Source organism: Carcharhinus amblyrhynchos, chromosome 30, assembly GCF_965287045.1.
Source record: "Carcharhinus amblyrhynchos chromosome 30, sCarAmb.v2.hapA, whole genome shotgun sequence".
Lineage (NCBI taxonomy): Eukaryota > Metazoa > Chordata > Chondrichthyes > Carcharhiniformes > Carcharhinidae > Carcharhinus > Carcharhinus amblyrhynchos.
This window is the reverse complement of record NC_137353.1, coordinates 3,857,013-3,929,101: the sequence shown is the minus strand read 5'-3', so window position 1 is coordinate 3,929,101 and position 72,089 is coordinate 3,857,013. Positions and strand designations below refer to the sequence as shown.

At 45.3% G+C, this 72,089-nt stretch overlaps 1 protein-coding gene, 1 long non-coding RNA gene and 1 pseudogene across 2 annotated transcripts; all 3 read right to left on the bottom strand.

Moving 5' to 3' along the window:
• Positions 1 to 13,219: 13,219 nt before the first annotated feature.
• Positions 13,220 to 13,352, bottom strand: LOC145360335 (U2 spliceosomal RNA; annotated as a pseudogene).
• Positions 13,353 to 25,051: 11,699 nt separating this feature from the next.
• On the bottom strand, positions 25,052 to 38,016 carry LOC145360146 (uncharacterized). Its single transcript, XR_013889669.1, has 3 exons — positions 37,989 to 38,016; positions 35,962 to 36,076; positions 25,052 to 26,507 (listed from the first exon to the last, which is right to left on the bottom strand). It is a non-coding gene; the product is annotated as an uncharacterized LOC145360146 (long non-coding RNA).
• Positions 38,017 to 38,922: 906 nt separating this feature from the next.
• Positions 38,923 to 64,589, bottom strand: LOC145359997 (tumor necrosis factor receptor superfamily member 5-like). The gene is made up of 6 exons (XM_080214899.1): positions 64,545 to 64,589; positions 55,196 to 55,298; positions 51,273 to 51,398; positions 50,216 to 50,362; positions 41,400 to 41,493; positions 38,923 to 39,115 (listed from the first exon to the last, which is right to left on the bottom strand). Exons 1-6 carry the CDS (start codon positions 64,587 to 64,589, stop codon positions 38,923 to 38,925), a joined length of 708 nt encoding a protein of 235 aa, XP_080071025.1.
• Between the last annotated feature and the right edge of the window lie 7,500 nt (positions 64,590 to 72,089).

Below are 72,089 nucleotides of genomic sequence, written 5' to 3'. Positions count from 1 at the left end.
ATCTGGGCTTGCAAAATCTCACTAACTGCCCTGTCTGGAGACAATTCACATCTCTTTAACCTGTGCTTAACCCTCTCTCCACTCACATTGCCTGTACCTTGAAGACTTGATTACCTGTAAAGACTCACATTCCAACCATTATTTTATAAATTGAGTTGTGTCTTTATATGTCCTGTTTGTGAATAGAACTCCCGCTTAACTGACAAAGGAGCAGTGCTCTGAAAGCGAGTGGTGTTTGCTACCAAATAAACCTGTTGGACTTTAACCTGGTGTTGTGAGACTTCTTACTGTGTTTACCCCAGTCCAACACCAACATCTCCACATTGTGAACAGGTTTAACCAGTCCCTATGGAAATCACCTTGCTTTTTGGATAGTTTACAATCAAGAGATAATGGTGGTGAAAATACATTTTTAAACTGCTGCGCACATCAACCTGCTGAACTGAGAAGAGATTCACTTTGACTTTAAAAATGGAAATGCGGTGATGTAATCTAAGACTGAGAATTGTAAATTTGCTAAAAGAGGAGGTGCGGTCAGATAAAAAAGCTGCAGAAGTGTGTTTCATTGTTTGGAAGACAACCCAAAGTGTTGACAGGCTGCTGACTTCACATCGTTTGTAAATGTTAAAGTGTCTAGAAGTGTCAAAACCAATTGCATCTCTTGCCAGTGAAGCAGAGTAAAGTAAATGGTGGGCGATGTGAACTGTACCCAGCTTTGACAATTACAATAAATGTAATGATCAGGGTGAGAAGTTGTCACTTTCTCTGACATGAAGTATGATATATACGACACAGTTTATGACATCGTTAGCGCAAGTGGGCGAAATGACCACAACAGACTCAGGGTGAAGTTCAATAACGGCACAGCTTTATTTTCTTTTACGTTGATGGAGAAGCGCAGTCAGGACAGACAATCAGACTGTCCCAAAAGCGCTCTGTCCGTTCCTCGCAGCAGGCTATAGTTATACCTGAACATCGGTGCCGTATGCGATTCAAATGTTAATACTTTATTTACAGTATTCGACCTTAGCCATTCCGTCTCGATGTTTCCAAGTGTTGAGGAAATTGTTTTGGGTGTGTGTTAATTGTTTTGTCTGATTGGTTATTTAATAGTCTAGAATCTCCGGGGTTTGAACCATAGGTGTTTCATTGATCTCAAAAGAGGTTTTGAGGGGCCAGGAATGTTTCCTTAACTACGCTAATTTTAGGTGTCTCCACGGGTTGTTTGACTGTTTTAAAGGTGCTGATTTTGATGGGGTGGGGATTTAGTTCCTGTAGGTGCCATCCTGTCCAGCTTCCCTTATGTGCTAGCCCTCATTTGCATTCTAAAAGCATGCTCTTGCCTTCTGATCGGTGTCTGTTACTTTGTGATTCTTAGTGGAGAGGCTCTGAGGGTAACTTTAGTCTGCTTCCATTTTGTGTGCCCAATTTCATAAAATTTGTTGTCCAGTAACAAAATTAAATGTGAGATTTTTCTGGGTGTGTGAGCGGTAAAACTGAAATAGAGCTGAACTTGCTGAGCGTAATGTTTAAATCTGCGTGTGCACAGAGTTGAGCTGCCCTGTTTACAGAAAAAACACTGCATCATCCATTAGTCTTCCCATCAATTAACCCGCACAGTCATTCAGCGCAGAAAGGCCCTTTGGCCCATCAAGTCTCCATGGACAATATCTACACTAAAGGTGCGCTAATCCCACCTTCCTGCACTTGTCCATGTCCTTGAATGTTATGATATTTCAAGTGCTCATCCAAATAACTCCTAAAGCTGGTAAGGTTTCCAGCCTCCACAACCTTCCCAGACAGTGCATCCCAGATTCCCACCACCCTCTGAGTGAAAAAATCCCCTCTGAATCTCCTGCCCCTTGCCCTCAAATTATGCCCCTTTGTGATTGACCGAGAGGAATGGCTGCCCCCCCACTCACCCTGTCCATACCCTTCGTAATCTTATACACCCCAGTCATGCCCCTGCTAAGTCTTCTCTGCTGTAAACAAAACAATCCAAGCCTCTCCAATATCCTGGTGAACCTCCTTTGTAACCCTCTAGTGCTGTCACATCCTTCCTATAGTCAGGTGGCCAGAACAGCACACAGTGCTCCCGCTGTGGTCTAACCAACGCTCGGTTCAACTCCAACATTACCTCCTTGCTCTTATATTCTGCACCATAACTGATAAAAGCAGGTGTTGCATGTGCCTTTTTAACTCTCCTAATCTGCTACCTTCAGGAATTGGCGAATAATCACCCCAAGATCCCTCTGTTCCTCTGAGCTTCTCTGTGTTTTTCTTGTTTTGATTTGATTTATTATTGTCACATGTATTAACATACGGTGAAAAGTATTGTTTCTTGTGCCCTATACAAACGAAACACACCATTCATAGAGAAGGAAACGAGAGTGCAGAGTTCTGCCGTTCATTCTCCCTCATCTTGTTACTTCTGCCTTCACTTTGCTCTTGTCAGAGTTAGATACCATCTGCCACGCTCTACCCATCTGACAAATCCATCTTCCTGTAACCTACAACCATCTTCTTCCTTCCATTCTACCAATCTTGGTGTCATCAAACTTGCTTATCATTCCCCCCAACATTTTCATCTATTTCATTTATGTACATAACAAACAATAAGGGCTTTAGTACTGATCCTTGTGGCACACTGCTGAACACCGACCTCCGGTCACTAGAACTGCCTTCTACCGTTACTCCTATTACTAAACCATTTTCTGATCCATCTCGCTAAATCCCTGAATTCCATGTGCTCTAACCTTCTCAATCAGTCTCCATTGCGGGACCTTGTCAAAAGCTTTGTCAAAACCCATATAAACTACATCAGCCGATCTCTCATCCCCACACTCGATCACATTTTCAAAAAATTCTAACAAATTTGTTAGGCATGACCTCCCTCTGATAAACTATCCCTATTAACTCATACCTTTCCATTAATTCTTTCCTTTAGAATTTTCTCCAATAGTTTCCCTACCACTGACATGAGACTCACTGGTCTGTAGTTTCCTGATTCATCTCACAGTGCCAGGGACCCGGGTTCAATTCCTGCCTTGGGTCACTGTTTGTGTGGAGTCACACATTCTCCCTGTGTCTGTGTCGGTTTCCTCCGGGTGCTCCGGTTTCCTCCCACAGTCCAAAGATGTACGGGTTTGGTTGATTGGCCATGTTAAATTGCCCTTTAGTGTCAGGGGAGTTAACAGGGTAAATGTGTGGGGATTATATGGATCAGACCTGGGTGGGATTATCGTCAGTGCAGGCTATGTGGGCCGAATGGCCTCCTTCTGCTCTGTAGGGATTCTATATTCTATCTCTACCACCCTCTTGTAAAGTGGAACCACATTAGCATCCTCCAGTCCTCTGGCACGTCCCCTGTGGCCAGAGAGGAATTAACAATTTGTGTTCTCTGCCCGTTGAAGTGGGGGAAGCTGCTTCGCTGAATATATTTAAGTCACGGGTAGATAGGTTTCTGATAGACAGGGGAATTAAGGGTTATGGGGAGAAAGTGGGAAAGTGGAACTGATCCACTTCAGATCAGCCATGATCTTATTGAATGGCGGGGCAGGCTCGAAGGGCTAGATGGCCGACTCCTATTTCTTATGTTCTTATGTGTTAGAACCCCTGCAATTTCTTGCCTTGCCTCCCACAGCAGCCTAGGATGCAGTTCATCCGGGCCATGGGAGTTGTCTGTTTTTAAGCCTGTCAGAGCCTCCAAAACCCTCCCCATTTCCTCTGTCAAACAGTGCAAGTTCCTCACAGTCACAGAAATGCTGGAAAACCTCAGCAGGTCTGAGAGCACCCGTGGAGAGAGAATAGCTCTGATGAAGGGTCATCCAGACTCGAAACGTTGGCTCTATTCTCTCCCCACAGAAGCTGTAGACCTGCTGAGATCTTCCAGCATTTTCTGTTATTGTTTCAAATTCCAACATCTGCAGTATTTTAATTTGAAGTTCCTCACAGTCCCTTTTTCTGAATTCCATACCTACCTTCTCCTTTTTCAGAGTGGAGACCAAGGAGAAGTATTCATTTAACCCCTTCTAATGTCCAATAGCAGAGGCCAGGGAGAGAGTTCCAGAACGTGAGACCAAAATGTCTGAGAATCTGCCAGGTTTGTGTTGAGCGTGGAGGTTGCAAAGGATGGAAGGCTGACATGTACGATGCGTGCAGGCGTTTGCAAAACTATGAAGAGAAATGAAGGACGTGGATTCTGAATTCACTGCACTGAGAGAGATGAGGCCAGTCAGTGGAGGTTGGTGGGGATGGCTGATAAAACATTGAGGATCAGTGTGAGGTGGGATGTAAGTGCTGAGGTTTTGTCACAGGTTCACCTTGTGCTGGGTGCAACTATTGATTTTAAATCATAACTAGAAGCAGGAGTAGGCCATTCAGCCCCTCCAGCCTATTCTGTCATTCAACACAATCATGGCTGATCTCATCTCCATCTTCCAGCCCACATCCCATAATCCTCCATCCTGTTACTAGTTAAACACCGATTGCCTCCTTCTATTTGTTCAGCGTTTTGTTATCCAATGCAGTCTGGGTAGAGAATTCCACAGATTTTACAACCCTTTGATTGAAATAATTCCTCCTCGTTTCTGTTTGAAATTTGTCAGCCCTTAGCTTTTTACACTTTGTTCACATCTCTGTGTCGACGTAAATGTTTTTAACTTTATATCATTGCTGAATGGGCTGCAGCACAGTTTCTGTGGATTGAGTCTGAAACTTTGACAATAAATGAGTTAATCGTTAATGTAATTTGTTCCATCAACACAAACCAAACATTAAATACAATCTCTGGACTTGGTGCTTTTCCCCTCCTCTATCCCACCGAATTTGTTTGTGATAAAAGTTGCAGTGTTAATGTGAGCTTACTCGTGACACCAATAAATAAAGATTAAACTTTTAGCAACACAAAAGGGAAGTTTCCACCCAAATCCAGAAATTGTTCTGAATGTTAAACATGTGTCAGTGGCGCCACCTGTTGGTCACAATGATATAATGCAGTGTAGTACCGCCAGGATCCTACAGAGGGCAATGTTGTTGGCCAGCGCTGGGTGGGTCCACAGTGTCCTCAGCTGGTGTCTACCTGATACCCTTCAGGGAAGGATGTCCCGAGGCATGGTACACTGGGGAGACCATGCAGACTCTACAACAACGGATGAATGAACATCGCTCAACAATCACCAGGCAAGACTGTTCCCTTCCTGTTGGTGAACACTTCAGTGGTCACGGGCATTCGGCCTCTGATCTTCGGGTAAACGTTCTCCAAGGCAGCCTTCACAACACACGACAGCGCAGAGTCGCTGAGCAGAGACTGATAGCCAAGTTCCGCACACATGAGGACGGCCTCAACCGGGATCCTGGGTTCATGTCACACGATCTGTAACCCCTGCCTGGACTTGCAACATCTTCCTAACTTCCTGTCTGGAGATAATACTCATCTCTTTAAGCTGTGCTTAACCCTCTCTCCACTCACATTATCTGTACCTTTAAGACTTGATTCCCTGTAAAGACTCACATTCCAGTCATTATTTTGTAAATTGAGTTTGTGTTTTTATATGCCCTGTTTGTGAACAGAACTCCCCACTCACCTGATGAAGGGGCAGCAAGTGCTCCGAAAGTTAATGGCTTTTGCTACCAAATAAACCTGTTGGACTTTAACCTGGTGTTGTGAGACTTCTTACTTCGTTTCTGGGGTCGGTTTATTAACAATTTTCCACCACATGCCCCATGGCTCCCACACCACCTCGAGTGAACCTCCTTACACTGCACCCAATGAGAAATCCATTCCATTCTCCCAGTTTCTCCATCGCTCTCTGATATCTGTTCTGATGATGCCACCGTCCATATCAGTGTTTCTCCTCCACTGAGGAATCAATCCTTCACCCACTGTGATCGACTGTGTCTGAACCATTTCCCACACTTCACCCATCGCCCTTCCCCTCCCACCCAGAACCGCAATAGGGTTCCCCTCCTCCTCACTTCCCATCCCACCGGCCTCTGTATTCAAAGGATTAAACTCTGCCATTTCCACTAATTCCAGCACGATGCTACCAAACAGCGAAACAAATCTTCCCCTTTCACCTTTCCAAAGGGATATTCCCTCCGTTACACATTGTTCTGCTACACAGTCACTCCCAACACCTCCTCCCATTCCCAGGGAACCTTCCCCTGCAATCACAGGAGATGTAATCCCAGCCTTTTACCTCCTCTCTCCTCATTGACCAAGGCTCAAAACAATCGTTCCAGGTTAAACAGATTTACATGTCTCCATCTTTCAATTCAGTATATTGTGTTTCATAGAATCCCTACAGTGCAAAAGGAGGCCATTCGGCCCATTGAGCCTGCAGCAACAACAATTCCACCCAGACCCTGTTCCTGAAACCCCACGTATTTACAATGCTAGTCCCCCTGAAACAAGGAGAAGAGAACATGGTTAATCCACCTAAACTACACATCTATGGACTGTGGCAGGAAACCCAGTAAGAAGCCTCACTACACCAGGTTAAAGTCCAACAGGTTTATTTGGTAGCAAAAGCCACTAGCTTTCGGAGCACTCACTGCCCCTTCGTCAGGTGAGTGGGAAATGTGTTCACAAACAGGGCGTACAAAGACACAAACTCAGAGCGGAGAAGCTACGACATTTTCTCCAGAGTCTTCAACATGTCATTGATGAAGACGACCATCTCGCCAAGGCCATCCCCACACCCCCACTTCTTGTCTTCTAACAACCACACAACCTCAAACAGACCATTGTCCGCAGCAAACTACCCAGCCTTCAGGAGAACAGTGACCACGACACCACACAACCCTGCCACAGCAACCTCTGCAAGATATGCCGGATCATCGACACGAATGCCATCATCTCACGTGAAAACATCATCCACCAGGTACACATTACATACTCTTGCAACTCGGTCAACGTTGTCTACTTGATACGCTGCAGGAAAGGATGTCCCAAGGCATGGTACATTGGTGAGACCATGCAGACGTCACAACAATGGATGAATGAAACAATCATCAGGCAAGAGTGTTCTCATCCTATTGGGGAACACTTCAGCGGTCATACAAAGAACAAAGAACAACCCAGCACGGGAAACAGGCCCTTCGGCCCAACAAGCCCGCGCCATGGGCATTCAGCCTCTGATCTTCGGGTTAGCATTCTCCAAGGCCTTGGAGGGAGTGCAGAGGAGGTTTACTAGGCTGATGCCGGAGTTGAGGGGGTTGAGCTATGAGGAGAGGCTGAATAAATTAGGCTTGTACTTGTTAGAGTTTAGAAGAATGAGGGGAGATCTCATTGAGACGTATAAGATGATGAATGGGATGGATAGGATAGAGGTGGAGAGACTCTTCCCGCTCAGAAAGGACAGTAGGACTAGGGGGCACAGCCTCAAGATAAAGGGGGGAGCGGTTTAGAACGGAGTTGAGGAGGAACTTCTTCACTCAAAGGGTGGTGAATCTCTGGAATTCTCTGCCTGTTGAAGTGGTGGAGGCTGCCTCGCTAAATATTTTTAAGACGCGGGTTGATGGGTTTTTGATAAGAGAGGGGATTAAGGGTTATGGGGAGAGGGCGGGAATGTGGAACTGAGCCACGACAGATCAGCCATGATCTTATTGAATGGCGGGGCAGGCTCGAAGGGCTAGTTGGCCTACTCCTGCTCCTATTTCTTATGTTCTTATGTTCTTATTAAGGTGGCCTTCATGACACACGACAGCACAGAGTCGCTGAGCAGAGACTGATAGCCAAGTTCTGCACACTTCAGGATGGCTTCAACCGGGATCTTGGGTTCATGCCTTTTTTTTTATTAACCAAAAATATACTTTATTCATAAAAAAAAACTCGATTAATCTATTTCAAATATACGGGGCTTTGAATAGCAAACACAACGTGGAATCAAAATATTTTTACAGATCTGTACAAATTACAATGACTACATTTCAAAACTTAAAAAACTATATCCATGCCTCAATATTGACAGATTTGTTCTGATTACAATGATTACATTTCAATACCTAAAACTTCCTACATGCCTCAATAAATTACTGTGTGCCGTTAGTGCTCAGATTGGCACACAGTTACGCAGGTCGAGGGTATTCTGCAGTTCCTGGGCCCTCGGTCTGCCTCCGTTAAAAGGCCTTACAGTGTGGCCTTTCCCCATTGTGCCTTTACGGCGGCTGCCCCAAGCTTCAGCCCGTCCCTCAGCGTGTAGTCCTGGACCTTGGAATGTGCCAGTCTGCAACACTCGGTCGAGGACAGTTCTTTCAGCTGGAAGATCAGCAAGTTTTGGGTGGACCAAAGTGCGTCCTTCACCGAGTTGATGACCTTCCAGCAGCAGTTGATATTTGTCTCGGTGTGCGTCCCCGGAAACAGCCCGTAGAGCACAGAGTCCTGCGTCACAGAGCTGCTCGGGACGAACCTCGACAAATACCACTGCATCTCGCTCCAGACCTTCTTTGCAAAGACACATTCCACAAGGAGGTGTGTCAGCCCCGCAGCCGCTTCGAGGGCAGCGTGCGGTGATGTTGAGACCTCGAGCGTGCGTAAAGGATCTGATGGGGAGTGCCCTTCTCACCACCAGCCAAGCCTGATCTTGGTGCTTGTTTGTCAGTTCTGGTGATGAGGCGTTCTGCCAGATGACACTGACAGTCTGCTCAGGGAACCATCCGACAGGATCCGCCGTCTCCTTTTCTCTCAGGGTCCCAAGGATGTTACGCGCTGACCACTGCTTAATTGCCGTGTGGTCAAAGGTGCGTTTGCGGAAAAATTTCTCCACGAAGGACAGGTGCTGCGGTACAGTCCAACTACTCGGAGCGTTCCGCGGCAGTGTGGCCAGACCCATCCTTCGCAACACTCGGCACAGGTAGAACCTCAAAACAAAGTGGCACTTGCTGTTAGTGTACCGAGGATCTACGCACAGCTTGATGCAGCCACACACAAAGGTGGCCATCAGGATGAGGGCGGCGTTGGGAACGTTTTTCCCTCTGTTCTCTGGAGATTTGTGCATCGCTTCCCTTCGGACGCGATCCATCTTTGATCTCCAGATAAACTTGAAGATGGCCTGCGTCACTGCTGCAGCGCAGGATTTGGGGATAGGCCACACCTGCGCCACGTACAACAACACGGAGAGCACCTCACACCGGATCACCAGGTTTTTCCCTGTCATGGAGAGGGAGCTTTGCTCCCACAAGCCCAGTTTCTGCCTGGCTTTCGCGATGCGCTCCTCCCAGTTTTTGATGCATGCCCCTGCCGCTCCAAACCATATCCCCAGCACCTTCAGGTAATCTGCCCTGACGGTGAAGGGGACAAAGGATTTGTCGGCCCAGTTCCCAAAGAACATGGCCTGGCTCTTACCCTGGTTGACTTTGGTTCCCGAGGCCAGCTCGAACTGTTCACAGACCTGGAGGAGCCTGCGAACCGATGAGGGGTCCGAGCAGAAGACAGCCACGTCATCCATGTACAGGGAGGCTTTGACCTGCGGGCCTCCGCTGCCTGGGATTGTCACCCCTTTGATGCCTGGGTCGCTTCTGAGGGCCTCGGCAAAGGGTTCAATGCAACACACAAAAAGGACGGAGGAGAGAGGGCAGCCCTGCCTGACTCCAGACCTGATTTGGAAGCTATCTGTTTCCTCCCCATTGATTGAGACTGTGCTGCTGATGTCTGTGTAGAGCAGCTGGATCCAGTTGCAGATTCCCTCCCCAAAGCCCATTTTGGAGAGCACACCCATCATGTAGCTGTGCGATATTCTGTCAAACGCTTTCTCCCGGTCCAGGCTGATGAGGCAGGTATCCACCTGCCTGTCCTGCACATAGGCGATCGTATCCCTGAGTAGCGCCAGGCTGTCAGAGATCTTCCTGCCGGGTACAGCACAGGTTTGATCAGGATGGATCACTGACCCCAGAGCAGACTGGACCCGGTTGGCGATGACTTTGGACAGAATTTTGTAATCCACGTTCAATAGTGAAATGGGTCGCCAATTCCGAATTTCTTCCCTCTCCCCCTTCTGCTTGTAGATGAGGGTAATGATGCCTTTCCTCATGGATTCTGACATCCTGCCCTCCAGAAGCAAACTCTCGTATACTTCCAGGAGGTCCGGGCCCGTCAACTCCCACAATGCCGAGTAAAACTCCGCCGGTAATCCGTCGCTTCCGGGAGTTTCACCCTTCTGAAAGGACTCGACGGCCTTGGTCAGCTCGTCCAGAGATACCGGTCTGTCCAGGCTGTCCCGCTCACCGTCGTCTAAGACCTGTGTGATAGACGACAGGAAAGACTGGGAGGCCTTGCTGTCTGTCGGCTTCAGGTCACACAGTCCGACATAGAAGGATTTGCAGATCCTCAGAATGTCAGACTGTGATGACCCTACTGAGCCGTCCTCTTCCTTCAGGCTGCTGATCAGAGGTTTCTCTGTGTGCCTTCTGGAAGAAGAAACACGAGCACTTTTCGTCCTGCTCCACTGAGCGGACCCTGGACCGGAAGATGACCTTGGTGGCCTCTGAGGCAAAGAGCGAGGCTTGCTGGCTCTTCACCTCCTGGAGCTCCTCCCTGACATCAACCCCCATCGACTGCAGTTGGAGCAGTTCCTGCATGCTTTTCTGGAGTCGGGACATGTCCCCCCGTCTCTCCCTGGCCTTCTGAACCCCTTTGCGAATGAGGAACCTTTTGATGTTGTCTTTGATGGTTTCCCACCAGAGTGATGGAGACTCAAAGAAGGGTTTGACGGTCCTCCAGCCGTGGTAAACCCTCCTGAGTTCCTCGAGGTTCTCTGGGGGTCAACAGTTCTACATTCAGCTTCCAGGACCCCCTGCCCACTTTCTGTTTTGCCTCCAGCTGACAGTCGGCCAGCAGGAGGCAGTGGTGAGAGAAGAACCCCGGCCTGACGTCGGTGGGCCTGACCGTGAGCGTGCGGGACACAAACATAAACTCGATCCTGGAGCGGACTGACCTGTCGGGCCGCGACCACGTGTACCTGCGCTGCCCTCCGTCTGCTGGGTTACTGAAGGCGTCGAGCAGCTTGGCATCTTTGACCGTCTCCAGCAGGGCTCTGGACGTAGCGTCCAGTTTGTTTTCAGCCCTGCTGGATCGGTCGGCCTTGTCTATGATACAATTGAAGTCCCCGCCCAGAATGACCGGCCTGGAGGTGGTGAGCAGCAGCGGCAGCTGCTCAAAAACCGCCAGCCGCTCGGTTTTTGCGGCAGGGACGTAAACATTAATCAGCCTGAGAGGGCGGTTCCTGAAGGTGACGTCTGCTACGAGGAGGCGTTCCCCCCCCCCACCACCTCCCTAACTTCGGAGATGGTGAAGCCCCCTCCCCGCAGCAGGATGCCGAGGCCCGAGGAACGGCAGTCGTTCCCACCTGAGCAGATGGACGGTCCGTGGGACCCACACACTCGCCCAGCGCCTGTAGCTGCTGAGGTGAGGGATCCCTCACTCCTGCAGGAACAGCAGGTCGGCCTTGACACTGGCCAGGTAGGGTAGTGTGGACACACATCTCAACCCATCTTTAACACTGCGTATGTTAACAGAGACAAACTTTAAAGACATTTTTAAAGTACAAAAAGATTTGGCAGTTCTTACATCTCCGTCAGTCAGCCTGCACCAGGTTCCACATTCCTGTGTCGCTGACAAATTTCTGCAGGGCGGCAGGGCTGATGTAACCGTCCGAACCTGCCTCAGATCCTCGTCGGTGACCGGGTGACATTGTCGGGGTCGTGTGGCCGTCGGCTTGCGTCGGGGTTGCTGGCCGGTCTTCGTACCGGACAGTGTCAGCGTCCTTGTTCCTGTTCTGCGGAGTCAGGATCGCCGCGGCCGCAGTGTTGCCTCCGTCGTCTGGATGGTCCGCTGGTGCTGCGATGGCGTCGGTTCTCCCCGTCACCTGTGGATCCCACGCCGCTTTTAAAAAGAGCCTCTTGCGATTCTGTCGTCTGGCAGCTTTTCTCTCATCATCTGAGGAGACGTCACCGTTGAAGGGTCTCGCTGCCACGGATTTCCTTTTCCAGATGTTTTTCCTGGATTTGACTTTCAGCCAGGGGCTCTCGAGATCCGAGTTCTCCTGTTCCATGGCTTCGGTGCCCTCTGCTGGTGGTGCTGACGATGCGTCCTCCTGCTGCACTGGGGGGTCCACTCGTCCTTCAGAAGCCTTTTCCAGGCCTGCTTCTGGACCGGTCATCTATCCCTCTGAGGTGGCAGAGGGGCGCTTGCCTTCTTCACTCCGCCTCCGGTGATTTGGGCGTAAGTGGCCTTCCGCTTGGGGCAGGCTCTGTAAACGTGGCCAGCCTCCCCACACAAGTTGCAACATTTGCAGTCCTTTGTCGCGCGCCCCTTCTTCAAGCAGTTTCTGCAGAAGGTGGTGGTGCAGCTCGCGGCAAAATGGCCGGTTTTACCGCAGATTCAGCACACTCGAGGCTGTCCCGCGTAGTACAGGAAGCCTCGATTCCCCCCGATGGCAAAATTTGGAGGGCGGGTGCAGGAGGTCTCCGTTGGGGTCAGTCCTGAGAGTTACTCTCACCTGTCTCTTACAGGTCCAGATTCCGTACTTGTCCATCACATCCACGCTCTCACCCTTCACCTCCACGTACCTGGAGAGGAACGTCAGCACATCAGCCGCAGGGACGTAGAGGTTATACATTTGGAACGTGATAACCCGGTTCCTCTGGGACGGCACGGTGAACAGGGGCTCCGCTGTCAGGATGGAGAGGGGCCCCTCTTTCCCTTTCTCCTTGAGGGCTGTCAGGAACTTGAGGCATCCTGACAGGCTCCTGAAGCTGACGTCCACGTAGGGCTGGTTGCTGTATTCAGCCACACCGTAGACGTCTGCTGCTTGGGACCCGCAGCACTCAAACAGAACCTTCTTCACGATGAAGTCTCGGCCCACGGGCGAGTCTCCTCCCGAAGCCTTCACCCGGATGGTGTTGGGCAGTCCTTGGCCTGTAGCTTTCGATGCAGCTGCAGCCATAGCTCGGTGACACTGAGTCTTACTGTACTGGCGTTAGGTCCAACCCAGAGGCTTGAAACCAGCATTAAGATCCACCAATAGCAGCAGAGCTCAAGTGTTGTAGACGGTCTTCTCCCGGTCGTCTGACGCCTGCTTCCACAACGCCCATCGAGATCCGATAGCTCTTTGCGAAATCCGAGCCTCAGGCTAAGAACACTTGTAGAAAGTGAGAACGGCTCCCAGTCTGAGGCCAGTCAGTTTGTATGGAGTACACCCGAGCAACTGACCCAATCCTGAAGGGGTGGACGCTCAACCGGCTTAGTTATCACCGTTAGGTTTCCACCGGCGGCAACCCCCTTCGAGGAGACACCTCTAAACTGATAAGAACAGATACTACACTTGATCTTAGCCAAAAGGCCGAGAAGCGATCACATGAGTCAAAGTCCAGAGAGGTATTCCTTCACCAAGGTCGGTCAGTAGGTTGACAACTGATGCTGGATAATTTACTTTTCTGGTGGTGTTGACTTCACATGATGAGATGGGTATGCAGAGATTAACTAGTCTTGTAGGCAATGGCACAGAATCTCCAGCAGATGGTGCCAGTGTCTGGTGGTCAGATGGTAAAAAAACAAATTGAGAGTTTGCAGTTCAGGAAGGCTGGTTCCAGAGGGCCTTCTTAATGACTTCCCAACTCTCCACGTTGTCTTTGAAAAGTTTGTTTAGGTCACCGAGATTGTTGAATGAATCTACCATTAAGAATTGAAAGGAAGATGATGTTATACCTGGACAGTATTTTGAAAGATTATATAATAGACTTTGGTATAATATGTTGTAAACAAATTTCCTGCCTCTATAATTCCAAATTTGTGACTGTCAATACATTCAAAATGCAGCTTGAATCTTTTACAATGCGATTGATCTGATATTGATTATTGTTAATGAGTTTCTGTTGTGATGTATCCATTTGTCGAGGTTGCACTGTGCTTCCTTGTTCATTTCTTTTGACAATCCTCTTGTCTTCCTGCACTGACTGTATTAAAGAGAATTTGGATCTGACAAATCCAGTGCATAAAACAGGCAGACCAAACGGCCCAAACTGATCATAATATTCTGAAATCTATTTCCTCTTGATCAGGGGTACTTTCAGATGAACTTTGGCTCCTTATTCCTGAATCAGAAATATCACCTAAAAAAAATGCAGAAATGTCACTTTAGAATTAGTGTTTAACTTTACGAAATGATGATACAGACTCAATGAAGACTCTAAAGACCAATACATACAGAACAGGAAAATAATTAAATACTGAAACTGAACTAATTTGCATGTGGCTGGACAGACATGAAGCAATGGGCAGGTCCTTTAATACAATGGAGCTAATGGCCATGCGACAGTCCGTGCATCATTGATTAATGAGTTTGTTGTGTTTCAGAGTGAACAGACTTCCTCCCCCGGTTGACGAGCTCCCGTGACAGTCAAGCTAAGGATGCACATCCACTAGTGGGCAGTGGTGTTCCAGAGGAACTGAAAGATGTTAGCATCCCACCCTCTCCAAATCCAAAGGGCCTGGCCAGGAAGCCAGTGACCATTTTTGCAAACCGCTCCAGAGCAAGAAGAACTGTGGAGCTGAGAAGTTCCCACATTCACCCAGGTGGGAGTGTTATGCCTCCCCCAGTTGATAAGCCACCTGGAGGTACACCAGTAGCAGCTGGCCATTCCCCAGTGGGCAACAAGTGTCCCAAAAGACACAGAAACCATCCCCCAACTCACCAGCAGAGGGAGCCCAACCAGTTTGGACCTCATGCTTACCCCCACCAGGCTGCTATATGTAGTCATATCCAGTATGGATGATAGAAGACCCTCTCCCAATCATCTCAGCCCAGAAAAGCTGACCCAAGTTCTGGGGCCAATTAGCACCAGAAACTGAAACTCTCCAGTTGCACTTTCCCCTAAACCAGCCAAAGGCCCTGCAAAACCTCCCATTCTCCTGACACTTGGCCGAATTCCTGTCCCTGGATCCAAACAACTGAACTCCAGGTCACCCAAATAAACAGACGGTTGCTAAACAGGACAAAAAGTGGGGCCAGCAGGATAAAAGAGCAAGATTGAGAATGGAGTGGGAGGATAAAACAGCGATACTGAGAGACCCCAATTTTTAAGTTATAAAACCCCGCTGATGTTATTGTGTGGTAATATTCCATCCTGAAATACTGGTTTTGGATGGTGTATTTGTTTTTTGTATATAGTGAGAAATGTTTGCGGGAACAGTAAGAACTCAGACCTCTCTTTTACTGAACAAACAAATACAAACTTTTATTAACTGGAAGAGATGTAATAAAACACAACAAATAACTTCAGCAAATTAACAGTAAAAACTTAGTCCCCCAAAGGCTGAAAACCCAGAGGTATTTGTTTACCCGTAATCCTAAACTTTGCTGAGACCCCCATTTCCCAAATAACAACCATTGGTCAAATTGAGCCAGTAACCACTGCACCACACAGCTTAAATGAACAGGACTTGGGAACGGTGTTCGGATGAGCAAAGAAAACAATCTTTTACAAAAACCGGCTTATCTTAAGCAGCTGATCTTTAGCTGAGCTGAATACGGCTGCTTCTCTCTCTCGCTGCTGATTCTTCAACACCCCATCTGTGTCGAAACTGCTTCTTAGCTCACAGTATTCTGAATATTAATTGTATCAGTTACAAGAAACACCCTGTTCCCTATTCTTCCTTTGTCTTAGGTGTTGTCTAGACACAGTTTACATAATGCATGGCAGTTTAATTTTACTTGTGCAAAAAAACTATTCATTCATTTTAATAGAATCCTAATACTTCCTGGCATAGGAGATTCAATTATAAGGGAATAGATAAGCATTTCTGTGGCTGCAAACAAAACTCCCTGGTGCCAGGATCAAGGATGTCTCAGAGCGGCTACAGGACATTCTGGATGGCAAGGGTGAACAGACACTGGCCGTGGTACACATTGGTACAAACAATGTAGGAAAAAGGAGGGATGAGATGCTGAAAGCTTATTATAGGGGCCCAGTGCCATGTATTAGTCAGAGTAGAAATAGGAGATATCAGATTAATACGTGGCTGAATAGACGGTGCGAGGGGGAGGCTTTCAGTTTCCTGGGTCTGGGGGAGGTGGGACCTGTACAAACTGGACATGTTACACCTGGGCAGGACTGGGACTGATGTCATTGTGGAACGGGAATATTTGCGAGAGCGATTGGGAGGCAGGGGGTTAGGAACCAATGCAAGGGGTCAGGGGAGGGGGAGACACAGACAAGAACAAAATACAGAAAAGGGAAATAGGAAAAGTGATTGGCAGAGAAACCAAGGGCCAGAATCAAACTGAGCCATAGTGAAAAATAATGGATTAAAGCCTTAAGGAATTGTGCCTTTATGCACAGAACATTTGCAATTAAATGGATGAATTAATCACAAAAATAGATGTAAATGGATGTGATATTGTCTGGATTATGGCACATGGCTGCAGGGTGACCAGGGGAACTGAACATTCAGAGGTATTCAGTATTTAGGAAGGACAGACTAACAGGAAAAGGCAGTGGAATTGCATTGCTGGTTAAAGAGGAAATTAGTGCAATGGTGGGAATGGATATTAGCTTTGATGATGTGGAATCTGTTTGGGTAGTGCTGAGAAACACCAAGGGACAAAAAACATTAATGGGGGTTGCATATAGATATCCAAAGTACACTGGTGATGTTGGGAATGGCACAAAAAAAACATTTAGAGACACGTGTGATAAATGAACATCTGTAATTATGGGTGAATTTAATTTGCATGTAGATTAGTAACAATGCCATTGAGGAATTCCTGGAGAGTATACAGGATAATTGTCTGGACCAACAGGTTGAGGAACTAACTAGAGAATATGTTATCCAAGACTGAGTATTGTACAATAGAATCCTACAATGCAGAAGGAAGCCATTCAGCCCATCGACACTGCACCAATCACTATCCTACACAGGTTCCATCCCCATTTACCCTAGCTAATCCCTCTGACACTAAGGGGCAATTTAGCATGGCCAATCCACCTAACCGCACATCTTTGGACTGTGGGAGGAAACCAGAGCACCCAGAGGAAACCCACACAGACATGGGGAGAACGTGCAAACTCCACACAGACAGTGATCCAAACTGGGAATCGAACCTGGGTCCCTGGCACTGTGAGGGAACAGTGCTAACCGCTGTGACACCCAGAACAGACAAGAATAACTGGAAATCTAGTTATCCAAGGGCTCTTTGGGATGAGCGACCATAATCTGATAGAATTCTTCATCAAGGTGGAGAGTGATGTAGTGGATTCAGAGACTAGTGTCCTGAATCTAAATAAAGGAAAGTATGAAGGTATGAGGCTTGAGTTGGTTATGATGGATTGGGGAACGTTACTTAAAGGAATGATATTGGATGGGCAGTGGCAAACATTCAAAGAGTGCATGGGTGAATGGCAACAGTTGTTCATTCCTGTCTGGCCCAAAAATAAAATGGAAAAGATTGCCAAACAATGGCTTACGAGGGAAATTAGAGCTCATATTATTCCAAGAAAGAGACACACAACTTGGCCAGAAAAACAACAGACCTGGGGATCGGGATCAGTTTAGAATTCAGCAAAGGAGGACAAAGGGATCAATTAAGAAGGGGAAAATAGAGTACAAGAGTAAGCTTGCAGGGAACGAAAAACTGACAGTAAAAACTTCTGTAGGGATTAGGGAGAAATAGATTGGTGAAAACAGATGTCAGTCCCTTACAGTCAGAAACAGGGGGATTTATAATGGGGAAGAAAATTCTATTCTGATTGGCGGTTGGTGACTAGTGGAGTGCCACAGGGATCGGCGTTGGGGCTTCAGCTATTTACCATTTATAAAGATGATCTGGAGGAGGGGGCTGAGTGTAGGGTGACGAAATTTGCTGATGACACGAAGATGAGTGGTAAAGCAAACTGTGCGGAGGGTGTGGAAAGTCTGCAGAGGGATCTGGATAGGCTGAGCGAGTGGGCGAGGACCTGGCAGATGGAGTATAATGTTAGCAAGTGTGAGGTTATCCACTTTGGCAGAAATAATAGTGGAAGGGATTACTATTTAAAGGGCGAAAAGCTGCAGCATGCTACGGTGCAGAGGGACCTGGGGGTCCTTGTGCACGAGTTGCAAAAACCCAGTCTGCAGGTGCTCAAGAAGCCAAGTGGAATGCTGCCTTTATAGCGAGGGGGATAGAATACAAAAGCAGGGAGGTCTTGTTGCAACTGTACAGGGCACTGGTGAGGCCGCAGCTGGAGTACTGTGTGCAGTTTTGGTCGCTGCACTTGCGCAAGGATATTTTGGCCTTGGAGGGAGTGCAGAGGAGGTTCACTAGGCTGATACCGGAGATGAGGGGGTTAGACTATGAAGAGAGACTAAATAGACTGGATCTGTACTCGTTGGAGTTTAGAAGGATGAGGGGGGATCTTATAGAGACGTATAAGATAATGAAAGGGCTGGATAGGGTAGAGGTAAAGAGATTCTTCCCGTTAAGAAAGGATAGCAGGACTAGAGGGCACAGCCTCAAGAAACTTGATTAATCTATTTCAAATATATAGGGCTTTGAATAGCAAACACAACGTGGAATCAAAATATTTTTACAGATCTGTACAAATTACAATGGCTACATTTCAAAACTTAAAAAAAACTATATCCATGCCTCAATATTTACAGATTTGTGCTGACTACAATGATTACATTTCAATACCTAAAACTTTCTACACGCCTCAATATATTACTGTGTACCGTTATTGCTCAGGTTGGCACACAGCTCCGCAGGTCGAGGGTAATCTGCAGTTCCCGGGCCCTCGGTCTGCCTCCGTTAAAAGGCCTTACAGTGTGGCCTTTGTGGTCACTATTTGCCAAATGTTCCCCTACTGGAACCTTGACAACCTGACCAGGCTCATTTCCCAGAACTAGGTCCAGTATAACCCCCTCTCCAGTCGGGCTAACTACATACTGTTCCAAAGAACCTTCCTGTCTGCATTTTACAAATTCCTCCCCATCCAGACCCCCAGCCCAGTTCTGCTCACGTTGGCAATCAGATATGAACTACTGCAATTGAGTTCCAACAGACAAGATCACAGCGCAGCCTCGGGGAGGTCATGCGATATACCTCCTCAATGTTAATACAGGATGACTGGAATCTTGAGGTTTAATTGAATCATAGAACCCCACAGTGCAGAAGGAAGCCATTTGACCCATCAAGTCTGCAATCCCACCCAGGCCCTATCCCCATAACCCAATGCATTTACCCTAGCGAGTCCCCCTGACACTGAGAAGCGATTTAGCATAGCCAATCCTAATCTACAAATCTTTGTGCAGTGGGAGGGAACAGGAACACCCGGAGAAAATGCACACAGATACAGAGAACATGCAAAGCACACACACACACACACACACACAAACACACACACACACACACGAGGCTGGAATTGAACCTGGGTCCCTGGTGCTGTGAGACAGCAGTGCTAACGACTGTGCTACCGTGCCGCCTGTTGGAGTTGGGATTCCTTTTATTTTTGGAGACGCTGCTGTCGGGTTAATTAACTGCTGTTCTCTCTGTCGAACCCGTGGTGTTGGGACTGCTCATGCTTCAGTCATTAGCATCATTATGGAAGGTTAGGATCTGCAATAGATTTCCTTTATTTGGAGCTGGCTGGACCAGACTCCACAACCTCACGACCACTGTTATTTTCAAATTGTTGCAAAGCATCCTGGTGACCGGCTGGAGACATGTTGTTAGCTCAGTAAGTTTCCATTTTTAACAACACAGAAAAAAACGACTTTATAAAATAATCCGGCTGATTAATGTATTTTTTAATCTTTCACATCTCGACCTTAACACACCTTACCCCCCGCCCCCCAACCGTTTTGCAGAAATAAGAACATAAGAACATAAGAAATAGGAGCAGGAGTAGGCCATCTGGCCCTTCGAGCCTGCCCCGCCATTCAATAAGATCATGGCTGATCTGTCGTGGCTGATCTGTCGTGGCTCAGTTCCACTTTCCCGCCCTCTCCCCATAACCCTTAATCCCCTCTCTTATCAAAAACCCATCAACCCGCTTCTTAAAAATATTTAGCGAGGCAGCCTCCACCACTTCAACGGGCAGAGAATTCCAGAGATTCACCACCCTTTGAGTGAAGAAGTTCCTCCTCAACTCCGTTCTGAACCGCCCCCCGTTTATCTTGAGGCTGTGCCCCCTAGTCCTACTGTCTTTTTTGAGCGGGAAGAGTCTTTCCACCTCTATCCTATCCATCCCATTCATCATCTTATACGTCTCAATGAGATCTCCCCTCATTCTTCTAAACTCTAATGAGTACAAGCCTAGTTTATTCAGCCTCTCCTCATAGCTCAACCCCCTCAACTCCGGTATCAGCCTAGTAAACCTCCTCTGCACTCCCTCCAAGGCCAAAATATCCTTGCGCAGGTGCGGCGCCCAAAACTGCACACAGTACTCCAGCTGCGGCCTCACCAATGCCCTATACAGCTGCAGCAAGACCTCCCTACTTTTATATTCAATCCCCCTCGCTATGAAGGCCAGCATCCCATTCGCCTTCCTGATCACCTGCTGCACCTGCAGGCTGGGTTTTTGCGACTCATGCACAAGGACCCCGAGGTCCCTCTGCACCGTCGCCTGCTGCAGTTTTTCACCACGTAAGTAATAGTCCTTCCTACCATTCTTCCTACCAAAGTGGACCACCTCACACTTGCCAACATTAAATTCCATTTGCCATTTCCTGGCCCATTCGCCCAGCCTATCTAGATCCTTCTGCAGACTCTCCACACCCTCCGCACAATTTGCCTTTCCCCCAATCTTGGTGTCATCAGCAAATTTCGACACCCTACACTCGGTTCCCTCCTCCAGATCATCTATATAAATGGTAAATAGCTGAGGCCCCAGCACCGACCCCTGGGGCACCCCACTAGTCACCAACCGCCAATCCGAATAGCACCCATTGACCCCCACTCTCTGCCTCCTATTTGACAACCAATCCTCTATCCACGCTAACACCCTACCCCCAACTCCATGTCCTCTGACCTTCTGCAGTAACCTCTTGTGAGGTACCTTATCAAACGCCTTCTGAAAATCCAGAAAGACCACATCCACCGGCTCTCCTCTATCCACCGCCCTAGACACATCCTCATAGAACTCCAGTAAATTTGTCAGACACGACTTCCCTTTAATGAAACCGTGTTGCGTCTGCCCTATCAAGCAATTCCCTTCAAGATGCCTCGCAATTTCCTCCTTAATGACGGATTCTAACATTTTACCTACCACAGACGTTAAACTAACCGGCCTGTAATTCCCCGCCTTTTGCCTGGCACCCTTCTTAAACAACGGCGTAACATTAGCCGTTTTCCAATCCTCCGGCACTTCCCCGGAATCCAGCGACGTCTGGAAAATAACCACCAAGGCATCCACTATCACCTCCGCCATTTCTTTCAGAACCCTCGGATGCATTCCATCCGGTCCTGGGGACTTGTCCACAATCAGCCCCTCCAGTCTGTCGCGCACCACCTCTCTAGTAACAGTAATGTCATTAAGACCCTCCAGTCCTACCACCTTTCCATCGCTAACACCCGGCAAATTATTCACGTCCTCCTCCGTGAAGACAGAAACAAAAAAGTTATTCAAGACCTTAGCCATATCCCCATCCCCTACCACTAGGTCCCCTTTCTCATCCGCTAAGGGACCAACGTTCACCCTAGCCAGCCTCTTCCTTTTTATATATTTATAAAAACTCTTGCTATCCTTTTTTATATTAAGCGCTAGCCCAGCTTCATAGCTTCTTCTACCCTCCTTTATCAACTTTTTTGTCAATCTTTGTTGACATTTAAACCTTTCCCAATCCTCTTCTCGCCCACTGCTCTTAGCTACTCTAAATTCCTCCGCTTTTAATTTAACACTTTCCTTCACCTCCTTCGTTATCCACGGCTTATTACCTCTCTTCCTACTGTCCTTTTTAACCATCGGAATAAATTTCTGCTGAGCACCAAGAAAGATCTCCTTAAAGATCCTCCACTGCTCCTCAGCAGACCTACCTTCCAACGCGCTCCCCCAGTCCACATTTGCCAATTCTTCTCTCATCCTACCATACTCCCCTCTATTCAAACAAAGGACACGTGTCCGGGAACCCACTTTCTCCTCCTCCATCTGCAACAGAAACTCCACCATACAATGATCACTCTCTCCAAGAGGATCCTTCACCTCAAGGTCCCTAATTCTACCCGCCTCATTACATAGCACCAGATCCAAGATAGCTCGCTCCCTCGTCGGCTCCAACACACACTGTTCCAGGAAACTATCCCGGCAGCATTCCAAGAACTCCTCCTCGAGCCCACCTCGTCCAACATGGGTCGACCAATCAATATGCAGATTGAAATCCCCCATAACTACTGCCGTCCCATTCCTGCACGCCGCACTTATTTGCGCGTTAACAGCCCGCCCCACCTCCAGATCATTATTCGGGGGCCTATAGACGACACCCACCAGCGTCTTCCTCCCTTTGCTGTTCCTAATCTCCACCCACAACGATTCCACTTTCTGCTCTTTGGCTCCGATATCATCCCTTGCTACCACCTTGATGCTGTCCTTAATCAGCAGAGCTACGCCACCCCCTCTTTCCTCCTGCCTATCCTTCCTAAACACTTGATAGCCCTGTACATTCATCTCCCAGTCCCTGTCACCTTGCAGCCACGTCTCTGTAATGGCCACCAGATCGTATCCATTTGTGTCGATCTGCGCCACCAGCTCATCCACTTTATTCCGAATGCTTCGTGCATTCAGATAAAGCGCTTTCATCCCAGCCTTCTTCTGGACCCTATTTGCCGTAACGCCACCACTTGGGACATCCTCAGCCTCTTCCCTTACCTGTACCCTATCCTTAACTGTAAATGAAATTAATTCTTTTTAATATTTTCTGTTTTCATCTTTTTTTAATGTGGGTCACACGAAGGAAGGATCAGGAAACTTGGTAGTATAGAGGCATACTTTAATTCACGTGGCAAACTCAAACACACGATTTACCAGGTGGAAATGGCAGTTTCTGCTGCATCTTTGTTTTCAGTTTCGGGGCTGAATTCTCCGATCTCACCCACAGCTGGGATTCTCCAGTCCCGCTGCTGGGATTCTCCAGTCCCGCTGCTGGGATTCTCCAGTCCCGCTGCTGGGATTGGAGATTTGGCTGAGTGCCAAGTTCTCCATTCTCACTGGCAGCCGTAACAGGATGTGAATAATTGGAGAATTCCGGCCTTAGACTCTGGCCGTCTGGAGAGCATTGTCCATTGCAGCAATGTAAGTAATTCGGTGAGGATTTAAATTTCATCTGCTTGGGGAAGTCTCTTTGAGCACAAAACTTCTGAATTCATCTTCCCTCTGTTGTTGGGAGGGGGGGACAGGGGTGGGGGTTCAGGCATATCACCCCCCCTGTATCTTGGACTGAGACTGTGGGATTTACAGGGTGATGAGGCCAGAGGGATTGAATGTGGATTGAGCAGCTCATGGGAATCCTGGACATCTCACTCTGGTGGTGCCAGGACCTGAGATTATCTGATTGAATTGTTCTTAACATAGAAAGAAAATAGGAGCAGGAATAGACCATTCAGCCCTTCGAACCTGTTCTGTTATTCATTATGACCCTCCAACTCAGAAACCTGGACCTGCTTTCTCCCCATATCCTCTGATCCTTTTATTCCCAAGAGCTGTGCCTAACTCATTGACGACGTGAATGATTTGGCCTCAACTGCTTTCTGTGATACTGAATTCCACAGACTGACCACTCTCTGGGTGAAGAAATTTCTCCTCATCTCAGTCCTAAATGGTTTACCCCGTACCCCTGGTTCTGGATTCCTCTGCCGTCAGGAACATCCTTTCTGCATCTACCCTGTCTAGTCCTGTTAGAATTTTATACATTTGAGATTCCCCCCTTGCTGTTCTAAACTCCAGCGAACATAATCCTAACCAACTCAATCTCTCCTCAAAGCAGTCCCGTCATCCAAGGAATCACTCTGGTAAACCTTCACTGCACTCACCCGTGGCATGAACATTCTTCCTCAGATAAGGAGATCAAAACTGCACACAATATTCTGACTGGTACACAAGGTCACCCAGGTCTCGTTGCACATTCCCCTCTCTCTCAATTTATAGTCATTCAGATAATAATCTGCCTTGCTGTATCCACCAAAGTGGATAGAGTTGTACCTGTTAATTCTCAGACACTTTCGACCAGTTTCCTTACTCTGAGGTTTTACCCCGGTGCCCTCATTTGCAAGATGGAGAAAGGACAAACACAAGTAAAGGTTCAACAAGTTTATTAATAATAACACTATTAACCCTTAAATTACCCACATAAAACAAGAGGATAACCCAGATTGAAGTATATGACCCACAAAGATGATTGGTTAAAACAGCAGGCTCGATTCTCTGAGTCCCTTTGGTCCATCGTCACGAAGGTGAGTCTCGACGGCAGCTTCCTTCCTTCTCTGGTCAGTCTTCTGGATTGCCTCCTTCATCGAGTCTTCACTGCTGGTTTCTGAAAATGTATTCCTCTATTCCCTGCCTGCTTGCCTTTCTAGAAACTTCTCTGGCTTCTGGCCAATGAGGTCCCAGGAGGGGGTTCCAATACCCAGTGGGTTTCTTGATGTCTGCCTGACAGGACACCAGGGTCCGCCCCCCAAGTGTTCATCTCCGTGCTGTTGCTTACATGAACCTGTTATCAAATTAAGCCAACTGCAGGAACTCGCAGTGACAGGAAGTCTGGCCCAATCTGGGCTTCTAACAATAGGCTGGTGCATTTCAATGGGGTGCAATGTTCTCCTGCTAAGTCATGATGTGGAGATGCCAGCGTTGGACTGGGGTAAACACAGTAAGAAGTCTCACAACACCAGGTTAAAGTCCAACAGGTTTATTTGATAGTAAATCCACAAGCTTTCGGGGTTTGCCCCTTCATCAGGTGAGTGGAGAGTTCACGAAGGGGCAATCCCTGAAAGCTTGTGGGTTTATTATCAAATAAACCTGCTGGACTTTAAGCTGGTTTTGTGAGGTTACTCCTGCTAAGTATCAGTCAGGTGCAACAACCTTTGATGGGTGATTGATGAATCAGACCCAGACAGGTTTGTGTATTGTACAATTGGCCTGTCTGAGGTTTGACTGTTTGATTTTAATATGCCCAATTCTTTAATTTAGGATATCCAATTTTATCAGCCTTAAAACTAGGCCCTGTTTATATTACAATAGCCTCACATTTATTCACATTATACTGCATCTGCCATGCATTTGCCCACTCAAATTGTCCAGATCACACAGAAGCATCTCTGCATCTCCTCACAGCTCATCCTTCCACCCAGCACTGACTGACCCCTGTGATGCCCCAAATGTCATATATTTAGCGAGGTAGACTCCACCACTTCAACGGGCAGAGAATTCCAGAGATCCACCACCCTTTGAGTGAAGAAGTTCCTCCTTAACTCTGATCTAAACTGCCCCCCCCTTATCTTGAGGCTGTGCCTTCTAGTCCTGCTATCCTTTCTAAGCGGGAAGAATCTCTCTACCTCTACCCTATCCATCCCCTTCATTATCTTATACATCTCTATAAGATCCCCCCTCATCCTTCTAAACTCCAACGAGTACAGACCCAGTCTATTTAGTCTCTCTTCATAGTCCAACCCCCTCATCTCTGGTATCAGCCTAGTGAACCTCCTCTGCACTCTCTCCAAGGCCAAAATATCCTTGCGCAAGTGCAATAGTAGGAGAATAGTAAGTGAATAGTAGGAGAGATTACTATTTAAAGGGTGAAAAGCTGCAGCATGCTACGGTGCAGAGGGACCTGGGGATCCTTGTGCATGAGTCGCAAAAACCCAATCTGCAGGTGCAGCAGGTGATCAAGAAGCCAATGGAATGCTGGCCTTTATAGTGAGGGGGATAGAATATAAAAGCAGGGAGGTCTTGCTGCAACTGTACAGGTTACTGGTGCCAGGTCCTCACCCACACGCTCAACCTATCCAGATCCCTCTGCAGACTTTCCACACCCTCCACGCAATTTGCTTTTCCACTCATCTTCGTGTCATCAGCAAATTTCGTAATGAATGATTTGTGGTCATTCATGTTGCACGAAATAAAGTTACATACAGCTCATACTTTCAATATTTTGAAAGGTTATAACAAGCTCTGGCATTATAAAAGTAGAAACAAACTTGCTGCCTTTAATTCAAAATTTGAGACTGTCCGTGGTTTCAAAATGCAGCTTGTATCTTTTACAATGCGATTGATCTGATATTGATTATTGTTAATGAGTTTCTGTTGCGATGTATCCATTTGTAGAGGCTGCACTGTGCTTCCTTGTTCATTTCTTTTGACAATCCTCTTGACTTCCTGCACTGACTGTATTAAAGTGAATGTGGATCTGACAAATGCAGTGCATAAAACAGCCAGACCAAACGGCCAAAGTGATCATATAGTCCTGAAAACTGTTTTCTCTTCGTGAGGTTGTGAAGTAATTCCAGATGAACTTTGACTCTCTATTCCTGAATCAGAAATTTCACCTAAGAAAATACAGAAATGTCACTTTAGAATTACTGTTTAACTTTATGAAATGATAATACCGACTAAAAGAGTCTAAAAACCAGTACGTACAGAACAGGAAAATAATTAAGTACCAGAACTGAACCAGTTTGTGTGTGACTACACAGATATGAAGCAATGGGCAGGTCCTGTAATACAATGGAGTTAATGGTCATGTGATAATCCACGCACACACCTGGAATTACAGCAGTTTGGTCACTCACAATTGTTGAGTTTCAGAGTCAACAGAATCTGAAAATAAACCTCGTTAACATCTAATTATTTGCCAGGACCAGTGTTCTGGTGGGTTTACCAGGGCAGCAGAGAGGGCCATAAAGTAAAGAGCGAGAGCCATGGATAAGGTGAGGGAAGATGTGAGAAGTAAACTGGACAGGGCATGGCAGGTAAGCAAGCAAATAATAAGGGTAATGACAGCTTGGCAGGAAAGAACAAAACACTCACTCTTCAGATTGTGCCAGCAGAGAAAGCCAGAGGTCGCAAAAGTCGTGAAAAGGCAGAAATAAAGGTTCTTATATTAACACGTATAGCAACTGTTAAAAAACAGAAGAATTGTCAGCTCAAGTAGAAATAAATATGTGTAGGCACTATGGAGAAGTGGCTGCAAGGAGCCCAAGGCTGGGATGCCTGGGACATTCAAAGATATATGGCATTCTGGTGAGATAAGAAGCTGGGAAAAGGTGGTGAAGCAGCTCTGTTAATTAAGGGTGATGTTAGTACAATAGTGAAAGATGACTTTAGTTCTAACGGTCAAGATGTAGAATTGGTTTAAATAGAGTTAGGAAATAGCTACAGTAAGAATTCACTTCTGGGAGTAGTTTACAGCTTGTCTAAACCTCACTATATGTAGAATGTGGTTTACAGGAAGAAATAGTGAGGGCTTCTGAGAAATGTAGGGAAATAATCATGGGTGATTTCAATTTAGATGTAGATTGGATGAATCAGACTGGTTAAGGTTGCCTGGAAGATGAATTCTTGAAATGTTTTTGGGACAGTTTCTTACAGCAGCACATTCTGGCACCAGAGAACACGTTATTCTAGATCTGGTAACATGCAATGATGTGGAGATGCCGGTGTTGGATTGGGGTAAACAGGGTTGTAAGACTTCTTAACGTGCAATGAAACAGATTACCACATGGTAAAGAGCCTCCAGGTATTAGTGATCAGGACATGATTGAGTTTCATCAGTTTGAAGGAGAGAAGAGTGGTTAAGACTAGTGTTTTAAACTTAAAGGACATTTCCCAGTTGACAATCAGATTAAGGAACAGATCAGTAGAGATGCAGTGGCAGATATTTGAGATGCCATTTTATAACACTTAGCAAAGATGCATTCCAATGAGAAGGAAAGGAAAAGAACGTGTCATTTGTGGTGAACAAAGCAAGTTAAAGGTAGTTTAAAATTGAAAGAAAAGGAATGAAGATTAGTGGCAGGTCAGAAGATTGCACAGAATATAAGACAGTCAGGAATGACAAAAGGAACTGAGGCAAAAATTGTAATGCAAGTTAAGTTGGTTGGAAAAATAAGAAAACAGTCAGTGTTTACCAGTATTTAGAAAGGAAATGAGTAACTGTAATAAGTGTTGATTCTCCAGAGAGAGTCTGGGGAATTAACAATGGGAATGAGGAAATGCTGGATACATTGAACAGATGTTTTGTGCCTATCTTCATTGCAGAAAACATAAAAAACATCCCAGAAATAATTGTAAATCAAGAGGTGAAAGGGAGGGAGGAGCTTAAAGATTACAATTACCACGCTAAGGGAATGGAGAAAATTGTTAGAACTAAAGATTGACAAGTCCCTGGGACTGATGGTCTTTATCCTAGTGTTAAAAAAAGTGGCTGCTGAGGTTGTAGGTGCATTGGTTTCAATTTTCCAAAATTGCCAAGATTGTGGAAAGGTTTCATAAGATTGTAAAATAGTGAATGTGACTCCTTTATTCCAAAAGAAGAACAACAGAAAGCAGGAAACTGCAGGCCAGTTAGTCTAACATTCGTCACTGGGGAAATGCTAGACTTCATTATTTCAGTGGGGGCCCCATAGAATCACAATATAATCAGGCAGAATCAACATGGTTTTGTGAAAGGGAAATGGTGTTCGAGTTCTTTGAGGTAGCAACAAGCTTTGGGAATTAAAAAGAGAACTCCCATCTTTATTTGGTCTGGTCTATATGTGTCTCTAGATCCACAATAACTGGTTGACTCTTCATTGTCCTCTGAAATGACTGAGCAAGCCACTCCCTTCAAGGGCAATAAAACATAGCCTCACCAGCGATACCCAATCTGAAGGAAAGTTTTAAAAACTCTGTGGCACAGGAGAATCTGGGTAAACTGGTACATGAATCACAACAATGATAGCAAGTGTTTATGAAGGCAAATGGAATGTCGTCATTTGTTGCAAGGGGAATGGAGTGTAAAGTATGGAAGGAGAATTTTAGCATGGCCAATGTACCTAACCAGCATGTCTTTCAGACTGTGGAAGGAAACTGGAGCATGTGGAGGAAACCCACACAGACATGGGGAGAATATGCTGACTCTGCACAGACAGTGATTTCAGCCTCTCCAGCAGGAAGAGGCCCTGAAATTTAATGATATTCATCCTAGTGGCCTCTGCAATGCACAGAGTGTGGGAGATTCTTCTCTGAACTTGCCCTGAAAAGAAGTGTGAATTACTCCAGTTTTCATACGAATTCGAATTTTTTGAGAGAATTCCGCCCGGTATGTCCATAAGTAGTTACAATCCGTGGAGCCAAAATATTTCTTAAGAGCTTTTTACATTAACCTGCAGGTTGTTCTTTAAAGCATGCAACTCTGACTTTCAGGGAACAGTGCATCGTTAACATACCACGTTGTTTAGGCAATGGGCAAGGGATCCTGCATCATGAGTTACAGAGAGCCGGCATAGAGAATATGGGCTGAATGGCCTTCTTCTGCACTGTAACCATCCTGATTCTAAAAGGATTTTTGAGAAGATCCACCAAAGGTAGTCAATTGCAAGTTTCTTCTGTTTGATCTGCAGAAAATGAAACTACTTGTACACCATAATCATAAAGGATGTCAAAAACGATGCTTGGTGGGTTAACACACTGAAAGCTCTAGCACTGAATCATGTTGATCCAGACACTTCCAGATTCAATGGGCTAGACTCTCTGACCTCTCCTGGGATTCTCCAGTCCCACTGCAGTGAAGACAGATTAGGGTGAGCGCAAAATTCTCCATTCTCGCTGGCTGGATGTGAATGGCCAAAGTATTCCGGTCAACGTGTCTGTACTTCTCGGCTTTTTGGCTAAGATCAAGTGTCAGATCGGGGTAATGCCTGTTCTTGTCAGCTTGGACCTAGTATGGCTCTTTTGTAGGGACCATGAATTAGATTCAATCTGAAGTGGTTTTTGGAGTAAACAAGGAGATGGATTAAGGGTTTCCTTGTCCTCTCTACACACTGCCTTTGTAATTCTTGAGAAATGAATGACATTAAAAAACGTCTGTACTATGTTTGCTGATCTTAACTGGGACAACAATGGATCTACAAATGGCCTTAGTATTTCTCCCTCTGTTGTCACCATGCATTAACCGTGGAATGAAGTGTGCACAGAGGTGGCAAACATAGGAACATCGAAGTTGGAGTAGGTCATTTGGCCCTTCAAACCTGCTCCAGCTTTCAGTAAGATTGTAACTGATCTGGTTGTGGTCTCAGTCTACTTCCTGTCTCACCCCCTCCATAACTCCTGACTCCCTTGCTTAACATCTACTCTGCCTTAAATAAATTCAAAAAAACACAGCCTCCATATTTCCTGGGGAAACAAATTCCGCATCCTGACCACTTGGGAGAAAATGTTCCCATCATCTCAGTCTTAAACAGAGACATTTTCTTCATTTTCCAAATCAGTCCCTTCGTTTTAGTCTCCCCAACAAGAGGAAACATTCACTGTGTATCAATCCTATCAAGTCCACTCTGGATCTTATGGCTGGAATTTTACCACCTCACCTGTCCCGGACTCGGGGTGGGTGAGGCTCGCAGAATGGTATTCTCTGTTGGCCTCGGGTGGGATTTTATGAGCCTCGCCCAAGCGAGGCAAAACAAGGCAAAAGTCAGGAGTGTGATAGAATCCTCTCCACTTGCCTGGATGACTGCAGCTCCAATAACACTGAAGAAACTTGACACCATCTCTCTGGATGGAGAGTTTGAGGAGCTCGGCACGAAATTAAACAACTGATCCTCCAAGGTTATAATCTCTTGCAAATTGGCACAGGGTACATTAACTTAGAGAGATGAATAAATGGCTCAAAGTCTAGTATGGAAGAAGTGGGTTTCGATTCATGGGGTACTGGGATCAGCACTTGGAAAAGTGGGGCTGTATTAAACTGAAAGAGAAAACTTACTGGGGTTGATCTTAACAAAAAATTCTAAGTCCAGGACGGGCAGGAAAATGGGAGAGGTTCAGATCTGTTCTTTGGGCAAGTTCAAAGCTGCTATCCTGTTCACTGAGTGCATGAAAAAATTAGCAGAAATGATTTCTCGCTGTAGGGGGAGGGGAGTGGGGCAGAAGTCACCTGAATGTTGGCTGAGAGCAGCAGAGGGCATCATTGCACATGCACAGGTCTCTAGTAGCGGAGACCTTTCACGCAGCCTCTGCTGCTCCCAGCCTGCCTCCATAGCTCCCATAAAGCACATGCCTCACAAACATCACCATCCCAGTTATGTGGGAGTCCGCAGCCTATTGCGATCCTTACCACCTGCCAAGACCGGTTGCCCTCTCCCTCACTTCCCATGTCCGTGATCAGCCGCTGACCCACCCCCCCATCCCCAGCGATTAGTCACTCAACACCCCCTCCAATACCAGCCTTGATCATCCCCCTCCCTTCCCCCACCGATTCTATTGCAGAGTGACAGTGTCCCCCCCCACCCCCCGACCCTCCCCATGCCAGGGTGTCAGGCTGGCACTGACCAAGGGGCACTCCCCCGTGCTGCAGACCTGCGGGCGGCGGGGGGGGGGGGGGGGGGGGAGGGGGTGCGGGTACAATGGTCTCCGGTTCTACCCGTGAGGTCTTCATGATTGGTTCATGTTGGAGGCCACAGAGGCAAGTGAGTTTGGACAACAGCATCCTGCTTCATTAAATCAATGTAAAATATGTTTTAAATATATTTAAATAATTTATTCAGCCTCACACTGGAAATGGATTCAAGGTTGACCTCAACAAATATCTGGGACCCTTAAAGTCGTGAGAGGCGAGAAATCGATTTTTTGGCTCTCGCACAGTCTTACCATCTCACCTTGCTCATGGTGCAATGGTAAGATCGCCCCCACAATGTGGGGAAGAGTAATGATGAACGGGGGAATTGGGAAAGTTTTAAAAACCAGCAAATCGGGCCTCCTGGACATTTCCTGCCTCATAGAATCACTCGTAGTCTCAACAGGGACAGGTGCCATTGCCATATCACTGAAGCACCTGGGTGCTCGGAGGCATGGTTGGGCAGTGCCCATCAGGCATTGTTTGTCTGCAACTACTCACCAGGCACACTGGCACTGCCCACTGTGCATCATAACTGTCATGATGTGGGTATGCCGGCATTGGACTGGCGTAAGCACAGTAAAAGCATGCTTCGGGACATCCTTTCTTGCAACGTATCAGGTAGACAATGTTGGCCGAGTTGCAAGAGTATTTACCATGTACCTGGTGGATGGTATTCTCACGTGTGATGATGGTATCCATGTTGATGATCCGGCATGTCTTGCAGAGGTTGCTGTGGCAGGGTTGTGTGGTATTGTGGTCACTGTTCTCCTGAAGGCTGGGTAGTTTGCTGCGAACAATGGTCTGTTTGAGGTTGTGTGGTTGTCTGAAAGCAAGAAGTGGGGGTGTGGGGATAGCCCTGGCGAGATGTTCGTCTTCATCAATGATATGTTGAAGACTCCGGAGAAGATGTCGTAGCTTCTCCGCTCCGGGGAAGTACTGGACGACGAAGGGTACTCTGTCCACTGTGTCCTGTGTTTGCCTTCTGAGGAGATCGGTGCGGTTTTTCGCTGTGGTGCATCGGAACTGCCGATCTATGAGTCGAGCACCATATCCTGTTGTTATGAGGGCATCTTTCAGGGTCTGGAGGTGTCTGTCACGATCCTCCTCATCTGAGCAAATCCTGTGTATACGGAGGGCTTGTCCATAGGGAATGGCTTCTTTAACATGTTTAGGGTGAAAACTGGAGAAGTGGAGCATTGTGAGATTGTCTGTGGGCTTGCGGTACAGTGAGGTGCTGAGGTGACCGTCCTTAATGGAGATGCGTGTGTCCAAGAATGCAACTGATTCTGGGGAATAGTCCATGGTGAGTCTGATGGTGGGGTGGAATTTGTTGATATCATCATATAGTTGTTTCAGTGATTGTTCACCATGAGGCCAAAGGAAGAAAATGTCATTGATGTATCTAGTGTACAGCATCGGTTGAAGATTCTGTGCAGTGAAGAAGTCTTGTTCGAACCTGTGCATGAAGATGTTGGCATATTGAGGTGCAAATTTGGTCCCCATGGCTGTTCCATGTGTCTGGATGAAAAACTGGTTGTTGAAGGTGAAGACATTGTGGTCCAGGATAAAGCGGATGAGTTGTAAAATTGCATCTGGAAACTGGCAGTTGTCAGCATTGAGTACTGAGGCAGTCGCAGCAATGCCATCGTTGTGGGGGATGTTGGTGTAGAGCGCTGAGACATCCATTGTGACAAGGAGTGTCCCTGGTTCAACTGCTCTGTGTGTGCTGAGTTTCAGTAGGAAGTCCGTAGTGTCGCGACAAAAGCTGGGGGTTCTTTGTACAATGGGTTTCAGGATGCCCTCGACGTAGCCGGAGAGGTTCTCACACAGAGTTCCATTGCCCGATACGATGGGACAGCCAGGTGTGTTTGCCTTGTGTATCTTTGGGAGGCAGTAGAGATCTCCAATGCGGGGAGTACGTGGAATGAGAGCACGGAGGGTGCTCTGAAGGTCCGGATCAAAGGTCTTGATCAGATTGTTGAGTTGTCGAGTGTGTTCTTTGGTCGGATCTGTGGGTAATTGTCTGTAGTGTTCCTCATTGTTTAGTTGTCGGTACACTTCTTTACAGTAATCCGTTCTGTTCAGTATGACAATGGCCCCTCCTTTGTCTGGGGAGACCATGCAGACGCTACGACAACGGATGAATGAACATCGCTCGACAGTCACCAGGCAAGACTGTTCCCTTCCTGTTGGCGGACACTTCAGTGGTCACGGGCATTCAGCCTCTGACCTTCGGGTAAGCATTCTCCAAGGCGGCCTTCACGACACACGACAGCGCAGAGTTGCTGAACAGAGACTGATAGCCAAGTTCCGCACACGAGGACGGTCTCAACAGGGATCTTGGGTTCATGTCGCACTATCTGTAACCCCCGTGACTTGCCTGGGTTTGCAAAACCTCACTTACTGTACTGTCTGGAGTCAATACACATCTCTTTAAACTGTGATCAGTGCTCCTTCCACTCACATTATCAGCCACTTCAGGTCTTGAACAGCAGGTTAGGTGTAAGGATTCGCATTTTAATCAGTAATCTCTAAACTGTCTGTGCTTTATATGCTCTGTCTGAGGCCAGAACTCTCCATTCACCTGACGAAGGGGCTAACCCCGAAAGCTTGTGAGTATATTATCAAATAAATAGGTTGGACTAAAACCTGGTGTTGTCAGACTTTTTACCATCATAACTGTGCCAGTTGTGCCAAGAAGGTGGGCCTGAGTGGGGGTGGGATAACCGAAGGTGAGGGAAGTGGGGAGCTCTGCAGAAGACGAGAGCACTTCAGAGGAAGGCAATAATGGACCTCTGCAAGGGTATTTGGGGGGCGGGGGGGGGTTAAGGTGGGGTGTGAAAGGTGAATAATTGGCAAAGGGGGTGCACGCGGGGAGGCTGCAGAGAGAATTGTGACAGGGGACTCATTGGGAGGGTCCCAATGCCTGCGACTGTGTTGCCTTGAGGGGTTACACTGTCGGTGATGATTGGAAGGGGGACGGGGGTTGTTGGAGTCAATGTCTGTGGGGGAGGATTGGCAGGATATCTCCCAGTGCACTGAGTGACTGGGATGCCAGTGATACTGGATCCCAGCTTCCCTGGTGAGCAAAGGCTCTGCCACCTCCCCAGCCCTAACAGCTCACTGGAAAACCTGGTTTCTGACTTCTGTGCCACTTGGGGTGCGATCTTACCGGCTCACCATGCCGGTTGATCGGTGTTGTAAGCCGGTAAGATAGGGCAGGAGGTGAAATAAAAAAAAAAAAAATCGGGTTCACGCACAGTTTCTCATCTTTTGCAATCTTAGCAGCACGGTTTTGCCAGCAAAATCAGCCTTGCACCTGATTTCAATCTCAATGATTTGATTAATGAGTCTGATCTCTATTGTCTGGGCTCACTAATGTTGACCCCCCTCGGTTGCTGAGGTCCTCACTGGTGAAAATCACAGATGGTCCCCAACAACGGGGCCAGACGTGATGGCCTCACTGGTGGGAGCAGAGACATTGAGATTCCTGGGTGGTCGGGGGCAGGCCTGTATTCTGGCATTACCCACCCTGGCAGTGTCAAAGAGCGGAGCCTGGGGAGGGGAGGGAAGGGGGGAACTCTGCGGGGTGTGTGGTTTCATCAGCTGGAGCAGTGATAGGAAGCAGGAGGTGGTAGAACTCTGCAGATGCCTGTGGCCATGGTTGGGGGAGGTGTGTGGGTGTGGGTGTGACCAGGGGGGTCTCAGTACGCTGTATACTGGGAGATTAGGACCTGCAATGGCACCACTAGAGCTCAACAGCTGGCTGAGGCTCCACACCCCTACTGGCAAGAATTGCATGACAGACCTGTTATGCACGAGTGCCGTAAACTCCCAATACTTACCTTGTTGAAAAAAACATCAAGAAAACCTGCCATTTTCCCACCTGATTGACTGTGTGAATTTTTTTGAGAAAATTCCACCTTCAGAATTTTTTGGAAGATTGCACCCTTCATACATGTTTAAGACAGAGCTAGTCAGATCCTCGATAAGGGGGTGAAAGTTTATCGAGGATAAGCAGGAATGTGAGGTTGAGGTTACAATCAGATCAGCCATGATCTTATTGAATGGCTGAGCAGGAGTGAAGGGCCGAGTGGCCTACTCCTGCTCCTAATTCGTACGTATGGTCATAGCATCAACTGTTTGGGGTCTGACTCCCACAGGATCTCTACCTTTACCATTTCTTATCTCAACCAATCTGATCCACATCTGGCTTCCCTGTTATGGTATCACTGCCCCTCCACCAATTAAACAACTTGCGGGTAAAAATATGGATATTTGTGCAAGATACAGACACCAGAGGAACTGTAACCCAATCTGCATCACTGTGGGAGAAAAGAGCAAGGGGAGAGCCTGAGGAAAATATGATACACTATAAATTCTAAAGGGAAATGCGTTGTACTTACTAAAATATGCTGCAGGTGCTGTCACAATTTGTCCAGAGGATGCTGTTGTTTGGTCCTTGTTTGAATCTTCTGTTTCCTCACTCTTTTTCAGCAAAGTCTGGCTGGCAGGTTGTCCCTAACATGCAAACATGTTATTAAACTTGCAAATGTGGAAAGTCACAGTTTGAAATTAATGGTTCACTTGTCTAAGTTTAACTTTCTGAATGTAACACTGAATGAAACAGAAAATTTGTTCTATGCTCTGTATCAATTATTACTTAGTTTAGAAACACCACACGTAACCTTGAGAATTCTGATGTTTCCAGCTGGGAGATCAATCCCTCTGACACTAGTCACCACACTCTGGCGCCTGTTTGGGTACACCGAGGGAGAATTTTTTTGGCCAATGTGCTTAACCAGCATGTCTTTTGGACTGTGGAAGAAACCGGAGCAGCCGGAGGAAACGCACGCAGACACAGAAAGAACATACAAACTCCACCACAGACCATGAACCAAGCTGGGAATTGAACCCGATTCCTGGTGCTGTGGTGCAGCAGTTCTAACCACTGTGCAACCATGTCACCTGACTCATCCTCTTTTCCCTGTATATCCAGAGCTGATAATCCCTTAACATCTTTCCCCATAATCTAAAGTGTTCATGACAAGTGTTTATCTTGACTATTTATGGCCAATTTTGATTTCAGCACTTCAAAATTTATCATTCCATTAGCACAGTCAAGTCCTCTTAATCTGGAAAGCAGAAACAATTTCAAACTGTTCTTCTCCATAACTGTAATGGCCCCCATGATCTGCATGGGGAATCACTAATTGACCAAGTTGGGCTTGTTGAATATGAGCTCCCTGGGGATTGGTAATGAGCCAACCAGGTGGAGCTCATATACCGAGCCCTGTATAAAGCAAGAGCCTGAGAGGACCCATTAACCTTTTAGTCCCAGTTGGAACCTGTGTGTTCACCACAGGCTTGTGGTTATTGTTTATTTTCAGTTTCATTTTGTGCAATAAAAGCATGGTTCCTTTACAGCTGACTCCTGGAATTATTGTATTGGCAATGAGATAAGAGGAACATTCTGGTAACCCTGCTTATCAAATCTTGGTAAGCCAGTGTTGTTCAGTTTTGCAATGACATTTTTTTGGGACGTTGGAACCATACGACGTGAGTATTGTGGACTGGCCACAATATGCTGAGAAAATGAGGTACTTCTTTTGAGCAAACGAAATAGAAGGAGCTACTTCGCAAAAGATCATTCTGTTGACTGCGTGTGGGGCTGCAACATTCAGTATTATAAAAACTCTGACGTGCCAAAGTTCAGGACCTTTGGAGAGTTCGTAGAAATGGTGGCAAGTCATTACAATCCTAAACCTTCCTCGATCTTGCAATGGTACAGGTTCAATACAACTGCTAGATTTGCAGGGGAATCAGTGACAGAATTCCTGATGTGACTAAGAAAACAGGCAGAACATTGCAAATATGGCACAGCATTACCAGAAATGCTGACAGACCATTTAAGTGTACGGCATAGATGATCTAGCAACCCAAAGGAGACTTTTGATCGAGCCAAATCTAGATTTAAAAACAATCCACAGAGTTGGCCTTAGCTTGGGAGAATGTAGACTAAGGGGCCTAAGAGATGCACGGATCTTTGAATAGTAACATCCACAGGTTCGAGCGAGACCCCGACCGCAGACACCGGTTCCCGGTTGAACGTACTTGTGAAACCCGTCTTTGGGCAAGGGAAAAACGAGCAAGCAAAGAAGCCATGAAATTCTGACACTGGCCAAGAGAGATTTCCACAGTTTAGGGAGCAGCAGCATACCAGCACTGTGCATGCAGCCAGGGAGCCCCAAGCAAGTTACCAAAACAAACAGAGCAGAAATCGAGATCTTGGACAGTTTTCCAGGAGAAAATACTAATATAATGCTAACTTTAAAATGATATTGGAATATGATTCTGCAATGTTTTGAGCTTTAAGGTTTGCAGATATAATGATTTTATATGCTCGATTATGTATATTAAAATGATTATTTACCATTTCAGCCTCTCCATGCCTGTTATCTGTCAATAAAAAAAATAGAATAAGTGCTGTTAACTAGATTTATTCAATTTTTGTTCCACTGTTTATTAACATGAAAGTTATGTTAGCAAATAACACACAGGCCCCCATTTTAACCCCAGCCCCACTCAGCATACACAGTAATGGTTAAAATTACACTGAGGTGAGTTAACAGTCCGAGGTTGCACGGCTCCTGCCTGTTACTATCTTGCCTTTGCCAAATTTGAAGGTGACCAAGGCTCTCAACTTGGTGCAGATTAGATTTTAATGTACTGGTAGCCCAAAGTCTCAGCCCAAAGATGTCATAAAGCTGCCAAGTAATAAAGAAGCAGTCAGGAGGATACCTACACTGCCGGCAGCAAAGTATCAATGAGAAAATCTGAGCTCGGACTCCTTGTGGACCAAGAGGATCAGGAATGTTCCCATGACCCACAAAAATCACTGCCCAGACTTTCTGAAGTGTACCCAACAGCTGTGGTACCTTCAATTCCCATCTGCACTTTCCCCATCCTGAATGAACCTCTCCAAACCCCCTTCCCACTAACTGTCAGATACCAATCCCAGGATTTCTCTGATGTGACCTCCTGCTTTCCATGCAGGTTTGATTACAGTTTAGTGTTGAAAAAGGGGATTGGTTTGGCTCAGTTGGTTAGCGATGCACAGCAACGCCAACAGTGTGGGTTTAATTACCATACTGGCTGAGGATATTCACGAAGGTTTCACCTTCTCAACCTTGCCCCTTGCCTGAGGTGTGGTGATCCTCAGGTTAAAATCACTCAATAGAGCAGCCTATGGTCATCTGGGTCTATGGCAACTTCTTTGTAAAAGAAGGAAAATTATTTGTAATCTAACTGAAAGAATATGGAAAATCATACTCGCACAGGAAAATGCGCACAGTAACTCAAATGAATTACTCACCTATAGGTGGTGATTGCTCCCTCTTTTTCTTACAAATATAAAGCACTGCACCAGCTATGATCAACACGAGCACGGGCACGATAACAGCTGCAATTATTTTGCCTGCATGACTCGTTTCTTCTTCACACACTGTGTCAGTAGTAGCAGTTCCGAGTGTGACCTGCTTTTTATTGATTTCCTTACAACTGTGGAAAATGTTGAAAATGTTAAATCAACCCAAATATCTACTGTAATTGTTGTTTGCATAATTATAACTAATTTGTTACAATTAATCTCTTATTGAAATCTTATTCCAAGCCCAGTTTAGTTTGAATTCAATTTACCATTACAGGAAACGACTGAAGGCTGATCTATTCGATTTGACCAAAATAACTCTTGGCCAGGGCATCTTGAATAACTCCCAAACTCCTCTTCCAAAGACTATAATGAGGTCTGTTACTTCGTGACACACTCCAGCCTGATTGGAACGATATTGCTGTTCCTGCGCTCAGTCAAAATTCTGGGACCCCATTCCTAATAGCACTGTGGATGTTCATATATCAGAGAGTGCAGTGGCTAAAAGGCAATAAATGCTGTCCTAGCCAGTGATCACAATTCTTGTGAAAGAATTTTTAAAAAAGAGTTTTATTGAAGTAAAACCTCAGAACTGAGCTCTGCCGAAGAATCGAACTGAAACACTAACTGGTCTTTCCTCTAAAATTCTTTTTCTAGATTTTAAAAATCCAGAAATGCCTACTTGTGATAATATCAGGTGAACATGAAAGGAGTCTGTAGGACACTTCTGTAATAGTTATTAACCATTAACATAGGAGGAAAGATGACTGAGGGTAGTAAAGTGTCATTTACTATTAACAGGCTCATCAGGTCAAACCTGGACAAGGAAACCTCCTGCTGATTGCCACTTACTGCACCAACCGATGCATCAGTCCTGTTCCATGTTGAACTTTGCCTGGAAGCAGCAATGAGGGTGACAAGGACACAAAATGTTCTTGGGTGGAGGACTTCAATGTCCATCACCAGAAGTGGCTCTACTGATTCCAGCAGCACCAATGATTGAGCTGGCCAAGTCCTGAAGGGCATTTCTGCTGAAGCCTGCAGCAGGGGGCATACGGAAATCATCAAGTGGGAAATACTGACTTGGCCACACATTGACCAATCTGCCTGTCACAGATGCATCTATGACAGTATCGGTAGCAGTAATCACCATATAGTCCATGTGAAGACCAAATACTGTCTTCACATTGAGGATACCCTCTACTGTGTGTGTGGAACTGCCGCTGTGTTTACTGAGACAGACTTAGAATAGATCTAGCAGCTCAAGTTTGGTTGTCTGAGGTGCTGTGGGCCAGCAGCAGCAGAATTGAATTCAATCACAATCTATAACTGCATGACCCAACACATCCACCACCCTACCATTACCATCAAGCCAGTGCCATGGGCAGGGAAGAGCAGCCCACTGTGCACTCTGCCATGGGACCACTGGGGAAGGGAGGGGGTGATTGGGGGGTGCGGTCAGTGCACAAGTGCTGATCTCCACACTGACAGTTTGGTACATGCGCAGGGACTCGCTGAGCTCTATGCTGCTGGCCTCTTCAGTGGGATGATACCCTGCCCTCCCACTTTTTGATGTACAGAGTGCTGGAGATTCATTAAACTAAATATGCCCAAAACATGGGTGGGAAATTCTCCCATTTTCCCAACTATTGGGCACTTTTTCTACGAGGATCCCAGCCATTGAATCCTTTTAATTTAGTTTATTCTGCCTTTTAAATTTATCCCACAATTTATTGCTAATAGTTTACTGGTTACCCACAAGAAGCACAGAACAATTCCTGTACACAAAATCCTTTCACTTAAGGAAATAAACCCCTTTCCTGAATCAGTTTTTCATTTTCAGGGCTCTGTTCGTCCTGCTGTGCTCTCAACTGGTTCATCTTGTTCAGCTTCACACAACCCTGGAAACCAGACTGCTGGCAGATAAAGTCAGAATGCAGAAATAAATCTTCAGAGAATTGGTTTTAAATGTTACTGAAGCACTGCCCTAACTGTCCCTCCGGGGTATTGCATTTGCCTCTGAGGTAGCACTGGTTAAATGCAGGCACTGTTGGGTTCTTGTTTCATTCCAAATATGCTGCACATTTTGTGTCTCTAACAACCCAACACCTGCCAGAACCGGCACAAAATGACAGCGTTCCTCAGCAACGGGACAGGGGTGGCACAGCGGTTAGCACTGCTGCCTCACAGTGCCAGGGATCTGGGTTCGATTCCTGGGATTTTCACATTAACACTACAATGAAGTTAATGTAAGCTTACTTGTGCCACAAATAAATAAACAACCACATACTGTTATGTTCAAATTCCCCAATAGCCAGTGGCACCCAAATCTCATGAATGAATTTTAAAAATTACAACCAGCCATACACTGATGTTGCAAGTATAAACATTCTGGATTCTTTTCGATGTACTCACACTGTCCATTTCTCACAAGTTTGAGTTGATGAATCGTTGTTTGAATACGTTCCTTCAAGGCACACCTCACACACAGTATCTTTGAACTGTGTACCTGAAAAATAAATGTATCAAAATCAACACTAGATCATTGGAATTGAGCTTGTATTAAGGGCAGTTTGAAATGCAGTTCTGTGCTTGTGATTATCAGCTCTAATACAGGGCACTTAAAATCTGCGTAATTTGTGTGTAATTTGTTCAAATTTACCCATTACTGGTCCCTGCAGCTCGAGAGCGCAGCCCAGTGGGGCCATCATTAGAGGCTCCCCTGATGTGTATCTGCTGCTATTGGGATCTTAAAATCTGGACCATACTTCCTGTTATTGTTTTGTGTACTCCAGTTTACTCAATTTTATGGGTTTCTCCCCAGAACTGCCCAGATTTAAAATAGGTGAAGGATCAAGAGCTCACTGTAGTTTTTTTTAAACAAAATATATAGAGATAAGCTCATTGCTGACTGCTATTTCAAACCAGAAAAAGATCCAAAATCGTTGGGTGGGATTTTTCTCCCTCTCTGCAGTGTGTTTCACAGCTATGGAGACAACGTGTTGCTCCCATTGGTGGGACCATAAGATCCCACCAGCGTGAATTGCAGGGAGACTTTGGTGTATGTCTGTGGCCCTGAACAACTGAAGCTAACTGGCAGTATTGGGGAAATTTGCACATCATTATCCCTGAAGGGTTGCACAGACAAATTTCAGAGAGTGATTCAAAGCCATCAGCCTATAACCTAAGCTGGTCAACCAGCATCTATTCATCTACCCATACAAAGGGACCTCCAACCTTCCTTTCAATTCCTGATGATTGAGACATTCAACAACCCTGGGGACCCAGGTGAGGGATGCACATTCTTCGCCAAAAGACAATGTGGAGAGTTGGAAGTCATGTGATTAAAAAACTCTGACTTGTGGAACCAGTAATATTGCCTTGCTGAACTGCAAAGTCTCAGTTTGCAGTTTAACACTGAACTAGCAACATCACAGAAAGGGAGTTCTGGCTGAAGTTGGAACCTGACCCCATCTACACTGCTTCCGTTAGAAATTCTGTACCATTGTCTCCAACATTGGGATTGTAACATCATGCAGGGATGAATCAGTGTGGTAAGCTCTATTGCTGCAGGTAAACTTTGTTGAGTTGGAAGTTGTTCTGCCATCTGGATATCTTCATTATCCTTTTTTCTGTTCTTTGGCATTGAATCATTCTTTACCAATTCTCCAAATGTAGTAATGGAAGATAGCTGGTTTATCCCATTTTCCACAGGGTGAAGGAACTCTCAGCCCATCTCTATAGTGTTTTCCCTTTAACTCCTTCATCCAGTTCACCACAGCAAAGGTGGGAGCAGTAGAGGATCCTTTCTGTTGTGAGAATGTTAGTATTAAGCTCATCTTTTTGCTTGCCCATGTGCTACGCTATGACCAATGGATGCTACTCTTTTCCAGCACGGTCTCTGCCACCATCATGCTGACTGGGGATTACAGCATCTCTTTTGTGGTCTCTGGGTTTGTCTTTCAGCAGGAGGTTGAGGCTCTTCTGGTTACTGGTTCCTTTCTGGATGACCATCTGCTTGAGGCATCATGGTAACCATGTGAGTGGTTGGTTGATCTGGCCAATGAGGGGCTTCTGGCATCAATACAGGAAGTGGATAAACTGGCTCTACAAAGAGAGAAGCCAATTCAGAGCTACAGTCCCAGCCAGGAGGATCTGAGAGTTCTTGGGAACTTGCAATTCTGTATAATTTATATCTGTGGTTCTCTTGGCAATCTAGGTGGCATGGTGGCATAATGGTTAGCTCTATTGCCTCACAGCACCAGGGACCAAGGTTCGATTCCCAGCTTGGATCACTAATTGTGTGGAGTTTGCACGTTCTTCCCGTGGTCTGGGTGGGGTTGCTCCTGTTTCCTCCCACAGTCCGAAAGACAATGCACCAATGGTTAGATGCATTGTCCATGCTAAATTCTCCCTCAGGTGTACCCAAACAGGTACCAGAGTCTGCCGACTAGAGGATTTTCACAGTAACATCACTGCAGTGTTAATATAAAAGCCTACTTGAGACACTAATAAAAAAGATCTTCTGCTGTTTTGAGGAGATTTAGGGCAACACAAACATCACTACTCAGGACAGAAAAAGACTGATTATCAATGACACACACACCAGCTGGAAGATTTGTTTGTCACCATACCTCAATGGTTCCAGAATAATGCCTAAAACTGAAGTCGGATTCCTCTGGGCTGTCCCTATTTTTCACAAATGTCTTTTTCAGTTACAATGAAAGCATTCGACTGAAATTATCAGACGTTGATCACAGCTGCAGGAGGCTTTGCTCCACATTGCTGACACGGCCATTTAACTGGTCAGTTAGGATATTACTTCCCTTGACCTGGATTGTCTCTGTTTCTGTGCTGTTTCGTGAGCTGGACTGTGGAGTTTATTTTGTATTTGCTTCTCTTAACATGGATCTGTGCTGTAAATGGATTTCAGATTGCCTGTCAATCTGAGTGGCTTTCTCAAAAGATTAGATCTTCCTTCACTTGAAGCACATCACTGTTCGCAACGACATCAATTCTATCTGTGATGAGCTCAGATTTTAGGGTACTGTAATTTTCTGTAAAGCTCTTTAATAAAGAAGTTCACAGGTTCTCCTGGCTGCCAGACACATTTAATAAATTTGCCCTTTCAGGATTTTATTATTTTGAAGGTTAAATAAGTGTCACACCAATTTAAAACTTCACTGAATTTTGTAGATAATTTGTTTATTCCTTGTCTAGTTATATACCATCAGCTATCAGGCCTACTGCAGAAAGTGGTATGTTATCTTGTTTAGCTTCTGTCTTGTTATCCAGATCTGAATCCTGTATTTAACAAATCTCTCTAAATTCCCAATTCTGTGATTGATCTGGGCCTTGGATAAGTCAAAATTGACAAAGAAGGATAAATTTCTGATCAATGGTTAAATATTTTTACGTTCAGATTTAGTTTTAAGAGATTTTAGAAAATCCAAGCTGATGCAGTGTTTCTGCATGAAGGGTTTTCCCACACTTGCTGGTCATGTTCGGCTCCCACAGTAATGCTGCTCATTGTCACGATGTTCAGATTTTTTCAACAATGGATGCCTGGACCCATTGGTAAGAGTTCTCACGGCTTTAGCTTTATGTTTTCAGGTTGTTGAATTGTTGAATCCCAGCTTTTGAAGCTGACTACTCAGTTGTGATTAATTTTTAATTAATGTTTTATTTTTGAAATGAGCTCCGCCATCATGTGTTTGGGCGTAGACTCGGGTATCACACTGCGATTTAAGTAGTAATTTTTGACCACTGTAGAGTCTGAACTTTTTCAGCACTTCCTTAGTCCAGGGATTTTTGAATCTTTAGCTCATCCCTGTTAGGTCTGCTGATTCTTCACTGTCTGGGGTTTGAAGATGGACTTCCACAGGATTCCATGGAGTTTTTGGATGCAGTGAAGAGCCTTATTTCTGTCTTCAGCTTCTCTTTGGAGCTTTTCTCCAACGATTTCCTTCTGCTTCTCAATTTTTGACCTATTCTTCAGGTCAGAATGCTTCATTGGTTTGCCAGGATTTTAAATGTTCTTCTGCAGTCTCTGTGAGGTTTTGTATTGTTCCATTTTCCACCACCCTGTTGCAAGATGTTCAGTAGTTTGGTAGGTCACAATAAGATATCATACTTGTAGATAGTTCAACAGTAAATATTAGCTATTGGTAATTATATACATGTATACAGTAAAAGGGTAAAAGCTAGGTGCTCTCTCCATGCTTGCTTCTACACACAGCTCTGTCCCTACATGATATTATACTCCATGTAGGAATATAGAAACAGGAGTTGGCCATTCAGCCCCTCCACCTGCTCTGCCATTCAATAAGATCATGGCTGTTCTGTGGCCATGTAAAGGTTTAATTTGTCTAATTTCTCCTCGTAATCTCACCCATGGAGTCCAGGCATCATTCTTGTAAACCTGTGAACTCCTTCCAAGGCCAAAACATCCTTCCTAAGGTTTGGTGCCCATACCTGCTCACAATACTCTAAGTGAGGTCTAACTAAGCTTTTGTACAACTGCAGTATAACATTTACTTCAAAAAATAAAATTTACTGCAGATGCTGGAACAAAGCTTTGACAAAGGGTCATCTGGACTCAATGTCAGCTCTTTTCTCTCCTTTAAAAATGCTGCCAGACTTGCTGAGATTTTCCAGCCTTTTCTCTTTTGATAACACCTGCTTGTCTACACTCCAGCCCTTTAGATATGATGGCTAGCATTCCATTGGTCTTCTTGACTATTTTCTGTATCTGTTTGTGGCATTTTAAGGAGCTATGCACCTGAATCCCCAAATTTTGTTGGACACCTGCTAAATTTAATATTGTGCTTTCTGAAAAATATCTTTTTTTGATCTGAAATGGATAACCTTACACTTATTTATATTAAAATCCATTTGCCACAGCTTGGCCCATTCAGCCAATCAATATCTTGTTGTAGTTCTGTGTTGTCCACAACACTAACTGCAATGCTGTCCAACTTTGGGTCACCTGCAAATTTGGATATTTTACTTTTTGTGCCATTATCCATGTTGTTAATGAATATTGTAAATAATTAAGGCCCCAAGACAGATCCTTGTGGGACACCACTAGTCACATCCTCCCAATTTGAGTATTTACCCATTACTACAACTCCATTTCCTGTTGCTCACTCAATTTCCTATTCACATCAGCAATCTACCGACAATTCCATGGGTTCTACCATAGTTAACAATCTCTTGTGCGTGGCTTTATCAAAAGCCTTCTGGAAGTCCATATAAACAGCATCCATTGACTTGCCTCTGTCTACCATCTTTATCACCTCTTCAAAGAATTGTGTGAGGTTTATCAGGCATGACCTACCCTTCGTGAATCCATACTGACTCTCCCCAATTAACTATAATTTTGAGACCATTAGTTATGCAGTTGTTGAATAAAGATGCCAACAATTTCCCCACCACAGATGTTAGGCAAACTGATCTGTAATTCCCTGGTTTCCTCAGTCACCATTCATTAAGAGCAGAGTAACATGATCCAATTTCCAGTCCAGGGATATGACTCCTGAATCTGGGGAACTTTGGAAGATTAGTTAGGATACCGACAATGTGCTCTTCTCCCTCCTTTAACATGTGTGGATGGAAACCATTGGGCCCTGGGAATTACTCTTCAGTTCCATGAGTTTCCCCATTATTGATGATTCACTTAAGCTAATTCTATTTAGATCCTGTTCCTGATCCTCTATTGGTTTTGTGGGACTTCTGGCAAGCTATCCCCCCTTTCTATTGTAAATACTGAAGCAAAATACTTGTTCAGCAAGTCTGCAATTTCCCCAAGTTCATTAACAACATTCCCACCCTCAGTCTTCAGTGGGTCAATAGAGCTTTTAACCAGTCACTTCCCCTTTTATATAATAAAATCTCTGCAAGTTTCCTTTCATAATCTTTTTTTGTTGCTCTTACATGCCACTTTGTGGCCCTTTGTTGGTCTTTGTATGTGTCCCATTCTGTGAGATTTGTATTATTCTTTGCATTCTCATCAGCTTTTTAATTTTATGCCGTCCCTCACATCCTTTGAAGTTCATGGCTGTTTTTTAAAGTGAGGCAGAACTTTTCCTTCTCATGGGCACAAACTGCTGCTGAAGAGCATTAAATTTTCTTTTGAATATCCTCCAATGTTCCTCAGTTCTACCTGTGAACAGTTTCCCAAACTATTGTGGACAGTCTTTGCCTCATCCCATTAAAGTCCGCCTTGCTTAAATCCAAAATTTTCAGGTCTGATCTTCTATCTTTCAAATCACAGAATCCCTACAGTACAGAAAGAGGCCATTTGGCCCAATAACTCTGCACCAACCACAATCCCACCCAGGCCCTATTCCTGTAACCCCATGTATTTACCCTGTCAATTCCCTTGACACTGGAGTCAACTTAGGATGGCCAACCCACCAAACCTGTGTTTGAGTCTCTCAGTTGCAGTTCAGTAAAGGGGACATGAGTTCAGCTTCTTCATAAAACTACCTTTATTTCTATGATCAAATCCTGCATTAAATTCTCCTCTGCACCCAGTGCCACTTGTAACCTCTTTATATATCCCAGTGACTTCTATTAAATGATTAACATCCAAGTTCAAACTTCAATGGAAGATGATTGTTAACCCATTCCTAACAACTTGCACATCTCTGGAGTGTGGGAAGAAACTGGAGCACCCGGAGGAAACCACAGAGACACGAGGAGAATATGCAAACTCCACAGACAGTGACCACAGGCCAGAACTGAACCTGGGTCCCCTGGTGCTGAGAGGCAGCAGTGCTAACCACTTTTCCTCCCATTAAATGCTACACTAAACTCGATCATGTTATGATCACTGTTTAACAAGTACTCACGAACAACTAAGTCATTAATTAAATCAGGTTCGTTGCTCAGTACTAGACCCAGTAATGCTTGGCCCCTTGTTGCATCCAAGACATGCTGCTGTAGGAAATTATCCCAGACACACTCCAGGAATTCATAACCTTTCTGGCAGGTACTTGTCCCAGTCCATATTAAGATTAAAAGTGCCCATTAGGACTACTCTGCTTTACTACACAGTTGCCTAATTTCGGCATTTATACCATCTACTGTCTTCTGGACTACTACCAGGTGGTTTATATCTGACACACATTGTGGTTCTGGTTTCTTTACGGTTCCTCAGTTTCATCCTTAGGGTCTCTACTGCATGCTTTCTCCTAATTATATCCTCCCTCATCGTAGAAGTGATTCTGTTATTGATCAGAATTGCTACACCCTCTGCAGTTTGCCCTATCCCTTCTGTATAACCTGATATTTTTAGTTCCCAATCTTGACCATTCTGTATCCATGTCCTAGTAATGGTTACTACATTATAGTTACTGATTTGAATCTGTCCCTGAGGCTCATTCAGTTTGTGCCGTATTGTCTGTACGTTACTGTAAAGAAATTAAATTTTGACTATGCTGGTCATGTGTTCTCTTATTCACTACGTGGACAGTACTGTTTCCAGTCCCATTTTGACCCTTTATACTACAAGATCCAGATGGTAGGAACGAGGCTATCAAAACTCTGCCACCAATGGTGAGGAATAGCGAGGGACTGAGGGTTGTGCAGAAGGCTGGGGTCAGAGGATTGTCAGGTTCACAAAATAATCTGTGGCTTGAGGTATTTGCAGTGACAGGAAAGTGAAAATCCATAGAGAGATTTAAAGTAAAAAAGTTAGTTTATTCGTCACAAGTAAGGTTTATATTAACACAGCAATGAAGTGACTGTGAAATTCCCCTAGTCGCCACAGTCCAGCACCAATTCGGGTCAATGCACCTAACCAGCACGTCTTTCAGAACGTGGGAGGAAACCGGAGCACGCGGATGAAACCCACGCAAACATGGGGAGGATGTGCAAACTCCACACAGATAGTGACCCAAGCTCAGAATTGAAACCAGGTCCCTGGTGTAGTGAAACAGCACTGCTAACCACTGTGCTACCGTGCCAGATAAGGCCAGTGATTTTAATTTGGATATATTGTGTAACAGAGCAGGAATATATTAGTGATTGGAGATGATGGGATGATAATAGTGTGGACAGGAATGTGGGAAGCTCAAGCTTTGGACAGAATTGAGTTTTGACCGGTAAAGGTTGGTAAGCAATGGGAGCCTAAATCAATATGGCCTAATTGTAGACTAAAAACATTTTGCTGGGATGATTTAGTGCATCTGAAAAGAGGGTTAAGAGACTCAATTTTCACTTTGGGGATGCAAAACAGGGGGACTATTTCCGGATCTCAAACCCACCCGGGGGAGGGGCAATAATCACTGACCTGGAATGTTGACCATAGACCCTCTTAAATCACATTTGGATTTTTTAAAATCCAATTAACAGCAGTTAATAGTCTCTCAAAGCTGCATTACTGGAGGCTTTCCACCTTCAGGTGGTGTGTCTGGTTGCAGTGCAAGCCAAGTAATTTCAAGGTCACTTCAATAACAAGGTGCCCTCTCAGCCAACGTTTAAAAGAATTTAAAACATACAAAGCTATCACTGAGAGGAAAGGGGGTGGAATCCCTCTATTGGGCAATTTGTGGCTGTAAACCCACACAGGTAGGTAAGGGCAGCTTGTCGGTTTGTGTCTGGGCTACTGCTGTGTGCCTGCCTCCAGATAGGTGACTTGCCTCTTTGTGACCCAAAACTGGAGACCTACTAGAAACTCCTAGTCAGCCTCGGTTTCCTACCTTTAACAAGGCTCTTAATGACTAATTGCCTGTTGGCCTTGAGGAGTGAGTGACCTTCCAGGCTGCTGAACCCAAATGGGTCACTAAAGAAAGGAGTTGGGAAGCCAGCCAGCTACATCATTTTTAAGCCCAATCTGCACCTATTCCTGATATCGGCAGAGCCCAAATGTTTCAGCTCAAAGACAGACTGATTTGTCCATGATCCCCATTGGGGTCAATCTGACAAACTGCAGGAATCAATTGGGTGACCCAATGCATCTTGCTTCTCTGGGAGCAAATTCCCTCATCATTATATCAATTTGGGTTTGTTTCCCAAGCACTGCCCATAATTAATCTGATAGGCCAGTTGAGGGCTAAATGGCATTTTAGGATCAAGTGTTTAGCAACCTGCCTACATACCGGATTGTCCATCCTCTGCTGTTACTGTAACGCCTAATTCTGAAGTGTATAATGCAGTAAAGTCAAACACACATCTTCCACCACAAGGCAGGATTTAAAAATGAAATAAGGAAATTCAAACCATACCTTTTACTTTAACTCCTTCACCTGGAGGACATGTTTTATGCTTTCTGCCCATCTGACAGGTGCTGTCAATGCAGTAATATCCTTCTCTCAGTCTACACATTGTATTCTGTGTGTAGGAACATATATGTGTAGCTTGCAGCCCCAACTCTATAAACAGAAAACATGAATAAGCTACAAGTGGGATCAGTATGAACCATTTCACTTTATCCCCCTTACAAGGTAGGCAATGAAATAGAGGAACTTTATTAAGATTATAATCTAGAGGATTGATTTTTGGGAGATTGAGGGGGAAGGAAGGGGAGGGGAAGGAAGGGGAGGGGAAGGGAAGGGAGGGGAAGGGAAGGGAGGGGGGGGAGGGAGAGGGAGGGGGGAGAGGGAGAGGGAGGGTTTTGAAGCTTTCCAGTTCCTCAGGGGAGGATGTCCCCAATCTGAAAGGAGATTCCAATTGAGGGACTTCCCCATCTCCTGCCTGAGATCGAGGGTGAGAAACTTTTCAGCACTGCACCCTCAGCCTATAAATTGAGGCTGGGCAGGTTTGGACAGGCTCCCTGTCCAAGGCCCTGTCTCCAGCAATCATGTCTTGGTCAGGGTGAGTGAAATTCCATCCATGCAATTCTACATTCCACCCACCCACCTGATTCAGAACCCATCGGGGAATGGGGGAGCATAAGTTCTGATCAGCAACTGCTTTATTACTGTTCCTGAGAAAACACTGAGGGGGCAAATATTCCCGACACACCCTCCATGGGAAAGTGGAGCAGGCAAGGAGTGGACCATGGAAAAGTCCATTGACCTCCGGCAGGATTTTATGGTTTTGGGATGAGTGCGGCTGTAAAACTCCACCCCCAATCTCCAAAACTCATTACAGCGTAAACGAAAAGGATCAAAAGTAGGTCATTCTGTTTCATGATTCAATAAGACACGACTCATGGCCTTAACGCCACTTTCCAGCCTGTTCCATAACCCTTGACTCCCAGAACTTTGACAATCTGCAACTTGAATATTTTAAAAACGTCAGCCTCCACGACAGTGAAATAAATGTGATTGTGATATTTACCTTGATCACAAACTTTACACTTCAGACATTTTTCTAAGCCATTCGGATGTTCAATATATTCTCCATCTGCACAAGGTTTACAAGTTGTACCAAAATCTCTCGTGCAACGTCTGAACACTATGGTGCCTGCAAGAAAATAAAACATGTGCAAGTCAGTTATGGAATTAGAAAACTTCTCTTGTTCCTGGAAAACTGTTGACAGAAAGAATTCTGCTGCAAAAGGCTAAGAAAAAATAAAATTGGAAATGACATGAGAAACTTTATTATTTTTTGCAATAACGGAAGTTCAGGAGGCACAGGTATTTCAGAGTGTAATCAAGGAGCTTACTCATGTAAAGATGCAAGTTTTGGGGGGAGGAGGGGGCGCGATTCTCCCATCCCACCGCACTAATTTTTTAGCTTTGTGCCCTGAATTAGTGCGGCAGGCTGGGAGAATCACCTGTCGGCCAATTCACACGTGCATTTCCCAACGCTGAAATCCGGCGCTGTCTGGAAACCAGCGAGAAGACAAGTACTTTGCATCTGTTTTTAATTTTATTTTGTGATTAGTGGGCCCGGGACTGAATTCTCCAGGCCCGCTAGCATCTCCCACCCCGTCAGGAATATTTCACTCCAGTGCTATTGAGTGTAATTCTCCACATTCAGGGAACTAGCAGGAGACCCTGCAAGAGTAAAGGAGGAGTGGGGGTGCCACCCGGGCATGGGCACCCTGACTGTGCCAGCCTATGCCTCCAGCACTGCCCAAGATGCAAAATGACCATGCCCAGGGGGCACCAAGGCACTGCCCACTGGCAATCCCAAGGGAGCGATCCATGGGTGTGGTGGGGGGGGAGAGGGGTCCTGCTGCCGCTCTGCCTGGTGATCGGGCAGGCTGGAGGGAGGCCAGTGATCGGGGCATCTTCGGGGGGAGAGGAGGGAGAAATCTGCCTAGCAGGGGGGTGGTGTGGTGGATCGTCACTGCTGCGGTGTATGGGGGGGGTCTGAAGATTGGGGCCCTCTGGGATGTTGGGCGGGAGAGGCAGCACTGCGCAGGTCCCGGGCTGGCCAGCAAACTGCAGGCTGACGATCGGGGCCACTGTACACTGGCAGCAGCACGCAACTGTCAGTCTCCGCCCGAGCTTTTAATTATATTCACAATTGTGACCTCTACATTGCACAGAGTTTGGGAGATTCAAGTGCAAAGTCACACTGAAAAAAACTGGTGTGATTTGCACCAGTTTTCCCGTGAATTTGACATTTATTTTGGGAGAATTGTGGCATTGATACTTGACCATTAAACACACAGGGGGAAGCAGTGGTTTTGTCACTGAATTAGTAATCCAAAGACCCAAGTAATGTTTTGGGGGCCTGGGTTCAAATCTCACCATGACAAATGGTGAAACTTGAATTCAGATTTTTTTTTAAATCTAACATTATAAATCTAATGACTACGATGAATTGATTGTCATAAAAGCCCATCTGGTTCACTAATGTCCTTTAGGGAAGGAAATCTGTCATCCTTATCTAGTCTGGCTTACATGAGACTCCAGCAATATGATTGACTCTTAAATACCCTCAGGATGGGCAATAAACGCTGGCCAAGCCAGTGAGGCCCAAATCCCGTGAACAAAAAAAAAAAATCGGAAAAGTTAGGGCTGCCGCATTCAGGAGTAAGTGCTTTTCCATATTTGTCTCAATAATCTACAGATTTTTAATGACTTGCGCAAAAAAAAAATCAGTTTCTTCCATAAGAGTGTCAGCTTCCATTGCAACACTCCAGAGATTTGGTGTTGGACTTAGAACATAGAACAGTACAGCACACTACAGGGCCTTTGGCCCTTGATGTATGGGATGGACAAGATAGAAGTGGAGAGGCTCTTCCCACTCAGGAAGGACAGTAGGACTAGAGGGCACAGCCTCAAGATAAAGGGTTTAGAACGGAGTTGAGGAGGAACTTCTTCACTCAAAGGGTGGTGAATCTCTGGAATTCTCTGCCCGTTGAAGTGGTGGAGGCTGCCTCGCTAAATATATTTAAGACGCGGGTTGATAGGTTTTTGATAGGCAAGGGGATTAAGGGTTATGGGGAGAGGGCGGGAATGTGGAACTGAGACACGACAGATGAGCCATGATCTTACTGAATGGCGGGGCAGGCTCGAGGGGCTAGATGGCCTACTCCTGCTCCTATTTCTTATGTTCTTATGATGTTATGCCGAGCTACGTCCAACCCCAAGATCAAGCTATCCCACTCCACTTCTCCATTAACACTGAAGGAAGTTTTTCCTGCAGGTTTCCCAGTGAACCATGTGCATTTCTCTGTGCACACCCATCAGCCTTTATCTGTAACTTGGTCTATATAAAGTCCTCAGCTGAGTCCTCTGCTGTAGAACTAGTGTGCATCCTTATGGCATTTGAAGATGTATGTATTAACGGAGATAACTTGTGTGAGATTATTAAACATTTTCCTTCACTGCATCCAGCTCCCTGGGACTAGATTCTTGGCACTGACCTCTTCTCCCTCGTCAGTGCCTTCTGAGCATGTGCCTGGAAAGTACAGAACTTCGCATTTTTCTTTCATCTCTTCCACCAAGAGCTCCAGCACAGCATCTGAAAATCTTAGTCCATGCTCTCTGCAGCTGCTACCCATTATTGATTCCTTCACAACACAATATTTAGAATGATCTCAGCATCACCAGCAGGCACAACGTCCTTCCCCTTTAACAGATTCAGTCGCCTTCCAAACATACAACCACTTCCATCTAGAAGGACAAGGGCAGTAGATACATGGGAATGTCACTTGAAGTATATTGCCTTTCCTTTGCAGTCACTGGGTCAAAATTCTGGAATTCCCTCTCCAACGCCATTGTGGACAGCTCACCACCACCTTCTCAAGGGCAACTAGAATGGGCAATGATTGCTGACCAACCAGCAAAGCTCATGTCCCAAAATTAATTTTAAAAAGTCAAGATACCAATATTATAGATCCACCTGTTGGTCTCTATCTCCAGTGAACCCAGTGGGGAATGTTGACTGCACACAGGAACCAATGGAAGGCATAGGCACAGATTTGACATTTTGCCTGCCTTTTAAATATAGGTGTGGTTTAATTGTGTATCACAGTCCCTGTGCTGTTTTCCAGGGATTATCCAATTTAACCCTCCGTGTGTTTCAGTAAGGATTCAATTTGATTGATTGAAGAGCCTTGTTTTTTTAATCCTACTCACACATGCCCTGTAGAAGGCACGCTGTGCTGGATCAGGTGCCTGATTAGAGAAACTCTCTGCTCAAAGGACTGCAAAAACTATGTGGCAGCTGTCAGTGAGGTGAACGGCTCTTTGGAAAACATGGAGCAATCACCACGTTAACAAGGGCATTGAAATGTGAAACCTCAGAATTTTCGGCAGGGTGGTTTTATTTATGATTTAAATAAGTAAACCTGAAAATGAATATTTCAAAGTTTGTTTTGATTACATTAAAAACATTTCACAAATACTAAAGTTTAGTTTATTTATTAGTGTCACAAGCAGGTTTACATTAACACTGCAATGAAGTTATTCTGCAAATCTTCTAGTTGCCACACTCTAATGTCTGTTCAGGTTCAGTTCCAGCCTTGGGTGACTATCTGTGTGGAGTCTGCATGTTCTCCCCATGTCTGTGTGGGTTCCCTCTGGGTGCTCTGGTTTCCTCCCACAGTTCAAAATGTGCAGCTTAGGTGGATTAGCTAAACTGACCCTTAATGTCAGGGGGATTAGCAGGGTAAATATGTTGGGCTACAGAGATAGGGCCTGGGTGGGATTGTTTTCAGTGCAGGTTCAATGGGTGAATGGCCTTCTTCTGCACTGCAAGGATTCTATTCAAATGGTTCATAACATTCGCACTTTGAAAAGTTAAAGATAATGATGGTGTTTGTGTGGAGATGATCATTTAAAATAACGGCCGTCACTTACCTGGTGAACACATTGAGCAGCACTCTCCATCATTCAAATACTCGGCTGGGCCACAGCAGACTTTGATTTGTAGGTTAAGAACCAATAAGAGGATTAAACAAGTCTGTAACGAGAAGTGAATTGACATGCACTTTGTTAGATTTTACTTCTTGTCCATTTTCCTCTATAAAAACATACTGTTTCAACACTTTTTAATGTAATAACATGTCTCAAAGCGCAATACAGCATCTTTATAAAACACAATATGACACTGGGTTACAGGAGATAATAGGGCATGTAGTGGGGGTTTCTCTGTCATTGGGCCGATTCTCTTTAAAAACTTAACTTGCAAAGGCAAGAAGTCTCAATTCAAGATGTAACTAAAAGATTTAAACATAAAAGACACAATTAAAATTGAATACAGATGATTTCAAAGTTAAATAACTATGTATTTGTTAAATAATATATATTAAGATATTGAATTTAATTCAAATATATTGTTCACCTCAGTCAAATTGCGAACTTTGCAGAGACTATAGAAGTTCAAGAGTTCAGTGGCGAAAGCCATTTAGTCAGCAGGAGCACAATGAAGCTTCAAACTCAAGACAAATGCTGAAACATCTAATGAAACATTTAATGTCAAAGTGAAAGACCCTATTGTCTGGGTGTAAGAATGTATCTGTCCGAAGGGCCCTGGACCGATAGTCAGTTGTCTTGGCAAAGCGCCACTGGGAAAAGTAAAGTATTCGAATAAGACAGAGACATAGCATCAAGGAAGTTAACCATGCCAGGGGGTGGATATCCGGTTTTTGGGTTAGCAAATGAAAGATCATTAAGTCAAGCTGTGTTTTGCAATTGGCTGAGGGATCTATCATGCTTTGGACTGATGTGATAATGTGCAATGAAATCAAGTCTAAACTATTACATAAGAACATAAGAACATAAGAAATAGGAGCAGGAGTAGGCCATCTGGCCCTTCGAGCCTGCCCCGCCATTCAATAAGATCATGGCTGATCTGTCGTGGCTCAGTTCCACTTTCCCGCCCTCTCCCCATAACCCTTAATCCCCTCTCTTATCAAAAACCCATCAACCCGCTTCTTAAAAATATTTAGCGAGGCAGCCTCCACCACTTCAACGGGCAGAGAATTCCAGAGATTCACCACCCTTTGAGTGAAGAAGTTCCTCCTCAACTCCGTTCTGAACAGCCCCCCCTTTATCTTGAGGCTGTGCCCCCTAGTCCTACTGTCTTTTTTGAGCGGGAAGAGTCTTTCCACCTCTATCCTATCCATCCCATTCATCATCTTATACGTCTCAATGAGATCTCCCCTCATTCTTCTAAACTCTAACGAGTACAAGCCTAGTTTATTCAGCCTCTCCTCGTAGCTCAACCCCCTCAACTCCGGTATCAGCCTAGTAAACCTCCTCTGCACTCCCTCCAAGGCCAAAATATCCTTGCGCAGGTGCGGCGCCCAAAACTGCACACAGTACTCCAGCTGCGGCCTCACCAATGCCCTATACAGCTGCAGCAAGACCTCCCTACTTTTATATTCAATCCCCCTCGCTATGAAGGCCAGCATCCCATTCGCCTTCCTGACCACCTGCTGCACCTGCAGGCTGGGTTTTTGCGACTCATGCACAAGGACCCCGAGGTCCCTCTGCACCGTCGCCTGCTGCAGTTTTTCGCCACGTAAGTAATAGTCCTTCCTACCATTCTTCCTACCAAAGTGGACCACCTCACACTTGCCAACATTAAATTCCATTTGCCATTTCCTGGCCCATTCGCCCAGCCTATCTAGATCCTTCTGCAGACTCTCCACACCCTCCGCACAATTTGCCTTTCCCCCAATCTTGGTGTCATCAGCAAATTTCGACACCCTACACTCGGTTCCCTCCTCCAGATCATCTATATAAATGGTAAATAGCTGAGGCCCCAGCACCGACCCCTGGGGCACTCCACTAGTCACCAACCGCCAATCCGAATAGCACCCATTGACCCCCACTCTCTGCCTCCTATTTGACAACCAATCCTCTATCCACGCTAACACCCTACCCCCAACTCCATGTCCTCTGACCTTCTGCAGTAACCTCTTGTGAGGTACCTTATCAAACGCCTTCTGAAAATCTAGAAAGACCACATCCACCGGCTCTCCTCTATCCACCGCCCTAGACACATCCTCATAGAACTCCAGTAAATTTGTCAGACACGACTTCCCTTTAATGAAACCGTGTTGCGTCTGCCCTATCAAGCAATTGCCTTCAAGATGCCTCGCAATTTCCTCCTTAATGACGGATTCTAACATTTTACCTACCACAGACGTTAAACTAACCGGCCTGTAATTCCCCGCCTTTTGCCTGGCACCCTTCTTAAACAACGGCGTAACATTAGCCGTTTTCCAATCCTCCGGCACTTCCCCGGAATCCAGCGACGTCTGGAAAATAACCACCAAGGCATCCACTATCACCTCCGCCATTTCTTTCAGAACCCTCGGATGCATTCCATCCGGTCCTGGGGACTTGTCCACAATCAGCCCCTCCAGTCTGTCGCGCACCACCTCGCTAGTAACGATAATGTCATTAAGACCCTCCAGTCCTACCACCTTTCCATCGCTAACACCCGGCAAATTATTCACGTCCTCCTCCATGAAGACAGAAACAAAAAAGTTATTCAAGACCTTAGCCATATCCCCATCCCCTACCACTAGGTCCCCTTTCTCATCCGCTAAGGGACCAACGTTCACCCTAGCCAGCCTCTTCCTTTTTATATATTTATAAAAACTCTTGCTATCCTTTTTTATATTAAGTGCTAGCCCAGCTTCATAGCTTCTTCTACCCTCCTTTATCAACTTTTTTGTCAATCTTTGTTGACATTTAAACCTTTCCCAATCCTCTTCTCGCCCACTGCTCTTAGCTACTCTAAATTCCTCCGCTTTTAATTTAACACTTTCCTTCACCTCCTTCGTTATCCACGTCTTCAACTTCTCTTTACAAAAACTGGAAGTCCCTATCTGCCAAGATGACCATCATCCCAGTGTGAAAGAAAAACAGGCAGTGTGCCTTAATGACTATCATCTGGTGGCTCTGAAAAAGGAGCTTTGAAGTGGTTAGTCATGGCATGAATCAATTTCAGCCTCCTAGGTTGCCTGGATCCACTATGGTTTGCCTGTTGGCACAACAGGTCCACAAGAGATGCCATCTCCCTGGCCCTGCATTTCACCCTGGGACACCGAAATAACAAAAAGGCATCTACGTCAGACTCCTACAGCTCAGGTCCTCAACATCATTATTTCTGAAACCCATCTCCAAACTCTGGCCTGCAGCTTGGCTCCTTTCTCTGCAACTGGACGCTAGACTTCTTAATCCACAGAATGCAGTGAGTAAGGATAGGCAACACATCTGTGCGTGATCACCCTCAATACCTGTGCCCCACAAGGCTGTGTCCTCAGCCCCTTACGGAATTGTTTATGCACCTATCATGGTGTGGCCAAATTTCCTTCCAATTCTATTTTCAAGTTTGCTGATGACACCACCATAGTGGGTCAGATCTCAAACAACGATGAACCGGAGTACAGGAAAGAGATAGAGAAGTCGCGTGGCAGCAATAATCTCTTCCTCAATGTCAACGAAACAAAGGAGATGGTTATCGACTTCAGGAAGCATAGTGGAGGGCATACCTCTATCTACATCAATGGGGATGAAGTAGAAATAATTAAGAGCTTCAGTTTTTAGGTGTCCAGATCTTCAACCTGCCCTGGTCCCCCCAGTGCCGACATTATAGTTAAGAAAGCCCCCCAATGCCTCTACTTTTACAGATGACTAAGGAAATTTGGCGTGTTCGGTATGACTCTCACCAACCTTGACAGATGCACCATAGAAAGTATCCTTTCTGATTGCAACACAGTTTGGCTCCTGCTCTGTCCAAGACCACAAGAAACTACAGAAGGGTTGAGAATGAGGCCCAGTCCAGCACTCAAACCAGCCTCCCAACCAGTGACATTATCTACAATTCCCACATCCTCAGAAAAGCTGCCAGCATAATCAAAGACCCCACCTATCCCGAACATACTCTTTTCCACCACCTTCTGTCTGAAAAAGGATACAAAAAGTCTAAGAACATGTATCAACCAACTCAAAAAACAGCTTTTTCCCTGCTGCCATCAGACTTTTGAATATACCTACCTTGCATTAAGGTGAACTTTCTCTACAGCCTAGCTATGACTAACACCACATTCTGCACTCTCTCTTTTCCTTCTGTGTCTAGCATGCTTTGTCTGTACAGCACACAAGAAATATTTTTCACTGTATACCAATACATGTGACAATGATAAATCAAATCAAACACACCAATAAACTGGAGCAATTGTTCTCCTACCTGCCTAGCATGTGGGCTGCTGGTTTAGACAATTGGTACTGTGATCAGAGTTGAAATATAAAAGAGTCCCCTCACAAGAAATGTGACACAAATATATTTGTTAAAGGCAGTGAATTCTGACCTCTCCTCTTAAAAAATGGACCCATCAATATTCAATGATAGCTGAATTTTTCAAAACCTCTAGATCGACACTGTAGGTACTCCATTATATATACGCACACAATATGTTATTAAATCTAAGCATGCAAACAGTAGTACAGTCCAGTCCTCCTCTTCCAATAATGAATATTCCTTTTTCTTTCATTAAAATCATGATGAAGCATCAGCAATCACATTCTCTTCCTTCTTTTCTCAACACGCTGCTATTGTTCAGCTGCTTCTGATTTCCTTTCACAAACCTCCTTTGATTCCAAATCCAAGCTTAATTTTGTTGTCATGAATGTAAAGTAGTCCTGGTAATGTCCTCGGAGCTCGGCAGAATCAGGAGGATAAAACTTTACACTGGATGCAAACGAGCACAAACCACTTTTTTGGATTTGATTTCTGATTTCCTTTGCTGGGTCCAAACAGTTCTTTTCATTTTCAGAGTCTCAAAATATCAAAATGAAATAATCTTTTCCCAGAAGGTTGAACTGCTCACTTGAACTTGTCAAAGTCACTTTTCCCTCGCTTTCTCAATTTCAGATATGTATGATCAAGGCCATTCAGTAAGGTTACTTTATCTCTCTCCCCTTTCTTGTTAAATGGCCTGAGTTCCCCTGTCAGGCAGTCCAACTCCATCTTCTGCTGTGACATGATATGCTCAAAATTATTTTAAGCATCTCCAATTGTATATCTTTCTGTTCCAAGGTAGTTCATTAATTCCTTTGCTTGTTCTGAATCCTCAATCATTTCCTGCATATCCTTTGGCAAGATATGTTATAATTATGGTTTTAGGGATCACTGACAGTTGCGCGGCTGCAAAATCATCTTAGCTGACTTTAACATTAGCTATGCACAATACTGTTTCTCTTGGCATCCACATCTGTGCAAGCGGAATAGATTCAGTAATCCAGCAGTTCATTTTGAAAGACTGTGCAGTTTCATTAAACATGCTTACTGCATATTGTCTGTTTCCTTTGTTTGGAGGAGTAAAATACTTCTGCTCCTCAATCTCTGTCTTGAGATCACACATAACTGCTGATTCATCTACATTTTTCTTCTCAAAAATGATGAGCTGCTGTTGACAGTCCTGCAGTTTATGCTCAAGTAATTTCAATAACTCAGGAATAAGTTCCAAATCAGTCAAATTTTCTTACATCTGTCTCTACACTGTTCACTTTCCTTGTTCACATCATTGTCCAGTAACTGCCTTCATCAGTTTTACATTGCACTCATTTACCTCTATTTGTGTCTTCATTTATCTCAAAGTGGTAACTATCCACCAGCCCTTTGTAGTGTTTGACCGGAGGCTTTTGAGTGCTGCATTTCAGACTGAGCAAACATCAGCTTCTTTTTCTGAGACTGTGCCAACTTGAATGGATGAAGTCTATATGAATATTGCTCAGTTGGAACAGCATTTTCTACATCTACATCAGGCATAATTATTTTAGTACTTCCCAATTCATTCCCACATACATCTCCATATGACTGTAATAACCCTTTCAGGTCATTTTGATTTTCCGCTGGAAGGTAACTCAATAATTTATTCCAATTTCTGATAGCTTCTTCATGATCCAATCTAATTTCAGAATATCAAAATCAGAATCAACAGAATTTGTTTCTTCATTCTGAGTTGTAACAATGAACAAATCTTTCTTCTGCTTTCCTTCCCTATAAAAATACCATTTGAGCATATTCACATGACGCACTGAGCTTTCCTTCTATCTGGCGTCCTTATCAAATAATTCACTTCACTCAATTTCCTTTTGGATTTGATAAGGCCCACTAAACCTTGCTTTTAAGGGTTCACCTACCACTGGTAATAGTAACACTTTACTGCCACTAGCAAAACTATAAATTTTTGATTTCTTATTCATTTCTTGTTTCAATGTTGTGCCACTTTTAAATGCTGTCTAGCCAACTCACCTATTCTAGTTAATCTCACCATAAAGTTTGACACATGGTCCAAAAACATAGTCTCAAAATGCTGACTCACCAATTTCTCCTTAATCAATTTAAGTAGTCGTCTTACCAAATGACCAAAAACCAATCCGAATGGACTGATTTGGTTGATTTGTTAGGTGCATCCTTTCACTAATGAGTACAGATGGAATTCCTTTATCCCAATCCTCTGGGTAATCTTGTCTAAAGGCCCTCAACATGATCTTTAAAGTTTGATGCCACTGTTCCAATACTCCCTGTGATTCTGTATGGTATGGAGTTGATTTTAGATTGTTTTACTTCTTACCTGAATAACTGACATAAAGTTTGAACCTTGATCTGATTGTATTTCTGTGGGTAGTGCACATCTAGTAAAGAAATTGCTGTAATTTTACATAATGAATGACCTCCAGAAATCCAGTAGATACAGTCAAAGTGCAGAAAAGGCCCTTTGGCCCATGAAGTTTGCACCGACAATATCTACTATTAAAGGTGCTCTAATTTCATTTTCCTGCACTTGTCCCATATGTTTGAACATTATGATATTTCAAATGCTCATCCAAATATTTTTTTAAAGGTTGTAAGGTTTCTGGCCTCCTTCCCAGACAGTGCATTCCAGATTCCCACTATCTTCTGAGTGAAAAGGTTTTTTCTCAAATCCCTTCTGAATGCCCTCCCCTTACCCAAAAACTATGCCCCCTCGACCAAAGGGAACAGCTGCTCCCTACTCACTGTATCTGTACCCCTTATATTCTTACCTCAATCGTATCCCACCTCAGCATTCTCTGCTCTAGACAACCCAAGTCAATCCAGTCTCTCCTTAATAGCTCAAATGCTCCATCCCAGGCAACATCCTGGTGAATCTCCTCTGCATCCCTTCTAGTGCTATCACATCTTTCCTACAGTGAGGTTACCAGAATGGCACACTGTACTCCAGCTGTAGCCTAATCAACACACTGTTCAACATTACCTCCTTGCTCTTATACTCTATATCGTGACTGATGAAAGCAAGTGTCCCATATACCTTTTTAATTATCCAATTCACATGCTCTGCTGACTTCAGGGATCTGCAAATAACCCCAAGATCCCTCTGTTCCTCTAAGCTTCCCAGCATCCTGCCATCCATTAAAGACTCCCTTGTCTTGTTTTGTCTTGAAAAGTGCATCACCTCACACTTATCAGGATTAAGTGCCATCTACCACTGCTCTGTCCATCTGATCAACCCATCTATATCTTCCTGTAACCTACAATCATCTCCTACAAAGTGTTAAGCACCCTACTAATCTTGGTGTTGTCTGCAAAGTTGCCGATCATTCCCCTCCAGATTTTCATTTATGTAGATAACAAAGTGAACCTTGTGGTACATCGGTGGACAGTGGCCTTTGGTCATTCAAGCAGCTTTCTACCACTCCCCTTTGAATACTATTACTAAACCAGTTTTTGATCCATCTCACCAAGTTTCTATGACTGTCCAGCAGCTCAAACTTTATCTCGTGCAGAGGAACAATCCAGAACTGTTGTTAAATGCCAATATTTCAACTCACTGGAATGATTTTGGTCGTCTTTCAAATTTATAAGCACAGTAATCACATATTGCTGAACTTTCAGTGATCCAAGAGCAAAGCTTTATCGAGCTCACAAATTCCAGGAAAGATCCTGGCTTCAAACGTCTGTCACATTCCAAAATCATTGTGGAGATGCTGGCATTGGACTGGGATAGACAAAGTAATAAGACTCACAGCACCAGGTTAAAGTCCAACAGTCCGAGACCAAATAAACCTGTTAGACTTTAACCTGGTGTTGAGAGACTTGTTGCTAAAAATCACTTAGTTTAAGAAGGATCGATGAATTAATGATGCTGCAGAACTAAATCTGCTGAGACTGACAGACACTTGATTTTGAAGCGGGTAAATAAATTGGATTCACACCAAACACTGTCCCTGGGAAGATGGACGCGATGTGGGTATGCCGGCGTTGGATTGGCGTAAACACAGTAAAAAGTCTGACAACACCAGGTTTTAGTCCAACCGATTTATTTGATAATAAACTCACAAGCTTTCGGGTTAGTCCCTTCATCAGGTGAATGGAGAGTTCTGGCCTCAGACAGAGCATATAAAGCACAGACAGTTCAGAGATTACTGATTAGAATGCAAATCCTTACACCTAACCTGCTGTTCAAGACCTGAAGTGGCTGACAATGTCGTGACACACGACAGCACAGAGTCGCTGAACAGAGACTGATAGCCAAGTTCTGCACACATGAGGACGGTCTCAACAGGGATCTTGGGTTCATGTCGCACTATCTGTAACCCCCGTGACTTGCCTGGGTTTGCAAAACCTCACTTACTGTACTGTCTGGAGACAATACACATCTCTGTAAACTGTGATCGGTGCTCCTTCCACTCACATTGTCAGCCACTTCAGGTCTTGAACAGCAGGTTAGGTGTAAGGATTCACATTTTAATCAGTAATCTCTAAACTGTATGTGCTTTATATGCTCTGTCTGAGGCCAGAACTCTCCATTCACCTGACGAAGGGGCTAACCCGAAAGCTTGTGAGTCTATTATCAAATAAATAGGTTGGACTAAAACCTGGTGTTGTCAGACTTTTTACTGTGTTTACGCCAGTCCAACGCCGGCATACCCACATCACAGAGAACAAACTGACAGAGAGACAAACGGTCAGTGAGAATTACTTTCCGTCTTCAGCAAACTCCATCGACAATAATGTGTATTTGTGATTTTCTAATGTGTCGCTGCCCCATCCATCTCCACACCATCCACTGGAATTCAGATCTCCCCCCCACCCTTCCCGGTTTTAACCGTGAGGAGCTGAAGGTCCCGCGGGCCCCTCCCGCCCCCAGTCCCAGTCCCGAGCCCCGAGCCCGCGGGGGACACGGTCTCAAACCCAGTCACTCACCCGTGAAATTCCCCACCCGATAGCGGTGGGAAACCCGGACCCCATCCGCGGGGAGGGAAAGATTGTTAAACTCTCTCTGCTCCACTGCCGACAAAGTAATCAATGAGTTTCCGGAGAAAACTCGCTGTTTTACTCACGGTTTTCAGCGTCATTTCCGCCCGCGATCTTACCGCCCAGTTACAATGTTCCCCCCTGGTGCTGATCTGTGTGTGGGTGGAGTCATACTGTGTTAAACAAAGTGCGGTTTCTGTTTGAGTCACTTGTCACCGCGCCAATATCATCTCCCACACCCAGTCACAATGTTCTCTGTGCTAATGCTGTAGTTCACACTGTGTTAAACAAAGTGCAGTTTGTGGTTTTGTTGAATATTGGACCCTCTCCCTGCAGCCTTCCCCTTCCTCAGTGTTTGTGTGAAATGGACGATTGTTTTAAAGGCTAATTTATAAACAGGTTCAGTGCACTTGGTTGCTGTTTGTTAGGTTCAAATCTGACAATACAATTTCCATTCCCAGTGTCACCAACCAGAAAAACTGGAGGAGAATCAAGGCTCTCCAGTGCCCACTGTGGTTTTAGGTGCTACAGGGCTTCCTAATGCTGAAAATGGGGTGGAACTTGTGTGTGTTTTTGGTGCCAAAAAATATCTTGATAATCAGTTTAGGGGCACACATTGGTGCCAGTTGGTGTGCAATGCTGATTAGAAACCAGTGCTGCCATTTTCAAACACTATGCCCCAACCTACACCTTACCTTAACCTCAACATTTTATTTTTTAAATTTTTTAGACCATTCATAAAGTTATAAAGAAAATGCTCAGAATGGATTGAACAAACCCAAACCAATTCCAACAAACACATAACGTGCCATCAATAGGTCCAGACAGCGGGCGATCGAGGGGGCTGTCCATCCTGACTGTCTGCCCCTCTACCGTGGCTACATTCGCAGCCAGGAGTCCCTGGAGAGGAAGCATGTGGTGGCCACGGGTGCAGTTGACCCATGCCCGTTGGACACAGCAGGGGCTGGGGTGCATTATCAACCCTAATAATCACATTTTAATTTGACACTTTTAAGTTTCCTTTGTACTTCGTTTTTTGTTCGGGCTGTTCTCCTTCCTTTGGGGAGCTGCCCCTTTTACTTTGTCCTAATTTAATTTGAGTTTGTTTATTTGGTTGGACCTTAAAAGAGGCCAACAACCACATTAAATATCCAATTGAATCTAATTCATTGTCCTCGTAAGAGACAAACAAGATCCAAGCTGACAAGATGAGGCATTTCACCTCAGCTTGGGCTTCATCTGATGCTTGACCTGAGCCAAATTTTAAACAGTGTTAAACAGCAGGAAGGAACCTCATCAGCATGACCTAAAACAATCAAGAACTGCACACAGTTTAGTTCCTGGATTCTACCTTTTGATGCAACTGGCTGAAGAATCTTCTGGAACATGTGTTCATAATCTCTGGTTAAGGGATCAGCTACTTAGAACTGAGATGAAGAGGATATTCCTCATTTGGAGAATTTTTGAAATTCTCTACCCCAGAGGACTCTAGATCCTCAATCATTGCATATATTGAAGACTTGTGGATGGATTTTTGGGCAGTAAGGAGATCGAGAGATACGAGGACAGAAACGGATCATGAGGTTTATGCAGAAGTTCAGCCCTGATTTCATTGAATGACAGAGCAAAAAGTTGGGCCACATGTCCAGACCACTCAGGATCTTATTTCAAACACCTCTTTGTAAACATCAGTGAATACAAACCTAACCCCCCCAACATTTCCTCATTCGACAACCTGCCCATTCCTGGTATTGGGCTGGTAAACCTTCTCTGAACTGTTTCAAACACATTTCCATTTCTCTTCAAAAAGGGGACCATTACTGTAGATGGTACCCAAATGTGGTCTCACTCGTGTCCTGTGTAATTGAAGCATAACCTGCCTACTTTTGGGGACGATCAATTACCCTCACAGTAAACAATCACATTTGATAAGCTTTCCCAATTACTTGCTGTACCTGCATATTAGCCTTTGCCAATGATGCAGTTTTTGTGGTTCATTCACCTGAAGGTGCGTAGTCAATTCCACACACTTTCTCAACTGTTGCAGAGGAATTTGGAGTCAGGATTAACCAGCAAAAAAAAATGAGGTGGTCATAAGTAAAATCGCAACTGAAGTGGACAAGGTAGGTGTATTCTGCTGGCATTGACAATCTCAAGTGAAATGAAGCTTGGCGAGGGGGACACCAGCTTGTATTCGTGCTGCTACAACATTAGGAAAGCTTCCAGCAAGAGCCTGGAAAACCCCAATCTGACAATTCCCATCCAGATAAGTAGATTGCCGTCTGCAGCTGAAACCTGGATTCCATATCAGAAGCAGGAACCCAGTTTGACTTGAAGATTCCCTAGAACCCTGTATGGAAACTTCACAGTGCAATGAGAATTCCCTTTAATGTTCAAATCAGTCAAATATTGATACAATATTAGGAAGTTGCCACAATGGGTTAATTGTATTGCTATAGATTCAAGAGTCAGAAAACATTCTGGAATAAACAAAATAGTGTAAACAAGGGTGTATAGTGGAGGACAGCACGCTGGCACAGTGGTTAGCACTGTTGCCTCAGACCTAGGGACCCAGGTTCAATTCTGACCTTGCGTAACTGTGTTGAGTTTGCACATTCTCCCTGTATCTGCATGGGTTCCGATGGTCAAAAAGGACAGTAGGAGGAGAGATAATAAGCCGTGGATAACGAAGGAGGTGAAGGAAAGTGTTAAATTAAAAGCGGAGGCGTTTAGAGTAGCTAAGAGTAGTGGGCGAGAAGAGGATTGGGAGAGGTTTAAATGTCAACAAAGATTGACAAAGAAGTTGATAAAGAAGGGTAGGAGAAACTATGAAGCTGGGCTAGCGCTTAATATAAAAAAGGATAGCAAGAGTTTTTATAAATATATAAAAAGGAAGAGGCTGGCTAGGGTGAACGTTGGACCCTTAGAGGATGAGAAGGGGGACTTAGTGGTAGGGGATGGGGAAATGGCTGAGGTCTTGAATACCTTTTTTTTTCTGTCTTCACGGAGGAGGACGTGAATAATTTGCCGGGTGTTAGAGATGGAAAGGTGGTAGGAATGGAGGGTCTTAATGACATTACTGTTACTAGAGAGGCGGTGCTCGACAGACTGGAGGGGCTGATTGTGGACAAGTCCCCAGGACTGGATGGAATGCATCCGAGGGTTCTGAAAGAAATGGCGGAGGTGATAGTGGATGCCTTGGTGGTTATTTTCCAGACGTTGCTGGATTCCGGGGAAGAGCCGGATGATTGGAAAACGGCTAATGTTACGCCGTTGTTTAAGAAGGGTGCCAGGCAAAAGGCAGGGAATTATAGGCCTGTTAGTTTAACATCTGTGGAAGGTAAAATGTTAAAATCTGTCATTAAGGAGGAAATTGCAAGGCATCTTGAAGGGAATTGCTTGATAGAGCAGACGCAGCACGGTTTCATTAAAGGGAAGTCGTGTCTGACAAATTTACTGGAGTTCTATGAGGATGTGTCTAGGGCGGTGGATAGAGGAGAGCCGGTGGATGTGGTCTTTCTAGATTTTCAGAAGGAGTTTGACAAGGTACCTCACAAGAGGTTATTGCAGAAGGTCGAGGGACATGGAGTTGGGGGTAGGGTGTTAGCGTGGATAGAGGATTGGTTGTCAAATAGGAGGCAGAGAGTGGGGGTCAACGGGTGCTATTCGGATTGGCGGATGGTGACTAGTGGAGTGCCCCAGGGGTCGGTGCTGGGGCCTCAGCTTTTTACCATTTATATAGATGATCTGGAGAAGGGAACCGAGTGTAGGGTGTCGAAATTTGCTGATGACACCAAGATTGGTGGAACGGCAAATTGTGCGGAGGGTGTGGAGAGTCTGCAGAAGGATCTAGATAGGCTGGGCGAATGGGCCAGGAAATGGCAAATGGAATTTAATGTTGGTAAGTGCGAGGTGGTCCACTTTGGTAGGAATAATGGTAGGAAGGACTATTACTTACGGGGCGAAAAACTGCAGCAGGCGACGGTGCAGAGGGACCTCGGGGTCCTTGTGCATGAGTCGCAAAAACCCAGCTTGCAGGTGCAGCAGGTGGTCAGGAAGGCGAATGGGATGCTGGCCTTCATCGCGAGGGGGATTGAATATAAAAGTAGGGAGGTCTTGCTGCAGCTGTATAGGGCATTGGTGAGGCCGCAGCTGGAGTACTGTTTGCAGTTTTGGGCGCCGCACCTGCGCAAAGATATTTTGGCCTTGGAGGAAGTGCAGAGGAGCTTTACTAGGCTGATACCGGAGTTGAGGGGGTTGAGCTATGAGGAGAGGCTGAATAAACTAGGCTTGTACTCGTTGGAGTTTAGAAGAATGAGGGGAGATCTCATTGAGACGTATAAGATGATGAATGGGATGGATAGGATAGAGGTGGAGAGACTCTTCCCGCTCAAAAAAGACAGTAGGACTAGGGGGCGCAGCCTCAAGATAAAGGGGGGGGCGGTTTAGAACGGAGTTGAGGAGGAACTTCTTCACTCAAAGGGTGGTGAATCTCTGGAATTCTCTGCCCGTTGAAGTGGTGGAGGCTGCCTCGCTAAATATTTTTAAGACGTGGGTTGATGGGTTTTTGATAAGAGAGGGGATTAAGGGTTATGGGGAGAGGGCTGGAAGGTGGAACTGAGCCACGACAGATCAGCCATGATCTTATTGAATGGCGGGGCAGGCTCAAAGGGCTAGATGGCCTACTCCTGCTCCTATTTCTTATGTTCTTATGTATGTTCTTATGTTCTAAACAGATATTTATGGAGTTGGGGTGGAAACTTAGGGCCAAATCAAACAGAGTGGTTATCTCGGGACTCTTGCCTGTGCCACGGGATAGTTTAGAGAAGAACAGAGAGAGGGTAAGTTTGAACTCGTGGCTGAGGGGATGGTGCAGGAGGGAGGGGTTCAGGTTCTTGAACAATTGGGGCTCATTCTGGGGAAGGTGGGACCTCTACAAGAGGGATGGTCTACACCTGAATCAGAGGGGAACCAATATCTTGGGGGGAAAATTTGCAAAGGCTATGCAGGGGGGTTTAAACTGATTCAGAGGGGGGGTGGGATCCTGAGTAGCAGGGATGAAATTGAGGGGGTCATAGTTGAGGACTGCAAAGCACGGCACCATGGGGGTGGAGTACAGCGTGGTTTGAAATGCTTATACTTTAATGCGAGGAGTATTCGCAATAAGGTGGATGAACTTGCAGTGTGGATCAGTACCTGGAACTTTGATGTTGTGGCCATTTCAGAGACATGGATAGAGCAGGGACAGGAATGGTTGTTGCAGGTTCCGGGGTTCAAATGCTTCAGTCAGAGTAGAGAAGGAGGTAGAAGGGGGGGAGGAGTAGCATTATTAGTCAAGGACTGTATCACCGTGACAGAAAGGAAGTTTGATGAGGACTTGTCTGTTGAGGTAGTATGGGCTGAGATTAGAAATAGGAGAGGAGAGGTCACCCTGTTGGGAGTCTTTTATACACCTCCTAAAAGTTCTAGAGAGGTAGAGGAAAGGATTGCAGAGACGATCCTGGACAGGAGTGAAAGTAATAGGGTAATTGTTATGGGAGACTTTAACTTTACTAATATTGATTGGAATAGCTATAGCTCTAGCTCATTAGAGGGGTCAGTTTTTACACAAAGCGTGCAGGATGGTTTTTTGACTCAGTATGTAGATAGGCCAACTAGAGGTGAGGCTATATTGGATTTGGTGCTGGGAAATGAGCCAGACCAGGTGTTAGACTTGGAAGTTGGTGAACATTTTGGTGATAGTGACCACAGTTCGGTTACGTTGACCTTAGTGATGGAAAGGGATAGGCATGAACCTCGGGGCAGTAGTTATAGCTGGGGGAAGGGTAATTATGAGGCTATTAGGAGAGAATTAGGGAGCATAGGTTGGACTAGGAAACTACAGGGGCTTGAAACATCCGAAATGTGGAGTTTATTCAAGGAGCAGCTACTGCGAGTCCTTGATAAGTATGTCCCTGTCAGGCAAGGAGGAAATGGTCGAGCGAGGGAACCGTGGTGCACTAAAAAAGTTGATTCGCTGGTTAAAAGGGAAAAGGAGGCTTATGTCAGGATGAGGCTTGAGGGCTCAGGTAGTGCACTGGAAAGCTATAGATTAGCCAGAAGGGAGTTAAAGAGGGAGTTAAGAAGGGCTAAAAGAGGACACGAGAAGACTTTGGCTGATAGGATTAAGGAGAATCCTAAGGCTTTCTTTAGATAGGTTAAGAATAGAAGATTGGTTAGGGCAAGATTAGGGCCAGTCAGAGACAGCAGTGGGAAGTTATGTGTGGAACCGGAAGGGATTGGAGAGGCACTGAACTAATATTTCTCTTCGGTATTCACGCAGGGAGATGGAAATGTAGTTGTGGAGAACACTGGGTTACAGGGTTGTAAGCTGGATAGTATTGCAGTTGATAAGGAGGATGTGCTTGATATTCTTGAGGGTTTGAAAATAGATAAGTCCCCTGGGCCGGATGGGATTTACCCTAGGATTCTCTGGGAGGCAAGAGAGGCGATTGCAGAGCCACTGGCTCTGATCTTCAGGTCACAGGTATAGTGCCAGAAGACTGGAGGATAGCGAATGTTGTCCCATTGTTTAAGAAGGGGAATAGAGACTTCCCCGGGAATTATAGACCGGTGAGTCTTACTTCTGTTGTGGGCAAAGTATTAGAAAAAATTATTAGGGATAAGATTTATAGTTATTGAGAGAGTAATGAATTGATTGGAGATAGTCAGCATGGTTTTGTGAAGGGTAGGTCGTGCCTTATTAACCTTATTGAGTTTTTTGAAAAAGTGACCAAAGAGGTGGATGGGGGTAAGGCAGTTGATGTGGTATATATGGACTTTAGTAAGGCGTTTGATAAGGTTCACCATGGAAGGCTTCTGCAGAAAATGCAGATGTATGGAATTGAGGGTGATTTAGTTAATTGGATCAGGAATTGGCTAGCTGATAGAAGACAGAGGGTGGTGGTTGATGGGAAGTATTCGTCATGGAGTTCGGTTACGAGTGGTGTGCCTCAGGGATCTGTTTTGGGGCCACTGCTGTTTGTAATTTTTATAAATGATCTGGATGAGGGTATAGAAGGATGGATTAGTAAATTTGCTGATGATACCAAAGTCGGAGGAGTGGTAGATAGTGAGGAAGGGTGTCATAGTTTACAGAGAGACTTGGACAAGTTGCAGAGCTGGGTCGAGAGGTGGCAGATGGAGTTTAATGCTGAAAAGTGTGAGGTAATTCACTTTGGCAGGAATAACAGATGTGTAGAGTATAGGGCTAACGGTAGGGCTCTGAATAGTGTTGATGAACAGAGGGATCTAGGTGTATATGTGCATAGATCCCTGAAAGTTGGGAATCAAGTCGATAAGGTTGTTAGGAAGGCATACGGTGTCTTGGCATTTATTGGTAGGGGGATTGAATTTAGGAGCCGCAACGTCATGTTGCAACTGTACACAACTCTGGTGCAGCCGCACTTGGAGTATTGTGTACAGTTCTGGTCCCCACATTATAGGAAGGATGTG

Coding starts and splice junctions, on each gene's coding strand:
- LOC145359997 (XM_080214899.1), bottom strand. CDS start 64,589: ATGGGGTCCGGGTTTCCCACCGCTATCGGGTGGGGAATTTCACGG. Junction 51,399..55,195: donor CTGCTCAATGTGTTCACCAG/GTAAGTGACGGC, acceptor ATTTTCTTGCAG/GCACCATAGTGTTCAGACGT. Junction 50,363..51,272: donor GTGTAAAGTTTGTGATCAAG/GTAAATATCACA, acceptor TTCTGTTTATAG/AGTTGGGGCTGCAAGCTACA.